The sequence below is a fragment of the Myotis yumanensis genome, unplaced genomic scaffold, assembly GCF_028538775.1.
Source record: "Myotis yumanensis isolate MYYU_CA2020_CCGP unplaced genomic scaffold, mMyoYum1.0.hap1 SCAF_8, whole genome shotgun sequence".
In the NCBI taxonomy this organism is placed as follows: domain Eukaryota; kingdom Metazoa; phylum Chordata; class Mammalia; order Chiroptera; family Vespertilionidae; genus Myotis; species Myotis yumanensis.
The window spans coordinates 28,037,585-28,109,337 of NW_027223759.1; the positions used below are offsets into that span (position 1 = coordinate 28,037,585).

The 71,753-nt window shown below is 42.7% G+C and overlaps 3 protein-coding genes and 1 long non-coding RNA gene across 4 annotated transcripts; 3 read left to right on the top strand and 1 right to left on the bottom strand.

The window, feature by feature from the left end:
- Window positions 1-5,098: 5,098 nt before the first annotated feature.
- Window positions 5,099-21,058, bottom strand: SLC19A3 (solute carrier family 19 member 3). Its single transcript, XM_070422305.1, has 6 exons — window positions 20,962-21,058; window positions 14,499-14,650; window positions 11,118-11,946; window positions 9,242-9,434; window positions 6,276-6,417; window positions 5,099-5,487 (listed from the first exon to the last, which is right to left on the bottom strand). The coding sequence occupies exons 1-6, from the start codon at window positions 21,038-21,040 to the stop codon at window positions 5,359-5,361; spliced, it is 1,524 nt and encodes a 507-aa protein (XP_070278406.1). The 5' UTR covers window positions 21,041-21,058; the 3' UTR covers window positions 5,099-5,358.
- On the top strand, window positions 9,782-10,449 carry LOC139015077 (uncharacterized). The gene is made up of 2 exons (XR_011472403.1): window positions 9,782-9,861; window positions 10,292-10,449. It is a non-coding gene; the product is annotated as an uncharacterized lncRNA (long non-coding RNA).
- A 6,350-nt stretch (window positions 21,059-27,408) lies between the features above and the next one.
- On the top strand, window positions 27,409-34,608 carry LOC139015455 (antifreeze protein Maxi-like). Its single transcript, XM_070423245.1, has 3 exons — window positions 27,409-27,465; window positions 27,964-28,342; window positions 34,268-34,608. The coding sequence occupies exons 1-3, from the start codon at window positions 27,409-27,411 to the stop codon at window positions 34,606-34,608; spliced, it is 777 nt and encodes a 258-aa protein (XP_070279346.1).
- Window positions 34,609-36,216: 1,608 nt separating this feature from the next.
- Window positions 36,217-36,546, top strand: LOC139015570 (small cysteine and glycine repeat-containing protein 9-like). Its single transcript, XM_070423338.1, has one exon. The coding sequence runs from the start codon at window positions 36,217-36,219 to the stop codon at window positions 36,544-36,546; it is 330 nt and encodes a 109-aa protein (XP_070279439.1).
- Window positions 36,547-71,753: the final 35,207 nt, after the last annotated feature.

Genomic DNA, 71,753 nt, shown 5'->3' on the forward strand with positions numbered 1-71,753 from the left:
GAAACGAGAGGGGTACCAGATTCCTTGATTATGTCTCTGCTGAGATATATAGAAGGGAGCAAAAACTCAGCAGGAAAGATGAAAACACTCCTTCTTAGAGTTCTTTTTCTCATTCAAAAGCATTTTTCTCTTTTTTAAAATTAATGGTGGAGTTATAGCTATTAAAAAAGAAGACACACTGAATTTACAATCCCAGGTTATCCCAGTGGCGTAATTTTTAATATTTCAAGCAGGTGATCATTTTTAGTTAATTTTTAACCTGTCGTTTCAAAGGTCATTGGAAAAATCAGTTAAAATGTTACCAAACAAATGCTTTTATTTCCCCCTAATTATGTTAAGATGCAAATCTGTAGCTTTCAAAAGAGAGTTGGGTACATTGAAAATTGTGGTTATAGAATTGTACACCTAAAACCTATATAATTTTATTAACCAATGTCACCCTAATAAATTTAATTTAAAAAAAGAGAAAGGATTTTGCTTCTGTTTCAGAACACTGGCGTATGCTAGTGTAGTTTCTGTCTGGGGAGTCCTGGAACCCTGCACCCTGACTGTTTTTTACTGCCACGAGTGAATGGGCTTTTAATAAATACCCCAACTATTACTGTGATGTGCACCATCAGATTTTTCCCCCTCTGTTGTACTTATTCCTAACTGACTGACCTTACCCAGATTGTTTAGTCTCTCTGAGCTCTGCTGATTAAAAGAAGATAAAAATGCACAGCTGGTGTGGCTCAGTGGTTGAGTGTCAACTTATGAACCAGAAGGTCATGGTTTGATTCCAGTCAGAGCAAATGCCTGGGTGTGGGCTTGATCCCCAGTGAGGGGCGTGCAGGATATAATTGATCAATGATTCTCTCTTATCATTGATGTTTCTATCTCTCTGTCTCCCTTCCTCTCTGAAATATATATATATATATATATATATATATATATATGAATGAAAGTGAAAAAAGAAGATAAAAATGATCTACTTTGTGGTTTGGGAGGAGTAAATAAGGTCAGTAGGGAAGGACTGAGGGCATGCCTAGCACAATGCCAATGTCTTGCTCTTGTCTTCCTTTAAGAATCTGGTCTAGTTTCAGTGACCCCAAAAATCACATGGACCAATGAATTGTTGATAAAATAAAAGCTCCTAATATCAAACCCAGCTAATTTGAATTATTGTTAATCAGTACAAAATGCGTAATTAACTTCAAAGTTATTTTTTAATTTTATATTAGTTTCAAGTGTACAGCATAATGGTTAGACAATTATATAATTTACGAAGGGATCCCCTGGATAATTCTAGTACCTACCTGGTGCCATAGGTGGTTATTACAATATTATTGACCACATTGTCTCTGCTGTACTTTACATCCCTGGGACTATTTTGTAACTTATTATTCCCTTCATCTTTTTCACCCATCCCCCCACCCCACTTTCATCTGGAAAAAAAGGAATGACTGAAAAAGTAAATTTATAGTTCAAGTAATGTAGCAAGTAAAACTATATTTTAAGGAATTACATTGTTTAAAATCCATTTTTAAATATTAACTTACATAAGAAAAATCATAAATCATACTTATTTGTCCTTTGGTCAAATCTTTACAGACTTCCACTATGGGGGACAAACAGTCATTTTAATTAGGTTCTGCTCAAAATACATGCTGTCCACACACATACTCTCCCTCCAGATGTTTTACTAATCCATTTAGGTTCTTCTCTAAATAGCTTAATTAGGGAACATTTTCTTTATGTGATTTTGATATTCCAGCTTATTATGATTCAGTACTGAGTATTTTTTTATCCAGATTACTTAATTATTTAAATGAGTTTTCCATCTCAACCTTACTATGCCCTTTCTTTTTTAAAAAATAAAAAAATACTCCGGAGTACTTTTTATTGATTTCAGAGAGGAAGGGAGAGAGAGATAGAAACCGCAGTGATGAAAGAGAATCATTGATTGGCTGCCTCCTGCACAAACCCCACTGGGGATCGAGTTCACAGCCTTGGAATGTGCCCTGACCAGGAATTGAACCGCAACCTCCTATGGTTCATAGGTCAACACTCAACGACTGAGTCACGCTGGCTGGGCATGCCATACCCTTTCTAACCAGCAGTGTTGTTTAATAGACACTGACTAGGTAGCCTCATCATTTTAATGATGATTGCACAAACCTGTGCTTTCTCCTAGTTGGCTTTCAACAGCCACACCACTCATCTTGCTACTTAGATGCTATGAGCTAGGCCTAAGGGCTCATTGCAATGACCTTTCCCTTGGACCCAAGAAATCACAAGGATTAATGAATTGTTGATACCAATTTTGTACTTGGAAAGTGGGGTGCTTCTGAAAAAAATACCTAAAAGTGTGCAAGGAGCTTTGGAAATGGATAATGTGTAGAGGTTGGAAGAGTTTTGAGGAACTTGGTAGAAAAACCTTAGAATGCCTTGAAGAGATTGTTGGTAGAAATATGGATATTAAAGGCAATTCTGGTGAAGGATCAGAAAGAAGAGAGAAGAACTACAAAGAATAGAGAGCATATTTTATAGACTACAGACATCATTGTGAACAGAATATTGCTAGAAATATGAAGAGTAAAGACACTCATGTTGAGGTCTCAGATGGAAAAGAGAAACATGTTATTGGACACTGGAGAAAAGGTGATTTTTGTTATAAAATGGCAGAGAACATGGCTGAATTATGTTCTATTGTTGGGAGAAAGGTAGAACTTGTAGGCAATACACTAGAATAATTTGCTCAGAGATTTCCAAGCAGTACAGAAGTTTCAGCCAGTTTCTCTTTGCTGCTTATAGTAAAATGTGAGAGGGAAGAAATTAATAGAGGAAGAAACTGCAAAGTACAAAGCACAAAGAAGCTAGCATTTGATTGATTTGGAAGATTCTCAGCCTAACCAGATAGTTACTTTAGAAATCAGGCCAGGGGTGTGGCTGGACAATCATTTACTTAAAGAGATTAAGTATGTGGCTGAGGGATTCAATCAATCAACTTGGTAGAAGCTGAGCACAGACATGGGGTTATCCGGGAAAGCTCCATGGAGGATCATCTTTTTTGATGGGTTGGACTGCTGTGAATGGCTTAGGAGACTGACAAGATTTTTGAGAATTTTATACAGGCAGAAACACTACCAACTTGGGCCAAAAAGGACAAAGAGAGGGTGGAATAAAGGAAGAATGACTCTCAGGGCAGAGCCATGGATGCAGAAACTTGGGCCGATGGGACCCCTGGGAACCTGAAGTTGGGGCTGCCATCCTATCAGAGCCAGATGACAGAGTATCAAGTCACAGATGATGGTTCTCAGGACTTGAAATCTAATGACACTCACCCTGCTTGTTTTTAAAACTTGCTTGGGACTTAGTACCCATTTTTTCCTTCTATTTTCTTCTGTTTGGAATGAGGATGTCTTCCCTATGACATTGTATTTCATAAGCAAACAACTTGTTTTTTGGTTCCACAGGTTCACAGACAGAGAATTTCATCCCAGACCCCAAGTTTCACCCATACTGATTTACTGGTAGATAATGAAATATGGAACTTTGAATTGATGATATTTAGATGAGGTTTTGGACTTAGAGTTGATGCTGCAATGGTTAAAACATTTGGAAATGTTGGGAATGAGATGAAAGTATTTTGCATGTGGGAAGAATGAATTTGGAGGGGGGCAGAGAGTAGAGTTGTAGGCTTGAATTATGTACCCCCCCCCCCCCCCCCAAAAAAAATATGTTGAAATCCTAACACCAATAGCTGGGTCTTTCTCCACTTTACTCATTCAGCGAGCCTTTACTCATGTGCTTGGTGGGGCAGGGGTTGAGGCTGAGAATTTTCCCTTCAACTAATTCCCAGGTAATGCTGATGTGCTGGTTGGGGACCTCATTCTGAGTCACCTCTTAGCAAATAGCAGACTTGGTCAACTCTTTGGCTGCAAGTTGGAAAGGAGAGATTTCTGTAGTAATTTTAGATTTACTTTCTTTGGAGAACAGACACTAGAGGGCAGTGTAATCCCAAGCACACGGGCCTAGAGAGATGTGCATCACACTAAATCCGGACCAACTTCCTAAATAAATGACTACTGCTTCAGTCCAGGCATTTCTGTTTGATGTTTTTATTTGTTCCTCTCCTGCTCAATGTGTCCTCTATTGAAATTTCACAGGAAAGACAAGCTCAGACAATTTTCAGCACTCATTAGGAAATTAGAAAGACTCTTTAAAATTTCTGCCCACATTATTTTTATTTTATTTTTTATTGATTTCAGAGAGGCATGGAGAGGGAGACAGTAACATCAATGATGAGAGAGAATCATGGATTGGCTGCCTTCTGCACGCCCCACACTGGGGAATCAAACCCGCAACCCGGGCATGTGCCCCAACAGGGAATCGAACTGTGACCTTCTAGTTCATAGGTCGACACTCAACCACTGAATCATGCTGGCCAGGCCACATTATTTTATTTAGTACAGTTTCTGCCATTTAAAAATTAGGTGTTTCCCTTGAGTGTTTTCTTATTTATGAATACTTACAGAAACCCCTGGGAATTCTACTTAAGTTTTCTGTTTTAGACAGCCATTATATGGACATAGCATTAACACATCTGTCTGGGGTCATGATAGGAAAAAAGCTCACGGCTCTCTTTGCACCACTAGGAATTGACATGAATAGTATTCTGTGGACACACAGGAGTGTCATGCTGGTCTTGAGGTAGAGTTTCAACAACAAAGCGCAGGAGAGCACAAAGTGAAAAATTAACATGAAAAAATTAAATGATGATATTATCAAATAGAAGCTTGCTCCTAATGCTCAGTTATCAGAATTAATTAAAGTGGAGTCCTTAGAAATGAGACCAAACCTTGTAGTTCTCTCAGAGAACTGTAGTATACAGAGATACACTTAGTGGAAGAAGAGGGAAAATGGCGCATGTGACAAAAACTGCTCCACGTGTAGTCTGTTTCGGTAGGATAAATATCTAAGCAAGAAACGGGCAGTTCACTTCGTTCTGCTCACAAATGGGGAACATCCACCCCATGACCTCACTGGGGACCTCATTGCTTAGCATGTAGCAGTCCTGGTCGACTGGCACGGAAACAAGCCAGATTTTTTCCGTCACTGCTATTCATGGGTTGTTTAATTGAGATTAATGGGCCTGTCAACTGCATCCAGTTCAGCTGGGCATATGGATATCTGATCTAAAGCTGAGATTTTGTTGTGGTTTTGAAAAGGTCCACTGGCATCCAGACTTGTGAAGACTGTCAATTTATGGCACCCGGGGCCGGTGACCAGCCCAGTCCTCGCTAAGAGCCTGTAGTGGTTGACATAAGATTAGGGCTTTGTTCCCTTGATGGCGTTTCTGGTCCCTCTGGGTGTGGCTCATCTGTGGCTCTGACTTGTAGCAGAGCTCTGCACTTCCTTTTGGCATTTGGCTGAGTAGATAATGTATAGGCTTCTAATAAGGAAAATTCCAGCAATGACAGCAAAGTAACTCCCATAAACTAAAAACTGTAGAAAAACAAATAGAATTAGACACACATGAAAGGTGACCATCTCTGTCATTGATCATTCATAGTGATGCTCTTGATTTGCTTGGATTATGGGGTAACTGAGACCCAGTATCTCAATGTGGGATATTTAGACTTACACAGTATTTTCTTCTTCTCCCATCTTGGAAGAACCCGATGTGAAAGTGTAAGCAATACAGTAACTGAAAGTGTGGGCTTTGGAGCCAGGGTTGCTTGGTACAAATTCTAGCTAATATTGCCAATGGTAGAAAAATACTAAATCCCACTGATCTGTGTGTCTGTGTTTGGAGGGTAGAGCAATGCTATATGTAATGTCTCCAAGAATAAATTTTGGACACTGAGGTTACTTCTTATCTATCTTATGTCCCCCTTTTTTTTTTCAGATTTATATATAAAATGTGATATTGGGCTAATTTTCAGTCCCTCGGTGGAGCAGGAACAGGGAAAAGAGGTCCGCCCCAGGTGGCCTTCCTAGTTGAACTCCAATAACCTTGAAACTAGATGGTAGGAGGGAGAGGAGACATATGGGGACACAATCACGTGTTGCCTGATGTTTTAGAGCCAAGAGTAAATGCTGACCTATTGAGATTATTGTTCAAAACTACTTAGTGTGTTATACTGATAACTAGGAAATTTCTTATGTTAAAATTTGCCTAGCCAAGGAATTTGAGTAACTTCAGCGTTGCAGTGGTAAGGTTGTAAAATCTTTTGAGATGACCTAGTTATTCTATATTCCCACCAACTCTAAAGAGAAGTGCTGCAGCTTACCTGAACGCTGATGGGCAGGTTAAGCCCTCTCTGGTCTACTACGATCACGGTGACGATGGTCTGCACCACCAGGGCCAGGAAGGTGTTGATTCCAAACACCAGGGCATATCGCTCCATGCTCAGATTAACTGCAATCTGAAATCTATCATTAGACATGGGATAGGTTTTTAACAAGAACATGCATGGGATTCTTAGCTTGAAAAGACAAAAACAAAAGAGAAAGCAGTCTGCTAGATGGGACGGGGGTTGAAGAGTCCGGTGAAAAGGGGGAAGGGACTGAGATATACAAATTGCCAGTTATAAAAACAGTCTCAGGAATGTAAAGCATAGGAAATTTAGTCTATAATATTGTAATAACTATGTATGGTATCAGGTGCTACTAGACTTACCAGGTGATCACTTCATAAGGCGTATAATTATCTAGTCACTATGCTGTAACACCTAAAACTGACATAATATTGTATGACAAGTATAATTGAAAGAAAAACAAAACAAAACAGAAAGTGTCTTTTATTCCGGATTGAAAATTTTTATTTTATCTTATTTTATTTTATTTTATTTTATTTTATTTTATTTTATTTTATTTTATTTTTCAGCCACAGTTTACATTCAATACTATTCCACACCATGTTCTCTACAGAGTGGTCCCTGCTGCCCCAATTTCCCACCTGGCCCCATACCCAGTTATCTCGACATTATTAACTATATTCCCCACATTGCAATCTGCATCTCTGTGGCTATTCTGCAATTTGTATTGCTTAGTGCCTTCACCTTTTTCACCCAGCCCCCCAAACAGCTGTCAGTCTGTTCTCTGTGTCTGTGAGTCTGTTTCTATTGTGTTTGTTTCTTTTGTTCATTATATTCCACATATAAGTGAAATCATACAGTATTTGTCTTTCTCTGACCGGATTATTTCTTGTTAATAGCACTCCTTATCTAAATCTCCCCAAGTATAGACAAACAGGAAGAGCAAAGAAAGGGAGTTCAAAAATATTGCTAAAGGCTTAATTAAAATAAAGAAAAAATGGCAAAATTCCTCCTACCCGATTTAATTTAATACTTCCAGAAATTAAACCTAAATGTTCTAAGTTCTTATAACTTCAGAATATTGGATGCAATATGACTTTAGATACTGTTTTATAGTGAATTTTTATAAAAATACAAGAACACCCAATCTGAGGAAATTTTTGGAGGATTACTCTTTATACTGTCAATTGTCTGTATTTACAGTTTCAAAGTTTGGGGAGAATTATCCTTTGGAAGATCAAGCCCATAACTGGTTGTTCAATTGAATCTGTAATTAATTTTTAATAAGTATATAGGTTTTGAAACAGAACACTTATGAAAGACTGGAAAATGCATGTTTATTTAGAGTTTACCCTGGAATGCAAGTAAAGGTTTTGTGTTTTGAATATGATTACAATGAAAAGAAATAATATAATCCTACCTTAACAAATGCTCACATTAAAAAAAGAAACTCAAGACACATGAGTCTGATTCATTAAATTGACTCATTTCAGTGAAAAAAACACACACACAACTTGCTATCTTTTTCATTTGTTTCATTCTTTTCCCAGGGCTCTTACATTTTCTGTGTTTTGTCAATTGCTTATCAAACATTTTTCACAAATTAAAAAACAAAACTTGATAAAGCTTTTGTTTCTATCTTTTTCATTTGATTTTAAATTTAAATGTTTATCTTTTTGGTTACTACTAAAACACATTTCCTGGTAGTCAGCTTTCTTTGTACTTATATGTGGAACTAAATGTTTTTAATTAAAAATAACAATCTCGGGGTAATAGTGGGGGTGGAGGGATTGAGCAAAAAAGAGAACTCATGGACATGGATAACAGTGTGGTGATTGTTGGGGGGCGGGGGATGTGGAAGAGGACATAAATGGTGATGAAAAAAATAAAATAAATGAAAAAACAATCTCTGGAATTTAGTTTCTTATAATCTTTGCAGTATACAACTTTTTATAACTTGCTGAGAATATTTTGTTTCAAATATATACCTGGTATTGCACCAGCAACCAAGTGAAATCAGGGCTTAAACCTAAACGGAATCATTCAAAATCAAGTTTCACACACCTTGTTATAGAAAATTGCTTGAAATAAAAAAATCACAACCTGACAATTTGTCATTGCTATTGGTTTATGAACCTACAGAAATTTCTTTTCTTTTTAAAAAAATATATTTTATTGATTTTTCACAGAGAGGAAGGGATAGAGTTAGAAACATCGATCAGCTGCCTCCTGCACGCCCCCTGCTGGGGATGTGCCTGCAACCGAGGTACATGCCCTTGACCGGAATCGAACCTGGGACCCTTCAGCCCACAGGCCGACACTCTATCCACTGAGCCAAACCAGTTAGGGCCTTTGCTTCTTCTTTTTTTTTTTAAAGAACTTTTATGAGTTTACTTGAACCAAACAGATGACATGTGCCTGGGAGCAAGATCTCAAATGCTCCAGAGAGTAACAGTTTTTTGTAGCTTCTTTCATGCATTTGAAAGTAAGGAGGAGACTAAGGAAGATTACATGCACGTGGGAGGCAGCAAGGTGGGGACTGGACTACAGGACAGTTAATAAGATTATATGCTTTCTTGAGGGTGGTGATGGCTTATTTCAAAGGTATGTTAACTAGATGCACAGAAACAATGGACAGGGCTTGCTTTAAGGCAAAAATAAACCTTTTACTAAAAACATTATGTGCCTGGGATGTGACTACCCACCAAGACTTGCCCAGTTAGGAATTTCTTTTCTTGATGTCTACCCTTAGTAATATTCAGACAGCAAACAGTTAAATAAAAAGATGGCTTAATTGTGTCTAATATAATGTAAGTAGTCAACATTTAATATTGCAATTGATTAAAATCCTTCTGAAGTTCTCAAAGGTACTGTAAGACTATAAGAGAGAGAATATGGTTTAGTTTTAGGAGTGGCCAGAAATGGCTGGTAATACTTACACTGCTATGGTTATAAGAAGCATATAGCTGGACTTGAACATCAAATAGCCAGCATAGCACGCCCAGATGTCAGCTATGTAGTGCATGAGAAGGAGGGAGCTGGCATTGACCACTGAGAAGAAGGCCAGGGCCAACTCTCCCAGAAGGTCCCAGTTGACTTTCACATAACCCACTGCAAAGGCAGCCACAGCCCCTGGCAAGGAAGCATTAGGGAAGATCAAACATGTTGACTTTCCATGTGGAATATCAGCATGATCTCTTAAAAATCAGGGCTCAAGTAATTCTAAAAGATGAATATATTGCTTTCAAAATTTGTGAAAATAGTGCAATCCACCTAAATGTGGACTTATCCTTTCTCAACCACATTTTTCTTTGGCTTCTCTCTTACTTCCTATTCTTTCAATCAGTTAGTTGCCACACTTTTAATTAGCATCATCTACATGCCAAACACTATTCTAGGTGGAAGGGCCAAAGTCCTAACCATGGCTGAGTGGGGAGAAGTGATACATAAACCCAGTTATTCAATACAACACGCAAGAGCAGGAATAGAAGAGGATGAAACCATTGCTCTGGGAGTACACTGGGCCCTTCCATATTTGCCTTTCTTCATCATTTTTATAGTAAGTTTTTTTCAATGATGGGTAACAGATGTGTTGCACTGGGTAGTAAGTTTTAGGCTATATTTATATATTTATAAATATTTATATTTATATTATATTTATATCATATTAACATTTATATTGTATTATATTTACATATTTATGTTACATTTTATTTATACAATGATTATATATTATAGTTACTACTTCTAATTAATAAGGTTAATCTTTATTATTCTTAATCTTAATTCTAGTCCCATCGTAACATCTTCAGATCTGGCCTAATTTAGTTGAGATTTTGGGTGAGAAAATCTATATTGATTGATATTAAGACGTTGAATAATTGACTATAATTAGGGTTAGTAATTATAGTTCTCTTTAGCAAAATGAAAGGTATTTATGCTTCAAATTACTGACATTTGATTAATGAACCTTTTCACATTTGTTCTAGTAAAGACTATGGTTGCAAAGGATAAACACCTGTTCTTCCCCCCAGAACTTGGCTACAGGAGAAATCATTTCAGTGGAGCATTCGGCATGGTGCTGGTTTCTGGCAGTTAAACTGAAGTCTCCCAAAGGGGAGACAATAATAAACAGACGCCGCATGAATTTTCTGAACCTTTTTGTAAATGAGGGTGTGGAAATCTCCTACTTCCTGGAAAATATCTTCAAAGTCTCATGTGGCATTTAAGTTTCCATTTACCAGGACATAAATATTTATTGTAGAGCAAAGCTCAAGGGCAGAGTTCCCTCTGATATTAGAATCTTGACTCTCATGTATCTTTCCCTCATTTAAATCTCAGACAAAAGTGACTTGTGGACATTTTTGGTGTACAGCCTAGAGCTTCTAAAGGTGGGCGCTAGCTAAACCAACTTCTTTATTAACCAAAACTCTTCCAGTGATCACTTAGTTAAACCCATTTGCTAAAATAATAAAACTCCCACTGAGGTTCAAGCTGTATATTTGCCTTTTGACACTGAAAACAATTCTAGAAGAACAGGGGGCATTATTAGCACTTTTCCTGATGATGAAATGAAGTCTTAGGAATTTGGCTAGAGTTTGTTTTGTGCTCAATCCTGAGTTCCTGAGTTCCTTGTAACACGTAAAAGAGAAGTGTCCTGCTCCTCTTTTCTTTTCCTGGTGCCTTCCATCCCTAAAGAAGATGAATATGCCCTCTAAACAGAGCTAATTTACCACCATGGTGAAGTTTAGCAACTGGAAAAATGAACTTAATGAGGGTAGCCCATGGAAGGAAAACCAATCAAGGTATACTTACCTCCAAAGGTTGCGATAGCTTCTACTGCCCCATTATAGATGAAAGAATTTTGGGATGGTGCCTTATAGTCCCACAAGATTTGAACGTAGTTCAAGACCTGGTTGAAACCTGCTGTGGAAAGAGCCCACCATAGGGACCAGTATAGAAGACGCTTGGAGGAGTAGCACTCCTTCAAATCTTGGAACCACTGCACAAAAACTCTCCAAGCGACATTTTCTGGCTTTGGGCTGCTGAGCTGGCCGTCACCCAGGTTTCCTGAAGTGGTGGCTGTTTCTGAAGTGGGTTTCTCTTCATCGCAGCCAGGTGTTGCCCCTTCACGTGGTTCATCTAACACTGTATTCGTGCTTAATGGCATATGTGCTTCTTTGCTGGGCTTTGCATGAAAAAACATGCTTTTCTTGGGCATTGGGAGAAAAAGTGAGAAAAGGAAAGCCACAGAGACAGAGACCAAGCATATGACGTTGAGGTAAAAATATGACATTTTGGCCAGTGACACCAAGAGTTGGGCCAGCACCGAGGCGGCCGTGTAGGCCACCAGCATGACGCCCCTGCAGTAGCCGCTCACTTTCTGGTAGTGCTCTGGGCTGACCACGCTGTATATGTAGGCAAAGTAGGCCACCTCGGTGGCAGTGACTATCCCATAGAAGAACTCCACAACCTGCATGGCTGTCACTCCTTGGCCAAACAGGAGCAGCAGGTAGGTAGTGATTAAGCTAATCCCTTGGAGGATGATGACCGGCTTGTAGCGGACGTAATCGGTGAGGATGAACACGGGGAGCAGCAGCAGCAGGTAAGAGTATGTCCACACGGGAAGGACCTCATTGGTTATCTGTGAAGTTGGAAAATGGATAGTGTGACCATGTAGCACCAGGAAATGAAAAGAACACCTTTCTTAGCCACGTACATACTAAGGCAGTGATGGCGAACCTTTTGAGCTCAGTGTGTCAGCATTTTGAAAAACCCTAACTTAACTCTGGTGCCGTATCACATACAGAAATTTTTTGATATTTGCAACCATAGTAAAACAAAGACTTATATTTTTGATATTTGTTTTATATATTTAAATACCATTTAACAAAGAAAAATCAACCAAAAAAATGAGTTCGCGTGTCACCTCTGACACGCGTGTCATAGGTTCACCATCACTGTACTAAGGTATGTCGCTTGCACAATGTCAAATTTTGTATCCAATTGGATAGGATATTCTTCATATTTTGAAAATGAATAGAAAATGGATTTTCAAGAAAGCCACTAGGAAAACAGAGCTCCCCTTGCACCCGCCAAAAAAATTATATACTTCTGTGCATCTCAGTAAGAGAATATGTACAACTGAACTATATTATGTTTAGATGTATTTGAGTAGATCAGTTAAAAATTGCTCAACAGACACTTCTAGTTTGTTCGGGCTCTTAAAAAAAAATACCATTACCATAGAATTGTACACCTGAAATCTTATAATTTTATTAACCAATGTCACCCCAATAAATTCAATAATAATACCATTCCATTCCTGTTTAAAGATTAATATTAGATAAAGAGGCTACCATGCTAAAAGAACCCAACAACCTTTATCTTTATTTGACCCATCCCTATGTCAAAAATGTCAGCCCTTCCAAAGTCTGGATAAATATATACACAAAGGTCAAAGAGTAAATAATGGTATAGAATTATGGAGTTGGAAAAAGAAATGCATTTAATATTCTTCCTGGTCAAATTTTCTGGGCTCCCCAATCCCCCCCCCCCCCCCCCACCAATTCTACTGGTTTGTCTCAATTCTGGCCTCTGTTTAAGATGGATTAAATAATGGAGTTAGTAAAAAATGCAATGCATGGGACCTCAAGGTTCATTCATAGGGAGAAAGTACTGAAAAAGCTGTTGATTTGGGGGTCGTGATGGGTACAGGTGCAGCTCCACCATACAAGCCTTTGCTCTATCCCTTCTGCTTTCTACAGCATCAACTTTAGTGGGTTTAAATGCCAACAATGAGGGAAAGTTCAGTGATTTGAAAGGCTAGTGCAGTGATGGCGAACCTTTTGAGCTCAGTGTGTCAGCATTTTGAAAAACCCTAACTTAACTCTGGTGCCGTGTCACATATAGAAATTTTTTGATATTTGCAACCATAGTAAAACAAAGACTTATATTTTTGATATTTATTTTATATATTTAAATGCCATTTAACAAAGAAAAATCAACCAAAAAAATGAGTTCGTGTGTCACCTCTGACACGCGTGTCATAGGTTCACCATCACTGGGCTAGTGTCACTGAGCTGTGCCTTAGGATGGATACATTAACTGGTCCGTCATGGTCGAAGAAGCAGACCCATGGGATTCACTTGCTGATTCTGAACCTGTATCTGTCATTGTTTTGCCTTAACCATGACATACTTCCATTTGGCAATCTTTGAAACACAGTTGTCTCTAAGTGATTTTATACCACACACAAGTTCACCTCTCTGTCCTTGCCACCTCATCACCAAGGAAACCAGCATCAATTAGTCTTCCCAGTGAAGCCACACCATCTTCAGTGTTTTCATAACTCTGGCTGGAGATTATACCAGTAAAACTAGCCCAGAGTAATTCTCCAGGTGAGTCACAGCATTTCCTGTTGCACTTTTAGAAAAAAAAAAAAAAAGAGGTAGATCTTTTAAGTAAGAGAATTTGGCCTTCTGGGGAAGATAATTCTGGTAGATAGTTTTTCAAAACTGAGGAAGTGTCCTAAAGAGATGCAACAATTCTTTATCAGAGTCTGCTTATACATCACCATCCTGGAAGTTTACTAGGACTAGTTCTAGTGCCTGGCAGCGACTTTATTTTAGAACTAGAGGCCTGGTGCATAAAATTCGTGCATAGGTGGTGTCCCTTCACCTGACTGGTGATTAGGGCCAATCAGGGCCATCTCGCCCAGTCCCGATCGAGGCTGGTGGCTAGGGAGGCACTGAGGGAGGGCTCCAGAACATGTCCGGCCCCATCTTGCCCAGTCCTGATTGGCTGGACCCCAGCAGCAAGCTAACCTACCAGTCGGAGCATCGGCCCCCTGGTAGTCAGTGCACATCATAGTGACCAGTCAGTCGACCAGTCGGTGGGACACTTAGCATATGAGGCTTTTATATATATAGATTAGTGTCATAGAATCAAAGGAGACCTGAAAGGTTCCCAAGCAGTAAGACCAATGTTAGAACTCTATAAAAGTTAAAATATTTATCACAACCTGTAACGTATTTTGGTTTCCCATTTTTGCAAGTGTGAGGAGGAAAGAATAGTTTGAACAGTTCTATTAAATACAAATACGATGAAAATGAGATTCATTGAAGTCAGCACATTAATCTTATTCAAGTCTGGTAAAATTGAACTACATTAACACACATATTGATATTAACTTACCTCTGTGCTGGTCAGGTTTTTGTCTGGTCCAGATAAGTATGGGATAAGGAAGGGTTCTGAGGGTCTCATCATGGAGAAAAACCCAAATAAGCAGAGGATGACAGTGGGATAAATCCAGGAATGGCTCGGTGAAGTTTGGAAACAGTCCATGGCTGATGAAATGGAAACAGAGCCAATGTTAATTGATGTTTACTCTTTTTGGCTTCTTGGGAATAATGAAAAACTGATTATCTCCAAATGTTTATGGCAGTTTCATCCATCTGTAGCTGAAATGAAAAGGTGTGATGAATAACTGCTCTTGAATATTTCGTAGGTTAACCAGTCAAACCCTCTGTTGCCAATAAACTTCTTTTTCATTATTGCTGGGGTAGTCACTCTTCACTGTTCTTCATCACACACATGGTAATGAGTAGCCACTAATAAATGGTAAACAATGGGCCAATGAATGTTTGAAAATAAGTAAAACACATGTAACCACAGACATACAGAGAATAAACAGTCTGGGAGGAGCTGATTAATTCATCAGCAAATCCTATCTAATAAAAGAGAAAGATGCAAATTGACCGTGGCCCCGAACACTTCCCATTGGCTAATCAGGGAGATATGCAAATTAACTGCCAACCAAGATGGCGGCCGGCAGCCAGGCACCTGAAGCGAACAGGAGGCTTGCTTGCTCCAGTGATGGAGGAAGCCAAGGTTCCCCGCCTGCTGCTGCCAGCCTCTGAGCTGCAACTCTAAGAAACATTGTTGCAAATATAGAAGGTAAACATTCCCCAGAAACCTGCTTTCAGCCAGCTGGGCTTCAGCCAGCAGGATCACAACAGTGTTACAAGTATAGAACCCAAACAAACCCAGATCCCAGCTTTCAGCAGCAGAGGTCTCATAGCTGGAGCTGAGCCTCAGAGCTAAAACCAGCTCTCAGCTCCAGTGACAGCCATAGAAGGTAAATAAATCCCAGAATAAGAAAAAAAGGAGAGGTTGGGAGCCTCAGTGGCCCGCCAGCCTGAAAACAGCCATCATCCCCTCACCCAGACTGGCCTGGCACCCCAGTGGGGACCCCCACCCTGAAGCAACAAGATGGCGGCTAATTTGAATACTGAAGGCAGGCGGCAGTGGGCAAGGCTGTCCGCGGTCCAGGACCCGGATCTGTGACCCTGCTGGGCGGGGGGCAGTGCTTGAGGCTGTCCGCGGTCCCGGGACCCGGATCTGTGACCCTGCCGGGCGGGGGGCAGTACTTGAGGCTGTCCACGGGACCAAGACACGGATCTGTGACCCTGCCGGGCGGGGGGCAGTGCTTGAGACTGTCTGCGGTCCCGGGACCTGGATTCGTGACCCTTCCTGGCAGGGCGGCAGCTCGCACAGGGGTGGATCGGCCGGGGTTGGGCAGGGCAGGATGCTTGGCTTCTGCCCAGCCCCAGTCACTCTGGGCAGGTGAGCAGCACAGAGAGCCTCTGGACAGGGGAGGCAGGCCGGCGGAGGGTGGCCTGTACTCCCCACATGGCGGTGGTGACAGCTGTGAGCACGCCAAGCAGAGCCTGCAGGCTGAGCTGAAGTAGCGCCTGCAGGCAATCAGCGCCCAGGAGTGGCTGCACAAGATCCACCTCCTGGCCCAGAAGGTGCAGGATCGCAGGGACAGCCACCGTGGCAGGCCAGACTGATGTCCTTCTTGCCGCACCACGGGGGTTTGCGGATCTGCAAAGCCAGAGGCCTCCGGTGTGCACATGCCCCCTGGCATGCGAACATCCCCCAAGCACACTGTCACCCTCCCGCGCCTGCAACAGTTGCAAACCAAGGCATGCACAAGTTCCCCCCACCTCTCCACCGCACTTCCATCAACCCGGCATGCCTAACACTCCCACAGGATGTACACACATCCCCTCTGATGCGCTCACGTACTTTGGAGAGTGTCTGGGTGTTCTGGGTGCTGAGAGTGGGCGCCTGTGAGATGACAGTGAGAGGGCGGAGTGGTGATGCCCTGTTCCCACGGAGGCCAGTGCAGCTACGAGATCACCTCTGGGGGGTTAATGCAGGTGCTGAGGCAGGAGCAGGTGCAGGCAGACACACCTGGTGGGCACGGGCGGCCCTTGCTGAGGTGCCTTCGGTTAGTGTTCAAGATCAAGAACCCAGAGGTGGAGAGGAATTCCGTCCTCTCAGTGAAACAGTGGGATAGTCGGGGCGACTGTAGAGAAGGAATGTGCACTTTGGGTGCCAGCACCCATGAGCGAAGGCTGCCCTGACTGAGCCTCGCTTGCTTGGGGCCTAGCGCACTCCTGCCACGCAGCAGGTGACAGGACGTGCTTTTCTGAATTAATGAGAGAAAATGTTGATTTTCCTGCTGCCCACGAAGGGGATTGAGCGAGGTTCCCTGTCTGGGGGTTCCAAATCTGCTGTTGGTTTCTTTCACCGCTGACTAGAGATATACAGGGTGTCCCCCCAAAATGTATACACACTTTGAATACCTACTAATTCCAATGGTTTTAAGCATGAGAAAGAAACAACAATGGAGCTGTTATCTGTTAAAAGTGTGGGCACAAACAGGTAGTTGGACATTCCCTGAGGGGTCTCAGATTGGAGAGGGTGAAGGCCAGACTGAGGGGCCCCTTTCACCCCTACACCAGTGCACGAATTTCGTGCACCGGGCTACTAGTGTTTCATGAAAGTAAAAAAGAATGATAGCATATCTAATCTAATAAAAGAGAAACATGCAAATTGACCGCACCTCCACTACACCCCAAGCCATGCCCACCAGTCAATCAGAGTGACTATATGCAAATTAACCCAACCAAGATGGCGGCCGGCAGCCACGGAGCTGGAGCAAGCAGGAGGCTTGGTTACCCTGGCGATGGAGGAAGCCAAGCTTCCCGCCTGCCCTGGCCTGGCCTGCTGTGGCCTCCGCTAAAGGCAACAAAGTTTCAATTATAGAAGATAAAAAAATTCCAGATACCTGCTTCCAGTCAGCCTCCACTGGGAATTTGGGTGACTGGGGGCCGTGGCCAGCCTGCAAACAGCCATCAGCCCCTTACCTAAGATGGCCACACCCTCATGGGGTGAGGGTCCCCGCTGGGGGGCTTGGCCAGCCTACAAACAGCCATCAGCTCCTCACCCAGACTGGCCAGGCACCCCAGCAGGACCACCCCCTGAAGGGGACTTGGCCAGTCTGAAAACGGCCCTCAGCCCCTCACCCAGGCTGGCCAGGCATCCCAGTAGGGACCCCCACCCTGAAGGGGCTGTGGCCAGCCTGCAAACAGCCATCAGCCCCTCACCCAGGCTGGCCAGGCACCCCAGCGGGACCCCCACCCTGCTCCAGGACACTCTTCAAGGCAAACCAGCCAGCCCCCACCCATGCACCAGGCCTCTATCCTATATAATAAAAGGGAAATATGCAAATTGACCCTAACAGCAGAATGACTGTAATGACTAGTCACTATGACACACACTGACCACCAGGGGTCAGACGCTCAATGCAGGAGCTGCCCCCTGGTGGTCAGTGTGCTCCCACAGGGGGAGCTCTGCTCAGCCACAAGCCAGGCTGATGGCTGCCAATACAGCCGTGGCGGTGAGAGCCTCTCCCACCTCCTCAACAGCGCTAAGGCTGTCCGACTGCAGCTTAGGCCTGCTCCCCGCTGATAAGTGGACATCCCCCGAGGGCTCCCGGGCTGCTAGAGGGATGTCTGACTGCCATCTTAGGCCCAATCCCCCCGGGGAGTGGGCCTAAGCCAGCAGGTGGTCATCCCCCGAGGGGTCCCAGACTGTGAGAGGGCACAGGCTGGGCTTAGGGACTCTAGTATATGATAAAATGGAACCAGAAGCATGTACATATTTTGAAGATCACATGTATCCACTCTTTCAAAAGTTTTGACCAACGAATTCAACCTTTTTCATCTCATGGCAACATACTTCCAGGTAAGGTCAAACCCAAAAGAACATAGATTGAGTTGATGAAGCCTTCTATTAGACTCTGAAATCTTTAACACATTGTATGGCACATATTTACACATGAATCCCACTAGGGAACAAACCTGAAACCCAGGCGTGTGCCCTGACTGGTAATGGAATCCACAACCCTTTGGAACACTGGACGATGCTCAACCTACTGAGCCACTCAGGCCAATTGCAAGAATTCTCAAAACATATAATACCTCACTATTTAGTCAGGGGCACTGACCCCTTTTCCCTCAGACTGTCAAATAAAAAAAAATGACAATAGCCAACAAGACAATAGCCGTCCAGTGTAAATGAATCCAAATTATACCTATCTTTTTTTGTCAGATTGGCAAAAAATATATTTTTTGGTGTGCCGCAGATTTTAGAAATTAGTTTATGTGTGCCATGAGATGAAAAAGATTGAAATTCCCTGTCCAAAACCATTGAAAGAGTAGATTCAAGTGATCTTCAAAATATGTACACTAAGCATGGCAAACTTGCAGCCCATGGGCTGCATGCCTCATTTATTTGGCCCGTGCTACCCTTTGAGTTTGACACGCTTGATGTACATGCTTCTGATTCCATTTTATCATATATGCCATCATTCTTTTTGACTTTCATGAAACATTTGCTGGTGAATTAACCACTCCTCCCAGATTGTTTATTTTCTGTATGTCTATGGTTTCATCACTCGAGTCTCAGGTGAGCCAGGAGGAATATTTCTAGCAAAACCACAGAACCAGGGGACAACCTAGATAGAAAGTCACCTCACTGCATCGCACCACTGAAATGTGCTGTGGTAACTGGTCAAATGCACATGGAGGGGTGAGAACAAATTTGTCCTTCATGGAAAAACTGCATTGTTTGAGCTCTTTTACAACTTTGTTAATTGCATTAATTGATAACAATGTGACATCATTCTTATCTCTGGCCATGCAAATGAGTTATAACCAAGGAAGCAACAACCCTCTTCCCCTCTCCCACCTGGAAAACCAGTTTGGCCTGCATTTCAGTATTCCTGATCTATACATCTACCATCCTTTGGATTCTTCTTTGATCTGGTTGGAATATCCTTACCAGCTTTCTGAATAATGAGTTAATAAAACCTTTAATACATGGTCATTTTTTAAAAAAGTTATCTTTATTGTTGAAAGTATTACAGAAGTTCCTGTCCCTCCCCCCACCCCCATGACCCTCTCTACCCTGCTTGTGTTCATTTTTATATCTGTTTGAGACTCCTGACTTTATTCTTTTCCAGAATTTTCTTTCAATGCCTGTTACCATTCACCATGCCTCAGCCTATCCAAATAACCTCCAATTTGTTCCTCTGAACCTAAATGATTTGCTAATCGTTGTTAAATCCCCAAATTAGTCTTAATATTTTGACATCTCACTGCAGACCTTCCCAGATTTAGGCTTGTTTTTTTTCCCTCCAGGCTTGGGTTTTCCATGTACAATGTGGCCCCATGGGAAGAGCATGACTTTGGAGTTTCAAGTTCATGTTCCTCTTGCCCCACCCTTGTTTGTGACAGGTACTTAACCTCTCCAAGCCTCCTCTTAAAAGGTGGATAATTACACCCATCCCACAAGGTTGTCTCAGGGACTGTTCCGTCTGGTTCTTGGCAAGCATTATGCGTTCAGTACAGCCGCCTTCTCACCTCCCTCGCTAAGTACACATGGCAAATTCAACCAGAAAGAAAACAGCTGGGCACTCATAGTGCAGACAGTAACTTCAGAAAGGTAAACAATTCACGGTTCATAATTTCACCTAAACCGCTAAGGGACAACAGGCCAGATACACTGATCTTTCAATATTCATGCTTGAATTGCATTTACCATTCCCCACCCTTAAATCACTATTGCTGGTCTATAACCAATAATGCCTGAACCAAATTCGCGTTTTTGTCCATTTCAGCTACTCTTCAGACAGTTGGAAGAAAAACATATCGGAATTTAGTCGTGTTTTGCTCTATTTAAAACACATACCTTGTTGGAAACACACCTCCCATCTTTAGGAGACACTAATGTGCTCAGATATGTGTAGGAGTGTTTTTAGAAGATTGTTCCTTTCACCCTTTCCTTTCCGTCCTGTAAGCACCGGACAAGCCAAACCTATTGCATCTGAACAGCAGCAACACCAACTTGCTCTACACCTAATTTGATGACCTTTCTCTTAGTTTTAATGAAAGTTCTCCGTGGAGCCCAGGTCTCTAAACTTCAAAGCGCCCTTTCTTTTCCGCACTCGGGACCTTTTGGCGAGTTTTAGATGGGAATTTGCAATCCCAGTGCCTGGGATGCTGGCTCTTCACCAGAATCCTGGCTGTGATTAACCTGTCTTTCCTGAAGGCAGACGGTGACCTACTGGGGCGATGCGCGCCGCGCTGGAGGGGAGCTCCCAGCGGCGGGAGGAGGCTCGCGAGCGCGTTCAGACCGGTCCCAACCCGCCGCCACTGCGCGCCCGAAACTGGGGAACGGGGAGTGCTGTGACCCAGCGATCATGCATTTCTTCCATGAATTCACCTCCCGGGGCCTCTCTTACCTACGGAAGGGCTTTTCTGCTCGTCAAATCGTTCACATCCTTGGATAACCAGCCCCGGGGGACCACGACCTTCAGCCATCCCCGCGCGGGAAGCCACGCGCTGGAGGCCGGAGTGGGGGCAGGACCCAGCCTGAGATCCCGCCCAACGTCTGGTACCTGCCAGTTACAGGCGCCCAGAGCGTTAAACTGGAGGCGGGAATCCGCAGTCTATGGGCAGACACCAACTGCAGACCTTAAAGTCATATACTGATACCAATATCAACGTGAGGAAGCAGGATGAACTGAATGCAAAGTCGATCTGTTTATACATGTCAGTTCCTATAAATCCATTTATTTCTCTCAAAAATTTCTGAGAGACACAGCTTTGATCCCCACTCTGCACATGAAAAAACGAAGGCAGAAAGGGGTAAGGTTAATAAATAGAGAAACCTGGATTTGTTGTGGTTATTGGGGCATCCTGAATCCGTTGCCAATGTTTATAATCACTAGGTGTTGTTTTTTTTAGGTGGTGGGGTGGGGGTGGTTTCCTAGCACTTTGAGAATTTTCTAGTACAAATAGTTCATATATTAAATACTTTTTTTTTAATCAAGAGAGGTTTAAAAAAGCATTATAAGGTTCTCCTTGGTTAAAGCGGAATTAAAAGAATTGTTAGGCTGTTGGTGGAAATGAAAAACCCTCCCCCAAGATAAACACTGCTTGGTTTCTAAGGGCTGCTAGTGGGAATCAAATTGATTACAATTCCTCCAGGTGTCCTGGGTCCCTGTCCTACTGGTTTGGATTTTCTATTCTCATCCTCCTATGATTTTCGGAAATCTGCCCATAAAGTACCATGATGCACTTCAGGAGTGGGAATACCCTGTGCACAGTAGGACAGATGCCCTTATGAATTTCAAGGCCCTCCCAAAGAACACTGTGACTTTTTTTTTAAAAGGTTGAGGGTGTCATGATTTCCTCTACACCACTCCCCAAGAAAGGACCTCATTTGGACCTTGAGAAGTTACTTTTGTGTTTCTTTGCTACCTCATAGACAGTCTAAAGTCCAGTGATTCTCAACCTTCTGGCCCTTTAAATACAGTTCCTCATGTTGTGACCCAACCATAAAATTATTTTTGTTGCTACTTCATAACTGTAATGTTGCTACTGTTATGAATCGTAATGTAAATATCTGATATGCAGGATGGTCTTAGGCAGCCCCTGTGAAAGGGTCGTTCGATTGCCAAAGGGGTCGTGACCTACAGGTTGAGAACCGCTGGCTCTAAACCAAAGAAAGATGATGAGGAATTCATCAATTCATAGAAAAGTAAACATATTTGCTGATGAGTTGACATTCGGTCTAAATTTGGTTCCACATGACCCAGAGGTGGGTTCACAGATGACCAGAGATGAGCTATGTGTTGATAATTGTTGGCTTGGGTGATGGTTCTTAGGAATTTATTGTACTATTCTCCACTTTTGTGTACACTTGGCATTTTCTATAATTAAGAGTTTTAAAATAATCTATTCACTAATGTCCTATTTATTGAGTACTGTACTAGTGCCAGGTGCTGCTCTAGGTCCTTGAGATACATCAGTGAATAGAGAGTTAGAAATCTTTGCTTTGTGGAATGTATTTTCCAGTTGGACATGGGGTGAGACAGAGGGAACCCTGTAGAGTAAACATGATAAATTCATGGATTTTATGGCATGTTAGAAAGTGTTACGTGCTATGTAAAAGGAAAAAAAAATGACAGGGATCAGATGAGGCTGTAGAACGATGGAGAAGAGGGCTAGGGTCTGAGCCTTGGGGCGTCAGTCTTGGGAAAGAACCTACAGGTGAGGCTGGAGAGGAGTAGCAGTGAGGGGCAAGGGGAGGTGAGGGACTTATGAGGAAGGAGGAAGGAAATGGGTTGGGGTGGGAGAAGGGAGTGGTTGGTCAGATGTGGCAAATGCTGCTGGGAGGCCAAATGAAAAGCCCTGTGGAAAGTGTACACTTTTCACTTGATCGACTTACCCAGAAAATGGATTGAGAACCTCTTATGTTGGTACTTAATAATCTGATTGCAACAATGTACAAAAATCCTTGATGTAGGAGTGGGTCAAGTTGACCAGACAAAAACAATCTGACATGGGAAGCTGTATTGTAATCGCCTCCTTCTCAGAGGTCAAGCCTTTGAAGCAAAAGATTTCTAGTGCTTGGCTGAGTACCTGGCCTAATGTAACACTCACCTATTTGCTGAATGAATAAGTAAACCACTACATGGAATGCTGGAGTAAAGCTAGGGGCTGTCAGCACTTCTTACAACCAGAATTCGGTTGCAGACATAGATGTCATGAAAGTGTCTGTAGAGCACAGGAATTTCCCTCAATGACACTGACGACCAAATGTAAAACCCAGTAGAAGGCAGTGTAGGACCAATCATTCGTTAGCTGAAACCTATCCCAGGTCTTTAAATATCACCCTTCATCTTTTGTTCTATTGTTCTCACTCATTGGAGGGTATACACCTTCTAGAACAGAGACACATTGGAATAGAAAAGTTTATTTTTTATTTTTTATTAAGAAAGAGTTTCTTTTTTTTTTTGAGAGACAAATGGGAAAATATTAGTGGGTATACAATACAAAAGAACAAAAAAGTTCATCATAAATAAATTTTTCAATAAAATAAAATATTAGCTATCATGACTTTATTTTGTTAAACTCATAAATAGATTTTTGATGTGGGTGTCTGGGCTCCTAACCCCTAATGTTGATAATATATGGTGATATTTTATCTTTTTTTTCCCAAATGGAGACAGGATTCCAAAGATGACAGAGAATAAATACGCCTTGATGCTAAGTTCTGGAAGATACTGGGAGAAGAAGTTGATGTCATCATGATGCCAGGTTGTAGGGAAACAACCAGCCCTGTACCGTCAGAGTGCAGGGGACAGAATGAGCAATTCCAAAGCAAGGAGTACACAGGACTGGAGGAAGCAGGTGGAGGGAAGGAGGAAAGTCTCACCAAATTCCATGAGCAAAGCCACAGGAAACTTACCCTAGAGGAAGAGGCTACTGCCTAGCAGCAGCATTGCTTCTGGCAGCAGCACTTACACTGGCAGCACTTCTGCTGACAGCAGCCCTTCCCACAGCCACAGCCACAGCCACAGGAGCCACAGCCACAGGAGCCACAGCCACAGGAGCCACAGCCACAGGAGCGGCGGCAGCAGCAGACCAGAGGGACACTGCAGCAGCCCCCACAGCAGCCACGGCAGCAGGGGCAGCAGCTGGAGCAGCAGCCGACCCGGTAGCATCTGCAGGTGGTGCAGCCACCGCAGCCGCCGCCACAGCCACCACAACCACCACAGCCACCACAGCCGCCGCCACAGCCACCACAACCACCACAGCCGCCGCCACAGCCACGGCCACCACCACAACCACCACAGCCACAGCACCCCATGGTATCAGCAGAGAGGACTCAGGTGAAGTGAGGAGAGAGACTTAGGAGATGAGAGACGTCTGATGCCCTTTGCTTCAGGGGCCCTTATATACCCCCTTTGGGGCCAAACCCAGGACACGTGGCCACTTCCTGACTGTAGTTCCACCGGCTTTCCTTGGAGAATTTCACAAGACCCTGAGTGTATTTCCTCACGGACACCTCTGAGCTCACAGACTTGTTTATTTTTGTACGTCTTCCTCAAGTTACTCTTCTAGTAAAACATGTTTCTAAAATGTTTAATCTTGTTTGAATCTAGCTGTCTTCATGTCCCAAGCCATGGTCCCTCTGTGACTCAGTGTCTTTAGTTTAGGATAAATCATGTCTATTTTTTAAAAGCAGACTATATTTTTTAGAGCAGTTTCAGGCTCGTGGCAAAATAGTGCTGAAAGTACAGAGTGTTTTCATAGGCCCTTTGTCCCCCTGTTCACAGCCTCCCTGCTATCAGCCCCTGCACCGCAGCAGTGCAGTTGTGACAATCAATGAGCCTATGTTGACATGTCATTATCACCCGAAATTCTGTCTTTTTGTTTTGTTTTGTTTTGTTTTTAATGCCTTCATGTTACCGGATCACAGCCCTTTGTCTGTGTTCCCAATCAGACTGTGAGCTTCCTAAAGTCTGGGGTTGTATTGTATGTGTATTTTCATCCCAGTATCAGGAACACAGAGGTGAGTTGACAAAGAGACAGGTTGATGAGTGAATGTTTGTGCCCCCACCCCCCAGTTCATATGCTGAATCTTAAGTGGATTTTAATGGGGGTCTATTTTATCTCCTGGGAACAGTTGGGTTGTCATAATTGGGAGAGTGGCCATAGCTAGTGGGTGGAAGCCAGGGGCTGTTCGACATCCTATCATGCACAGGACATCCCCACAACAAGGATCTGTCTGGCTCCAGCCGTCAGTGGTGCCAAAGTCGAGAAACACTGCTGTAGGGCTTTACATTTCCAAAGCATTTTCCCATTTATTATTTCAATATCATAGAGTTTCCAGAGACTCACCTACAAGAAAATTATTCCTCCTTCACTTAATTAATAAAGAAGCATGAAGCCCCTGGCATGTATGAAGTTCTGTGCTGGCAAGTCCCGTTACGGCTCATTGGTGCCTTTATTTGGTCTGTGATTTAGAACAGGAACTAAGGCCGGATCAGGGCCACGTATATCAGAACATGTGAGACTGCGATGTGGGTCGTGTCTGCTGATACCAACGGTTTTGAGTGTTAATGAACAATATATATCTACGCAGTTAAATAATTCCAGTCCCCCCTCCCCGACTCCTCACCCTCTAGGCCACTCTGCAGAGGCAGACTGTCATCTTGCCAGCTATTTCTGCTGGGAGCTGACCCCATATTTCTTGTTCATTCCTTTTTATGGCTGCTGCTTGATTGCCAATGCTAGTTTTTGTTATAGACTAGAGGCCCGATGCAAGAAATTTGTGCATGGGTAGGGTCTCTAGGCCTGGCCAGCGATCAGGGTCAATATGTGGGGCGACCGGTGGGGTGATGGCGGGGGGCCCGGCTGGCACCTGCCTTGGCCTGGTGCCACCCCCTTGCCAGCTAGCCCCGCCCCCTCATCCCCCTGCCAGCCGCTGCTCACCTCCCTCTGTGGGGTGACCCACGGTTCCTGCATTGTGTCTGCCCCCTGGTGGTCAGTGAGTGTCATAGCGACCGGTTGTTCCATTGGTCGTTCTGCTGTTCAGTCAATTTTCATATTAGGCTTTTATTAAAAAGGATGGGGATCTAACTCTCTCATACAACTCCCAATGTATTTATTCCACCATTTTTAGTAAAATCTATTAGTGATGGTAACTTAATTATTTATATATATAAAAGCCTAATATGCTAAGTGTCCGACCAAGTGGTGGACCGACCAGTTGCTATGACGTGCACTGACCACCAAGGGGCAGATGCTCCAACTGGTAGGTTAGCTTGCTGCTGGGGTCTGGCCAATCAGGACTGGGTGAGATGGGCCGGACATGCCCTGGAGCCCACCCATGGTTCCTCCTGTGGTCCCTCCCCAGCCACCGGCCCTGATCAGCCCCAATTGGGATTGGGAAAGGTAGCCCTGATTGGCCCTGTTCGCTGGCCTAGTGGAGGGACCCCACCCATGCATGAATTTCATGCACCAGGCCTCTAGTTATAATATAAATTAGTGGCCTGGTGCACGAAATTCATGCACGGGGGGGGGGGGGGGGCGGTCCCTTAGCACGGGATGGGGCGGGAGGTGTCCAATCTGGGACCCCTCTGGGGATGTCCAACTCACAATCTGGGACCACTGGCTCCTAACCACTCACCTGTCTGCCTGCCTGATTGCCCCTTAACTGCTCCCCTGCCAGCCTGATTGACACCTAACTGCTCCCCTGCCGGCCCAATGGCCCCCAACTGCCCTCCCCTGCCACCCGATGGCTCCCAACTGCCCTCCCCTGCTGGCCCGATCTCCCACAACGCTCTCCCCTGCCGCAACCTGTCTCCTCCGCCAGGACCTACCTCCTTCGCACGAGGCGGTGGAGACACTGGGACTGGCCTCCTCCACGCTACATGGAGCTGCGGGCCCCCAGGCCTTACCACATGGAGTGGCCGCCGGGCCCCACCTCCACTGTGTGTGTGGCCATCTTGTGGCAGCCATCTTGTGAAGATGTCGAGCGTGAAGACTTTCATTAGTATAGACGTTGCTCATTATAGAGTCCAAATAGGCTACTGTAATTATACTTCCTTCATGTACAAACCTTTTATTTTTCTGGAATATCTCCCTTTTTATTTTTATTTTTTGCTTTTGCTTCATCTATCTGCCATGCGGGCCATATTATTTTACATGTATAGTTTTCTTTTTAAATATCAATTAATAAAAACTCTTCAAGCTCCCCAACTCTTTTTTTCCTTCTAATTAGGAAATGTCTTCTTATTTTAAATGCAATACAAATTGTGCAAGATAAAGATGAGTCATTGCAAAGACATGCTTGTGCTTTCTAAGCAATCACATGATGTGAGTGACACCAAATAATGCGGCCCAGTGACCTGCTTTGCAGCTGTGTGGTGGGGAGTGAGATCTTCATTCCCGTGAGCCAGCTCTGGTGAGGTATCAGGGCTGCTTCTGCCTGGGCCATGACATTGGAGCCTGAGGCCTCTTTCATTCCTCCATGTAAGAGGACCTCTGGGCTGCCCCCAGACTGGCCTCCTGGTAATGCTTGCTTGTTGCTCAATTGTCAGATCACCGGTTCAAGCACAGCCTGCCGTTCTATATGGGTCTTCTTCGTGTGTCCATGACATTGACAGTACACCCCTTTCCGAGGCTCCCAAGGGCCCTTACTGGGATTTTTAAGGCATTTGACTTAGAAAAATAAACAAGTAATCTAATAAACCTAGCTGACATTCCAAAAAAGGGAAGTAATTAATAGAGTATGTGGTTCTCCCATGACAACTGAGCCAAATAACAACAAGGAAGTGGTCATGTGTCCTCCCTCTCCCACTCCCAGAGGTGCTATATAAGGGCCCCCCCAGCAGAAGGAGCATCAGACCTCCCTCACCTCCTGATTATCACTCCTCACCTCTCCTGAGACCTCTCTACTGACACCATGGGTTGCTGTGGTTGTGGTGGCCGCTGTGGTGGCTGTGGTGGCCGCTGTGGTGGCTGTGGTGGTTGTGGCGGCTGTGGCGGTGGCTGTGGTGGCTGTGGTGGCTGCACCACCTGCAGATGCTACCGGGTCGGCTGCTGCTCCAGCTGCTGCCCCTGCTGTCGTGGCTGCTGCGGGGGCTGCTGCAGCGTCCCTGTGGTCTGCTGCTGCCGCCGCTCCTGTGGCTGTGGCTGTGGCTCCTGTGGCTGTGGCTCGTGTGGCTGTGGCTGTTGTCAACAGAAGTGCTGCTGTCAGCAGAAGTGCTGCTGCAAGAAGCAATGCTGCTGCTAGGCGGGCCTGCTGGCTCTGGACAGGTGCTGCAGGTAACTCTCATTGGTAAGATGCTCCCTCTTCCTGCCAGTCCTTCATGATTTGAAAGTCACGGGGGTGACAGGAGACTGGTTCTCAGGCTGGGGAGTTAAATCCATATCCCTGGGTGTTTGAGTTCCTGCCTCCAAAGGAAAAATGCTAGCACAAACCTTCTCCATCTACCACCCATCAAAGGGTGAACCCAACAAAATAGAGTGATGATTTTAATGCTGTGCTTTCTTGAGATTTTATTGTTGAAATGTTTGTTGCTATTTCCCCCGCTCTTTCTGTAGCTCCTCCATCCTGTATCTTTACTACTATCTTCTGTAGACCTGTCATTTCTTCTCAATAAACCACATCAAATTGGCATCAAAGTCTCATCATCTCCTTTTATTTCTTATTGGAATGTGTCTCATTGAAAGATTCTGTCAAACCCATAAAGTCAGACCCTGAAGTTTGTTTGAGATGGGTTAGGAGTAGTTAATTGGTGATCTGTCTCTAATAGGTTTTCACACACAGTAAAGATTTGGTAGCTTCAACTATCCTCTTACATAAGTCAGAAGGGTTCTGGGAACATTGTATCAATGGACTCAGCATTGAATGCCTAAAGCCATGTGTATCTAGTTAGGACTTGGTTATTTTAGTTTGGTTCTATTAAGTTTAAAATCCGATTACAGTTTAATGAGATTTTTAATTCTATCACCTGCATTAGTTAACGGTGTCTTTGGCAGGCTATGGTTAGGAAGAGTTGTGAGTTACTAAAGCACTATCCACTTTGATTATGTTCCATCCTAAGTAAACAAGAACATGAAAATAAAGACGTCATACAACATCTCTGAGGTCCCCCCCCCACCCCCCTGGGTAAAGCCATACACAGAGCACAATGCTGGTGAACTCACCTTCTGAATGCAGTGCCCCCTTCCCCTTTTATATGTTCAATCCCTTAGAATTTCTTACCTAAATCTGTTCCATGTTGAAAGTGAGAGCTGGAGAAAGGGGAGGTCCGCTGGCTGCCCCGGGGTTGGGGAAGGTGATGTACCCCCACCTCTGGACCACAGATGTCTTGCCCTCTCTCTCCCACTCACAGAGAGTAGATGCTCCAGAGTGTTGCTTTCAGAGGAAGTGCGGGAGGGGCTGGGGCAGGGCCACACACAGGTAACAGAGGCAAGGATGCTTCCAGAGAGAGGCTGCGAGTGCGAGGGAGTCACCGGACTAAGGAGACATGGGCCCTTCCGGCCTGGCCCAGTCTCTTTTCAGATGTCCCCAGAAGGCGACAGGCAATGGTGCTTGCAGGGTGGGGTGTTACTACTTGTCACTAAATGTTAGCGTCACATAATAAGGGCATCACAGGAGCCAGACAATAATATGAACTAGAGGGATTCACTTTGCTCCAGATCTGGAGATCACCAGCTGCCAGACACGGTGCAGGACATGGTGGGATCAGAACAATGGGAGGTGATGGGGGAGTGACCCGTCTGGGTCCCTGGGACAGAGCATTCTGCAGGCTACCATTGAGGGGGTCAGCGAGGGCGCTGGGAGCAGGAAGCTCAGCGAGGTAAACAAAGCGGGTGGTGGTGGGGGTTGGGGGGTGGGGTGGATTGCATTTCATGGTGTTATTTTCGGTCCTTGTAAACGTCTGCTTTGACTGTGAGTGACCTGGGCAGCCTTTAGGGTTTGCCCTTAGAAAGGATATGGCCTGCTTATATATAAAGGGCTACTCTAAGCAGCACCCAGAGAATCACCAAGGGAGGGGCTGGAAGGGCAGCTGCACCTCCTGGAGGAAGCAATGGCTGGCTGAGCGCAGGGGGCCTGGACCTGTGCGGGTGAGGAGCCCTGAGTTCTGGGAATGTCAACCGGATCTGCTGGTAAATCCAGTGCCTGGGGCGTGAGAGGAGGATGGGACTCAGCTGGTGACACTGTCTTTGCTCTGAAAGGGTGATTGGCTGTTCATGGAGCTTAACTGGGAGGGGCATCTGCGGGAAAAGCACTTTGGTGTGGGGGTGTGTGCTTCTGGTGGGAAGATGAAGGTCAGTTTCGAACACGTAAAGCTCAGGTTGTCAAAGGTCTCCCCTGCTATTATCGCGCCCCTGTAAAACCTCGTGAGAGCAGGAGCACTTCATACCGAGTGTGGGGATCCCAGGCCACCTCGGGGCCACCGGTCCCCTGGCCTGGGTGCACAAGGTAAGCAAACATCCCCTCCCATATTGCAGAGGCAGGCACAGCACCCCCTTCAGAGCACAGCACTGTGGCGGGAGTGTCATTGGGCCAGCACGGAGCTGTCTGGGTAGGTGTGTTTTCTTTGCATGAGTTCAGGCAGCTCCTTGCTGGGGTGAGGGTGGGGGACAGTGTGCCTTGTTTAAGCTCCCAAAAAGTCTGGAGCCCTGACCTCAAATCTCTGGAAAAGATGCCCAAGTTCAAGTTTAGTCCCCAGCAGAGGCAGGGGATTTGGATATGAATAGGTCAGAGTTGGACGCATTTCAACGAGTGTAATATTCACACCCCACACCCATGACGCGGGACCTGAAGTACGGTGAGCATCAGGAGATGTGGCCTTTGGTTTATTGAGTTATGAGGGAATTGTCCTTCTGCAAACCCGGGGTTTGGGGACAAGACCACATCCGTGTGGGTGGGGTTTACCCTGAAAAGAGCAAATATCCCCACAGTCCATCACCTTGAGTTGAAGTGAATTTAAAAACAGGATGAGTGAACCCTCCCCCTTTCGCTGGATTTTCACTGTGATTTGTGTCTGGATTCCAAGGCAACAAAGATGCTTGAAGGCATCCCAGTGAGGGGGGCGGGGGGCGGGGAGCTGGCTGGTGCCACAGGCAGGCAGCCGGGTCTAAGGAGGAGGGACAGAGGCACCTGGGGCAGAGAGCACGGTGCATTTGGTCATGACTTTAAACCACTCTCTGTTGTCCTGGAACCTTTAGTAGAGACTTGCCATAGTTAGGCTCTGGGGTTTGAAAGGTTGTGGGAACTAAAGGAACACCTGCTCCATCCTTGGGGTGGAGGAGAGCAGAAGAGAGCACGGCCTGTATGGGTAAGCGCAGAGGACAGCAGCAGAGCTACCCAGCCCAGCAGAGCAGGGTCCCGGGAGAGCCAGTGCTGGCCACAGAGGGCTCCTGGGTGAGGAGGGGGAAGCCAAGTGGAGGAATGCGGGCAGCGGTGTGGGGGTGTGGTGAGGTAGGGTAGCTGGGCCCGGGTATGGGACCTGCACCCTAGGGATCTCTCAGGACAAGCTGAGGTGAGAGGGTGCTTAGGGAAGCACAGAAGTGAGTAATGGAGGGGCTAAATTCCAGCCAGCACCAAGGGGGCATTTCCTGGAAACGTGATTCTACGGTAATTAGAGGCCTGGACTTGGGTGATGTAAAGTATGTCATTACAGTTTGCCCTGGTTTGGAACAGATTGCACATTATTTTACAGGGAATATTGGCATTATCCACGTAGAGTAAACTATGCTTGATGCTTATACAAGAACTATCAGTTGTATGCAGCAGAGTTTATTTGGCCAAACCTCTATAAGTGGATTTTGAGGTAATATATATATATAAAATTGATTTTTTTTTTTTACAGAGAGGAAGGGAGAGGAATAGAGAGTTAGAAACATCGATCAGCTTCCTCCTACACTCCCTACTGGGGATGTGCCCGCAACCAAAGTACATGCCCTTGACCAGAATCGAACCTGGGACCCTTGAGTCCGCAGGCTGATGCTCTATTCACTGAGCCAAACCGGTTAGGGCTGAGGTAGTTTTTAAGGTTTTGCTACTATAAGTAATGCCTTAATAAATGTCCAAACATAATACACCCAGACATGGAGTCAAAATCCCAGGGTTCAAATCCAAGTTCTAATACTGACTGGCGTGTGCAATGACTTCACCTCTCTGGTCTCCTTTCTTCCTAGCATGGAAATAACAACAACAACAACAACAACAACGATACTTAATCCAGAGGGTAATTATGCAGATTAAATGAGCCAGTGCCTGGCACAAAATTATACCTCAGTAAATGTTAGCTATACATTACATTTTTTTCTTCTGATTATTTTCTTGGGGCAATTGTTGGAGATGAAATTACTAGATCAAAGATCACTTTGCATAGCAGTAACAGTTACAAAATTGCCCTCAATAAATTGTGTGTCAGTTATTCCCACCCACAGTGTCTGGTACTTGCTTTACAACTGCAAACAGAACAGTTCACAGGCTGATGCTCTGCCCACTGAACCAACCAGCTAGGGCGTGAGGTTTGTATTTTACAATGTGGTCTTATTATGAACTATAAACTTAAAAGTATTTTATGTGTTCCACGTCATTGCAGCTGTTATTCTTTATAATGTTCTAATTGTTCTCTCCATCTGACCCCAATACTCTCTGCAGCTTCCTTATCTTCTAGCCTGACAAGATATTCAGGGCTCATCTTACTCAGTTTATGACCCAATCTGGAAATCATTCATTTTCCAAGGAGTCCTGGTTTATGTTTCCTTTAAAAATGCATGATTCTGTCCTTGGCACATTTTTTTTCCATATGGATTTGTAAGAACTTATTACATATGAAGATATTAATCTTTTGTCTGTGCTGCCAGTCGTATGAAAGTATATACATACGATTGTATACAGTATATAATACTTGAAAATGATAATAAAAGACTATGACACTGGTTTTTGCATTTACATACTACACTTTTGTTGTTATTTTAGAGTGAACTCTTTCTACTTATTAAAAATACAACAACCAAGTGTGCTGTAAGACAGTATGTCTTGTTACTCCAGGAGCGGTCTCAAACACCTCGTGTTTACCAATTGCATCATTTGCTTTTGGGCTTGATTTCATCTTATGTTTTTTGTACAGTAATATGCTGTACAGGTTTGTAGCCAGGAGTAACAGGCCATACCACATAGCCTAGGCGTGTAGTAGGCTCTACCATCTAGGTTTGTGTGAGTCCATGGCAAAATCGCTGAACAACACATTTCTCAGAATGTATTCCTGTGTTAAATGGCATGTGATCGCATTTAAAATGCTCCCTATGTATTTTATTGAATGTTGCAGTGTACTAACAAAGTTGAAAGAGAAAACTTCATGCACAAGAAATGAAAAACTGAAAGAAAAAGATTGAACGTATCAGTAAAATAAACCCTTCAAAAGCCCAAATGGTGGTCCCACAGTCAAACTCTATATTTGGGTCTTAATGGGAATGCCTGTGCTCGGCTTGTGGGACAGCAGCTGAAGGGACATGTCATGTTACATCAATAAAACACGCCATCTCTCCTTGGGAGACTACACACAGGGTGTGACAGGGGAGGAGTCTTTGAGGCAAAGGGATGTTTCGCTGAGGGGACACCGTGGTCACCAGAGACCTGGCCAGAGCTTCTTACAGGACCTTTGATTGTGATGACACTAGTGCAAGTGTTTTGAGGCTTTGTTCAAAGATAAGTTCGCAAGTTTTAGAACAACAAACCCAATGAAAGCAAATAAAGAATACGTTTTTATGAGCATGCAGTTTTCATTTTATTAGGAAATTTGGCTAACATATGTGATCACTAAGAACACATATCCACACACAAAGGGGAAAACGATACATGTGGAAACCAGAGCTGACAGGCAGTGAGCACAGCCATCAAACCAAACATTAGGAATCATGATTTCATTTGGCTGCGTTGAACGATTTGCACAGTAACTCAGGTACCAGGATGCACTTATATCATTTCTATGAGATGGTGCTTAATAGTTTGAAAACTTTTCAGATGGAAAAACTTCAAAGAAAGACAGGAAGAGAGTCCAGGACCATAGGGCAGGGGAAGAGCAAGAGGATGGACAGGAGGGCAGTCTTACCAACAGATTGGGGACCACCCGCACCTGCAGACGGGCTGCCTAGCAGCAGCATTGCTTCTGGCAGCAGCACTTACACTGGCAGCACTTCTGCTGACAGCAACCCTTCCCACAGCCACAGCCACAGGAGCCACAGCCACAGGAGCCACAGCCACAGGAGCGGCGGCAGCAGCAGACCAGAGGGACACTGCAGCAGCCCCCACAGCAGCCACGGCAGCAGGGGCAGCAGCTGGAGCAGCAGCCGACCCGGTAGCACCTGCAGGTGGTGCAGCCACCACAGCCACCACCGCAGCCACCACAACCACCACAGCCACCACAGCCACCACAGCGGCCACCACAGCCTCCACAGCCACCACAGCCACCACAGCGGCCACCACAACCACAGCACCCCATGTTGTCAGTAGAAAGGACTCAGGAGAGGTGAGCAGGGAGATTCAGGAGGTGAGGGAGGTCTGATGCCCCTCTGCTGGGGGAGCCCTTATATAGCACCTCTCCTTGTTTAGCCCGATTTCCTTGGAGGAACCTCACAAGACCTTTTATTTACTTCCTTCTGGAATCCTTCTGCTATGATAACATTGCTATTTTTAACGCCGCAGCCTCCTTGGAAAACCTCGCGTTTTCTGTTGTGAATGAAACAGTTGTGTGTTGTATCTTTAGTCCAGAAGTAGAACAGTGATTGCCACAGTGTAGGGAAAAAGTCGTCCCAAGAGCCTGAAAATGATGCCTGTGTCACGGACACGGTCTGCCGTGGAAAGTTTGTGTCTCCCCGGCGGGCAGCTTCTCCAGGGCACTGGGCAGTGGAGATGGAGGGCCAGACACACCCGCCTGCCTTCTGCTTGATGAGAAGTAGAACAAGGGGCGGGGGGCACTTCTCCAGCTTTCAAAGGTGAGCCTATGAGAGAGATGCCAGGTGTGAATCTAGGGACACCAACATTGAGGGGGGAAAGGCAGACCCCGCCAAGCCAGGTCATCTCTGATCCAGAAGATTAAGTCCCAAGAGAGGCTGTGGTGTCGTCTGGAGTACATGGACTAGCTGGGCCTCAGTTCTCAAGACCTACCTGTATGGACCACTGACCATACCCACAGGCTACCTGCTGCAGGAGTGGAGGGTGGGCAGGTAGAGTCAGCCACACAGAGACAGGTCAGTTCAAATAAACAGCCCCCTGGCCATGGTCGGCTGTCACGCTGGGCCTGGCCACAGGTCTTCAACTCGAGAGGCAGGAGAGGGGCCGGCCACTGATGAAACCTTCATTTTTGTTTTCCCAGTGATTTAACCGACTAACGGCAAGCAGAAACTTCACTCCAGGCAGCTGACTCAGGAGCCAGCTGCGCAAAATTATATTTTTTAACATCTGACATCACACAATTATTATTTTTTGTAATTTCTAATAACCAAACAATTCTTCTTGTGAACAAAAAAACAGAGACCCAGAAAAAGCACCTGTTTATTTTTAATGCTGAGATATGATGTGATATATAACACATTTAGAGATGTTTAGTCTTTCCTCTGTTTTGTCACTGCTTTTTTTCTAACCTGTGATGACTAAAAAAATGTATGCAGAAACAGAGGGATTTTACCTGGCTCTACATTCAGATCTTCATGGTTATGAAAAAATAACCATTATTCTTCAATATTTTAGACATTTATTTAACTTGACAGACATCTATCGAATTCTTACAACGAACCAGGCACCATTCTAGGCCCTGGGACAAAACACACACATACACACACACACACACACACACACACACACACGCGCGCGCGTTTAGTCCTCGTGGGCTTGAAACTCTCAGAAGTGTGTACTAATCCAAGTTTAGATTTAAGAGTTGAGTCAAGGTTAAAATTAACAGTATTATCCGGTGAAGACTCCAACAAGGAAGGATGTAAGAGGCCTCGTGAGGTCTTTTATGGGAAGTAGGATAAACAACAAGACGCTGACTGTGTATTCCGGGCGAGGCTCGTGGAGGTGGTATATAAGGGCTCCCCCAGGAGAAGGGACAGAAGACCTCCCTCACCTCCTGAGTCTCTCTCCTCATCTCTTCTGAATCCTTTCTACTGACATCATGGGGTGCTGTGGCTGTGGTGGCTGTGGTGGTGGCTGCGGTGGCTGTGGTGGTGGCTGCGGTGGTGGCTGTGGTGGTGGCTGTGGCGGCTGTGGTGGCTGTGGCGGCTGTGGTGGTTGCACCACCTGCAGGTGTTACCGGGTCGGCTGCTGCTCCAGCTGCTGCCCCTGCTGCCGTGGCTGCTGCGGGGGCTGCTGCAGCGTCCCTGTGGTCTGTTGCTGCCGCCGCTCCTGTGGTTGTGGCTCCTGTGGCTGTGGCTCCTGTGGCTGTGGCTGTGGGAAGGGCTGTTGTCAGCAGAAGTGCTGCTGCAAGAAGCAATGCTGCTGCTAAGGGCTGGGCCAGCCTCCGGGCAGGTGCTCCTGGGGAGTCCTCTTGCTCCCTTGCAAGGGCTTCCCTCTGTCCATCTGCTCCAGACCGACTCCCGGTCACATGGGCTTCACGACACTGTCCTCCTTGGTTCTGAATTTTAGTAACTTTTTCTGTTTTTAAGGTAGTCCCATGGACATTTTATACAATGGCATCCAAGGAGAAAGATGGAGAATATATTGATTATTGAGCTCAACAGAATATGGTAATGATTTCTACTGTGTTTTCTTCTTTAAATTCTTTCCTATCTCTGCACTAAGTCTTGTCTGTACCACAAATGGCCTGTCCTTTCTGTGGCCATACAGTCTTTAGAGATGCTCTCTTAAAAATCTCCTAATAAATACAAAAATAAACCCTGAGCAGTTTCCCTTGTGTTATTCTTAGAGCTATTTTTATTAAACCAATGTTAATTATGGTCTTCCGTGGGAAGGGGCGGCAAAGGAGATTCAGATAATTATGCCCTGGTATGATTTACAATCCAGCCCCACATAAATAACCATGAACACAGGTTGGAATAATAATAAACGTGTCAAAAGGCCTTGGCGTTGTGTGTCACAACAGGAGGGACTCCTTGTGATTGGGTGGGAACTGGGGGTAAAGGGTGAAATAACTTCAAGAAAGAGATGACATTTTGGCGGGTGGGTTGAGAATTAGGAAGGTTCTGACACGTGGAGATAATTGGAGACAACTATTCAAGAAGAAGGGTGATGGTACTTGGAGATGGGGAGGTAATCGGCCCTGAGACTTGGGACTGAGGAAGGGATGAGTGCCTTTGAGAAGAGGTAGAGACGCAGCAAGAAGGTGGCCCTCTGCAGACCAGGAAGAGAGCCCTCACCAGACCCGAGCACAAAGGCAGACTGATCTCAGTCCTCCAGCCTCCAGAACTGTGTGAACATACATCTTCATTGTCGAAGCCCCCCAGGGCAGGGTATTTGGTTATGGCAGCCTGAGCTAACTAACACAGTGATGTAACAATGCATAGTGACTTCTGCTCTTTTTTTTTCTGAGAGACTTGAGATACCGCACAAAGTGGCCCATTAAAGAATTTATAGTAAATAATATCAACCATTAGGTGAAGAACTGACTACCTCCCTTAAGGGTATTTGCTTCACTCTCTAAGGTGTAGAGGTAAAGGGTGTTGATAACCTTAAAAAGTGGTCCAATAAATTATATGTTACAGTCTCTCATAAATAACTCTGGCCCTATTCATGAAATATTTATTCTATTCCATTGGCATGGGCATCCTGAGAACAGGCAGGGTTTTTTTTGTGTTTTTTTTGTGTTTTGTTTTGTTTGTTTTTTGCTATATTGGCTAACCTTGAAAGATCTAGGCTTGAAAAAATTGTGTTTTTGGTTTATTTATCTAATCTTGATCCTTTACTTTTTTTTCTAAGAGGAATATTTGGATTCAGATTGTAGACTGAAAACATGCTTTGTAAGAATCACAGGGCTTTGGTATACATTATGGTATGCTAATAAATATTGTTAGAGTGAGTAGATACTGTATATGTGTGTGTGTATATATCTATACACACATATATACATACACATATGTATTTATATATAACCTACATTTGTGTATATTTACATGTTATTCATATTTATCATAGTTTATTTATGTCATATTTATTCATGTATATAAATTATGCATATGTTATATAAACATACATACATACATATCAGGTTAATGCATTATATGTTATTTACAATGTTTACACATCAATATATGTGTACTAGTATACATATATATGTTTGTATATACATATGAGAATATATGTTATCTATATAGTCATGTATATATTCTCAGTATCTGAATTTTATGACTCAACAGAGGATTCCCTCTTCCCATTTATTTGTAAACCTAGTCATTTGCGGAACATATGGCCTCAAGTACAGTGGTTGCTGTATATCAGAGGATGCATAAATTATATTTCAGATCTTCCTGATTTTATTATTAGACGTTAATTTTGATTCTAGTTTGGGGCTCCCTTAATACTATGTGTTCTGTCTCAACTATTCCCCCTCTGTGTGTGTATTACAATAATGACGTATGTCATGGACTGAATTGTTGGTTCCCTCAAAGTTTATACTTTGAAGTTCTAATCCAGTGTGACTATATTTGAACGTAGCACCCTTCATCTCCCCCGATCCCATTTCTTCCCTACAGATGGCTGTCTTTGTCATCTTTGTCATTAAACATATCTTTGTCATTTGCACATTCAGGAACACATAGATGTGCCCACACTTGCTGTACCTCCCAGTGATGCTATCTCATGAGGGGCAATGGCTGGAGTCCAAGACAGGGACCTCTCAGGGTCAGCCTGAAGCCGTTGGTGAAAAAGATAGAGGTGGGCCTTGGTGTCCTCACTCCTGCCCCACCTGTGCCTTGTGTTGGCGGTGATGGTGGTGGGAGGGCTGGTGCTTTCACATGGGTCCAGCTATGTATGTGTTCCCTTTCTTTTTCAGAACCTGCTCCCAGGAACTATTTGATAGCAGGAATCAGTTATTAAAAGTCGTGTGAATTTTTAAAGGTACAGTCCCAGACACATTTTCATTTAACATTTTACTCATAACTGGGCACCGTCTGCCTTTGAAGGAATGTCAGCCATGGCTACTAGTTGTTGCTAGAGCACTTTTCTGAAATTCTGCACAAGTTCTGGCCTAGAGAGGAAAGCTGGCTGCGTAGACAGCACAATGAATGTTGATTTGCTCAACTAATAATTATGCAAAAGAAGGGTTAATGGCACACTAGATAATCATCCAGCGTTTCTGTGCTGACACTCTGGCACAAATCACAGGAGAGTAAAGGGCATCTGATCCAGGAAAGGGCAAAGTTTAATAATCGGTCCAATCCACCTTGATATCCATTTCCCCAGGCTCTGTCTCGACAGTAGGGAAAATCGCTTCCTTAATGATTAACACAGTTGAAAACTACTGTTCTTTGTCTTTAAAAGAGCATGCGGTATATTGCTGAATATGTGCAAATGTGTGTTTGCATGTGCTTTTTAAATAAAGTAAATGCCAAGCGTGGACAAATATGCTTGTCCCCCTACTACCCCGTGGCTTTTGGGCTTTCCTGCAAGCAGAGAACTGAACATTAATTCCAAAAAGAGGAAATCAATTCACACTTGGAGGACAGGGAAGGATTAGATGAAGAAAGGACATAGGTGGGAATCCTCGGGCAATGTAGCTTTACAAAGAATGCCCACATCTGTCTACCTACCATTCTAACTGTGTAAATTTTATACTGCAAAGGTAGATCATGGTAGTTGAGAAATTTTAAAAAGTGCAGAACTAGGCAAAATAAAAAGTGGAAGTCCACTGGGAATCTCATCACCTAAACAGAAACACTTTTACATTTGGCGGCTACACTCACAGGGTTTCCTCACCCCCCGCCCCCCACTATGCATATACTAATGTATAGTTAACATTTGCAAAATGAGACTACCTTCTACATACTTTTGTGAAACTTGATTTTTTTTTCATTTGTTAGTACAACATGCCATCTCTCTGGTGTCCCAATAGCTTTTAGAATTCTTACAAAGTTTTCTATCTTATAAATGTACCATAATACATATTTTTAAAAATTTTGTCGCCATTAATGGGCATGTAGGTTGTGTCTAACGTTTTGTTATTGTAAACACTGCTGCAATAAAAATCCTTGAACAAATGAACATATGGATTCTACCAGAGACCGCCCTTAAAAAAAAAGAAAGAAAAGACTTGACTATTTTACTGAGTGGAGGTTGCCAGCAAAAGCAGAACCCTGGTCTTACAAATGTGTCTCCGGAGGTCTCTGTATTGTTGAGAAGGATCTTCTAAGACTTACATCACATAGCTCTAAATTATCTTATTAATTCCTTCTTCTATTATTATTGGAATCTGAGTAGAGAGAATGAGACAATACACATGAAATTATGACAAAGTTCTCTATCTGTAATATTTTCCTACTTAATTTGTTATTTCTCCTATGAGCTAGGAAAGGATACAGCTGCTGATTTAACGTATTTGGAGAAATAGGACAGAATGCTTCCCTTAATTAGTAAAATGTGAGGAAGAGCAGAAGCTTATTTTTTTTTCATGTAACCCTAGTTGCTTATTAAACTTACATCGTGTACTTGAATTCTTAACCACTACAAAGGGTTTTCTATCAACCCTGTTAACTTGATTTCAAGAAGGCAAGCTCTAATCTGTAACTGCTGGCAATGCAGCCAAGGAAGGCCTTGTGTTTGTTGGTCTCTTTATGCTTTAAACAATTTTTTCAGAACCACACATAGATTAATCTATGCCAGTGGTTCTCAGCCTTCCTAATGCCATGACCCTTTAATACAGTTCCTCATGTTGTGGTGACCCCCCAATTTCATTGTTACAAATTGAACATAATTAAAGCATAGTGATTAATCACAAAAACAATATGTAATTATATATGTGTTTTCTGATGGTCTTATGTGACCCTTGTGAAAGGGTCGTTCGACCCCCAAAGGGGTCTCGACCCACAGGTTGAGAACCGCTGGTCTATGCCCTTAAAGGTAAATTAATACAGAATAGACTTTGTTTATATTACAAAGCAGTCATATAAGTTCCCACAAGAAGCTCCCTAGAGATGTAAATCTAGTCATTCTACTAGATTCAGTTACGTGGACTATTTCGCAGTATTTGCTAGTCTATAGAAACTGTTTGTCAGGTGTGGCCCGGGGGGCCCTTTGCTTTGTTTTCTCTTTAGAGTCTAGTTAAATGCAGGTTCATAGGCTCTGCTCTGGGATTAAGTGATCAGAATCCTGGCAACTGTGCTCCCAGGAATCTATATACTCGATGAGAGATGAAGACATTTCTCATTCTGCCCAAATTTTCTAGAGTTCATGGACCTATCTATAAATGTTTTGGGGATCTCCATTGTGCCTGGCATATGATATACATTGGTGGGAGTAGGAGGCAGAATAATGGCCCCCCAAAATGTCCACTTTCTAATCCCCAGGCTTATGAATGCTCCATTATATGATTAAAAAAGCTCTGCAGTTGGATTAAGTTAAATATTTTTAAGATGGTGAGATATCCTGGAATATCCAATCTGACCCAATGGAATCTCAAAGGTCCTTATAAGAGAGAGGAGGGTCAAGGTCAGGGTCAGGAAAGATGTGACAATAGAAGCAGAAGCCAGAATGATGTGATTGTGGAAATGAGCCACGAGATAGGACTGCAGGTCTCTAGAAGCCAGAAAAGGCCAAACACAGATTCTAACCTAGAGACTCAGGAAAGAGATGTCCTTGCTACACCTTGACTTCTCCCAGTGAAACCCATTTTAGACTTTGGACCTTCAGGACTGTAAAATGATAACTTAGTATTTTAATCCACTAAGTGTGTGTGTGCGTGTGTGTGTGTGTGTGTGTGTGTGTGTGTTCAGCAGCAATAGGAAACTAATGCAGAAGATGTTCAGCGTGGCTGTGAAGACTGATTTGTGACGAAGAGGAAAGGCCCCAGGAAAAGAGAGTAAGTGTGTTCAGGCAGAACTCTCTGTGTAAACACAGCCATGAGTGTAAGAAGGGCCCGTGGAGCTAGAAAGTATGTGGGATTGGTTATGACAGTTGGTGGAGACGACCCCGAGTTAGTCCTGGAAACCCTTTGAGAGCTGGGCGAAGGCATTTGGACTTTATTCTCCAGGCAACCGTGAACCAGGCAGGACTTTGAAGCAAGGAGTGGCCTGGTCAGAGCTGTTTTTGAAAGTCCCCTTTGATGAAGAAATAAATGAGTAAAGCGTTTGAGAAAGCAATCCACAGCTGGGGTGGGGGTGGGAGGTGAAGGGTGGGTGGTGTTATTACAAATGGCCAGGAGGCTTTGCAAGTCGTTTGGAAAATGTAAACCCTAAGGACTGAATGAAGAGATAACTGTGAAGTGGCTTCTCCACTATTAATGTTTAAACATGAAATATTGATCCCAGTCTTCTGGGAGGCAGACAGCTCAACAGAAACTTTTAACAACAGTTAGTTCTTGTTGGACATTTGCCTTGGGAATGTCTGGGCACTTTGCACTTGCTAGCTCATATCATCCACACAATGATTTTATGAAATAGATTCCATTTTACCCCTGTCTTACAGATAAAGAAAAATAAGGCACAGAGAGGCATGAGATGGCCTACCCAGGGTCATTTAAGTGGTAGTAAGCAATTTGGTCTGAGAAGAAGCTCTTAAACACAGCCCTGTGCTGCCACCTGGTGGTTGTCAGTGGGAAGTGTAACCATACAGGTGTGCCCTGCCCCCTGGGAAGGTCACAGAAGGCTCCCTGGAAGATGTGAAATTGAAGGAAATTTCACAGCAACTTTTGACTGAAGCCTCAGACCAGGCAGAAATAGATCCCTTTCTGACCCCTAACATTGCCCATGCTGTTGGGGTGAAAGTAAGTTGTTTCCAGTGACAGCACTGGACCCTCTAAGAAATATATATATACTAGAGGCCGGTGCACGAAATTCGTGCATGGTGGTGGGGAAGGTCCCCGCAGACTGACCTGCACCCTCTTCAATCCGGGACCCCTATCGCAATCCAGGACCACTGGCTCCTAACCGCTCACCTGCCTGCCTGCCTAATTGCCCCTAACTACTCGCCTGCCTGCCTGGTCACCCCTAACTGCCTCTGCTTGCCAGCTTGATTGCCCCCAACTGGTCCCCTGCCTGCCTGGTCACCCCCTAATTTCCCCCCTGCTGGCCTGGTCACCCCCTAATTGTCCAGAAGGAATTCGGACATCTGGAAGATATCCGGTCGACCCAGTCTAATTAGCATATTACCCTTTTATTAGTATAGAGGATATTCCCCCAAAATGTATATACACTTTGAATAATTTTAAAGGCAGTTTTTATTAAAATGCATTTCATTTTCAAAATGTAATAGAATCTACTGAAAAGTATGTATACATTTTTGGGGGGACATTCTGTAGGTACAGGAGGACCTGAAGGACAGAGAAAAAACTAACTTCCTTACAGGAATTCACAGACTCTCCAAGCATTGTAAGCTTGCAGACTCTAATATGTTACTTTCTTTTCTTGGAGTACAGCCATGTTTAAGAGTTTGCAATTCTTGGGTACCAATTTCAGATAGAAGACCACAGGTTGAAGTCTAGTCGGCTGATGCAATAAGATGGAGATTCTTTTAAGATAAAGACACTCTTCTTGGGTGCTTATGACATAAAAGACAAAGCAAGGCAGTGTGTGTGAAGCACGCCGAGCTCACGTTTGCTAGAAACAGGCTTTGTGGTTTGGGAACGCTGCTTGACTCGGTTTCTCCACTGGGTCTCAAAAATGACGATATTTGCTGAGACTGGGGGTGGCGTAGGCGCCTTGTTCAAATGCTTTGTAATAAGAAGACAGAAGCAGTGAGGGGAACAAATGCAGAATGTTGGGGCCAGAGATGATACACATTGTTCCTATTGTCAGCAAATATCCAAATGTTTCCTCCTATGTCCCTCCTCCAGCTACAAAATGTTAATTTCTATTGTCTTCAGACACCCTGGGGAAAGTCTGGCTAGTGCTTTATATGAAACTAGAGGCCCCATGCTCGAGCCTGAAAATCGTGTATTGGGGAGGCTCCCTCAGCCCGGCCTGCACCCTCTCGTGCAGTCCAGGAGCCCTCAGGGGATATCTGACTGACAGCAGTCAGACGTCCTTAGCGCTGCCGCGGAGGCAAGAGAGGCTCCCGCCACCACTGCTGCACTCACCAGCCATGAGCCCGGCTTCTGGATGAGCAGTGCTACTCCTGTGGGAGCACACTGACCACCAGGAGGAAGCTCCTGCGTTAAGCATCTGCCCCCTTGTGGTCAGTGCGTGTCATAGCGACCAGTCATATTGCAGTTCGGGCAATTTGCATATTAGCCTTTTATTATATAGGATGGAGAAAGGGAAAGGAGAGGGGTGCTATGAAGTCTCATTGGTTTACAAATTTCACAAATGTCTTAACTATTATCAACTTTCTTCACAGTTTTACTCCTGAGCTATTTCTATTTAGTAAATAACAGGATAAAGAGATTAAATGAACTACTCTACTGATGACTGATGCTGAAGGGGCCTTCACATTCTTCAATTGAGGAGTGTTCTTCCTTCCAGGGCTGATGTGGACTGCCAGGCTTTGAGGCCTGGGTCCCAAGCAGAGATCAGAACGTGGGCCTTGGGGCTAGAACCTGGTGAAGTGGAAACTCTCCTGTCACTTTAACTAATAGGAACAGGACTGACTGATGCCCAGGGCCGGGCTATGGGATGCCAGACTTCCAGAAGAAAGATCGGGAACTATCAGATGTACAGCAGAGCAGGGAACTCTGTGGCCCTCCTTTTCTGCTAAAGTTCACTCTGGCTGAATACTGTGGATGGTTTCAACTTGTTCACGACTTAAATCAGGATTTAAAGGGAATTGCTTAGAAATTGTTCATATGTGCTTTATTTTTAATTTTTAAATTCCTTTAAAATGTATATATCTATTGATTTTAAAGAGAGAGGAAGGGAGAGAGAGAGAGAAACGTTGATGTGAGAGAGAAATGTCAATTGGTTGCCTCTTGCACACACCTTAACTGGGGATCAAATCCATAAGCTGGCATGTGCTTTGACTGGGAATTGAAGAGGCAACCTTTGGGTGCATGAGACGATGCTCAACCAACTGAGCCACACGGGCCAGGGCACTCTTATGTGGCTTACAATTTGTCAGTGATATTATACTCTAGGCTCACTGATTAATGTGGGAATTTTCCAGGCCCTGGGATTGTCCTGAGAGCAGCTTGAAAAGCAGGAGGAAAAGGCCCTGGGGTAATTAATGTGTAAACTGATTCTGAGTGAGGCCTCAGGGGCCAAACCAGGAAGTGGGGGTGGGGGGGTGGGGAAGGGAGCTCCCTCTGTGCCAGGCACCCTCTATTTATTTCTCTGCAGCCCAGGTTTGTTTCTGTTTCTTTGTGTTTAAATGATAACATGCCTTGGTTCACCCTGTGGAAGGTAATCATTAATGAACTATATTAATTTCCTATTGCTACTGTGTTGCATAACCACACACATGGTGGCTCCAAACAGCACGCCTCTATACTCCTGCAGTTCTGGGGACCAGGAGTCTGAAACCAGCCCGCTGGCTGACGAGTGACCGACAAACAAGGCGTGGGCAAGGCTGGCTCCAGCTGGAGGCTCCGGGGGACCATCTGCTTCCCCACCTTCCCTAGTGTCTGGAAGCCTCATGCATTCCCTGACGCTAACTGTCCTGGCATCTCTTCAACCTCTCCCTTCCATTGCCATGTCACTTTAACTAATAGGAACAGGACTGACTGATGGGGTCAGATCTCCCCATCTCCTTTGCAGAGAACACCTGTGATTCCATGTAGGTCCTGCCCTAATGATCCAGGGAAACCTTCCCAGCTTAAAAACGTTCATCACATCTGCCAAGTTAGCTTGGCCTGCTAAGGTCATGGTCACAGGTGCCCGACTGAGCCCCTGGGTACCTTCAGTAACAGAGCCATTTCCTTTAACAGGAGTCAAACTGGAGGACTGAGAGGATCATGTCTAGTCGGGGGGAAATCTCACAGATCTGAAAAATATTTGCAAAATATAGGGCCAACATAACTACCCTAAAAGCAAATGTTTTAGCTTTAGGAAGGGTAGTTTGGTCAAAGAAAGGACTTCCTTTAGAATTCTTTAGGAATTTGAACTGCTAGCAAACAAAACATCTGTTTGCTGGAAATACATTTTTTTTTGCAATAGTGCTTTTTATTATAATGCTTACCTTTCTATTTCATGTCTTGTTACAATTGGCCCTGTCGTGAGGACTTCCGCTGATTTCCCGGCTCTGAGGGTAGGTGCTTTCCTCAGAGTTTCCCCACTTCTGGAACTTCCTTTTCCCTCTGACCACGCATCCCCTGAGCTGTACTGAGGTTCTGCTCTGCCCACACGAGCTCAAGCAGGCCACAAGCTTCAGCCGGGGAAAAGGCTCCTGGAGTTCGGGGCAGTGTTTCCTTTCCTCCATGTCAGAAACACTGAACGGCCCCAGGAACGTGCTCGAATGCTTGGTGGACTAGAGGCAGGTTTTAGAATGAGTAAATGTAGCCCTAACTGGTTTGGCCCAGTGGATAGAGCATCGGCCTTCGGACTCAAGGGTCCCAGGTTCGATTCCAGTCAAGGGCATGTACCTTGGTTGTGGGCACATCCCCAGTAGGGGGTGTGCAGGAGGCAGCTGATTGATGTTTCTCTCTCGATGTTTCTAACTCTCTATCCCTTCCTCTCCGTAAAAAATCAATAAAATATATTAAAAAAAAAAAAAGAATGAGTAAATGTAGTGGTCTCAGCATTGATCTCAGGATCAGGAGCTCTGGCTGGACTCCAACCAGCTGAATAATTTGGGGCCAGCTACTTGCCTCCTTTAGCCACTGGCTCCTCACTGTAAAGCAAAGGACATTTCTGGGTTATCTGTTTGTCCCCTGCTGGGATGCGTATAAGTGAATTCTATTTACATTTCTCCTTGAGGTCCCCAGGGTAATGCAAATTCCACTCAAAGTGCAAAACAAGCAACCAAACCAGAAACCAAATGGAAGGAGAGAGAGGAGAGAGAGAGAGCTCTATAGGGAGTCATATTTGTTTGTTCCTTGGCTGGTGTGATGAAAGGGGTAGGTTATATTGTATGAATAGTTTGCACTTCTGCCATAATATTTGCATAGATAAATTTCCCATGTACACCCTACCCCTACACACGCACAGCCTCCCCGCCAGCAACATCCTAGAATAGAGAGATGCATTTGTTACAAGTGACACACCTATATTGACCCATCATTGCCATCCAAAGTCCACAGTTTACACTACGGTTCACTCTTGTTGTTATACAGGCTATGGTTTGGGACAAATGTATAATGAAATCTATCCATTATTATGGCATCATATTATTTTTTTTATAACACTAACAATTCTTTGTGCTCTGTCTATTCATCCCTCTTCCCTACCCCCCAATTTCCTGGCAACCAGGGATCTTTTTACTGACTCCATAATTTTGCCTTTTCCAGAATGACATATCATTGGAATCACACATTATGTAGCCTTTTCAAATTGGCTTCTTATACTTAGTAATATGCATTTAAGGTTCCCGCTGTCTTTTCCATGGCTTGATAACTCATTTCTTTGAGCGCTGAAATGTGCCACTGTTCATCTGTTCATCTATTGAAGGACATTTTGATTCCTTCCAAGTTTGGGATTTATGAATAAAGCTTCTATACATATATGTTTTTGTGTGGACATAAGTCTTAAACTTTTTTGGATGAATACTATCGAGTGCAATTCCTGGATTGTATGTTTAGTTTTGTAAGAAACTGCCAAGCTGTCTTTCAAATTGCACTGTTTGTATCCCTACCAGCATGAATAAGAGTTCTTGTTGCTCCATGCCCTCTCTAGCATTTGGTGTTGGCAGTGCTTTGGATTTGGGCCATTCTCCTAGGTGTGGAGTGGTTTCTCAATATTGTTTTAATTTGGAATTTTCCTGATAACATAAGATGTGGAGCATCATTTCATATGCTTGTGTGTTATCTGTATATCTTCGGTGAGGAGTCTGTTAAAGTGTTGGACCATTTTTTAATTGGGTTGTTTCTTCCTTATTGTTAGAGTTTTAAGAATTCTTTGTGTATTTGGGATAACGATCCTTTATTACATGTCTCTTTTCAAATATTTTCTCCCAGCCTGTGGTTTTCTTGTCTTTTCATTCTCTTGACACTGTCTTTCACAGAGCTGAAGTTTTCAGTTTTAATAAAGTCCAGCTCATCAATGATTTATTTTATAGATTGTGCTCTTGGTATTATAGTTAAAAAAACATTGCCATATTCAAGGTCATCTAGATTTTCTCCATGTTATCTTCCAGAAGTTTCACAGTTTTGTACTTTAGTTTCTGTTGACTTTTAATGCAAAGCACTTTAGCTGTCTCTTCTGTGTCCTTGTCATTTTGTACTGTCATTTTATCCACTTACCATGACATTTTGCTTAGGGAAACAATTCCCTCTCTTAGGTTATTTCGGGTAGCAGGTGCTGAGATCATGGTACTCTGCTTTCTGCATACCTAGTTACTCTATAATTTTCATAGACAGGGGGGTGAAACATTGCTGGAATATGGGCTAGAATATGAATGCAATTTTTCTTTGAAAATATCACTTTTTCTCTGAAACAAATAGTACAAAATAAATAGACTGCTTATAACATGATAATTAAATAGTTGCTTTTTAATAACAGGCACCTATTATCTCTCATTTCTCCTTTGACCTTCTTCTTATAATTATGAATACCCCTCTTTGAAAAATGTAATGCTGAATTACTTTAGCCTTTCTCCATTTCTGAGCATTTTATCTTTTTAGTTGAGTGAGTAGAACACTGAGTTAATAGCTTGGGGACTTTATTTCTGAATCTGCTTTTAACTCACTCTGTGGTTGAAATGAAATAAATTTGCTCTCCTCTGCGCAACCACATTGCATTTAGTCAGCCTGTCTCCTGAACCTCCTCTGGCCTGTGGCAGCTTCTGTCTTTCTTTGTTTTTCATGATCATGAAAGTTTCTAGGAGTCAAAGCTTTTAAATGGTTTATCTTTGGAATTTAATCAGTTTGTTTTATTGAAAGACTTAAACAAGTACCGAATACCTGGTGAGTGGCAGCATCCAGAGCTCCGTTATCTCTTTGCTAGAAGAAGAAGAAGAAGAAAAAGAAGAAGAAGAAGAAGGAGGAGGAGGAGGAGGAGAAGAAGAAAGGAGATGGAGAAGGAGAGGGGAGTTCCTCAGGCAGAGTGTTAGGAGACCTAGATAGGAGTCTGAGTCCTAGCTCTCCATACACTAGACAGCTCACTCTGGAAAGGTGACTCACCAACCCGGGCCCCATTTCATTGTCTGAAACATGAGCAGTCGTCCTACTCAAACTCTGAAGTTTCTATGACAATATTACTGCACTCTAAGTAGGTCACTTTTCATAGCAGATTTTCCCACATCTAAGTTGACCCTAGAAAGACTGTTCAACTCTAGGTAAGCTAGTGAGAAAAAGGAGACAAATAATATAAAAGAGGAAATGACAAGTCTATTGTTTTCCATTTCTTAATTTTTAAAATTAAAGTTCTGGTAAAATCAATCAGAATTTCCATTAATCATGAAAAGGGTATTGGGTTCTCATTTGTCTCCATCATTGAGTAATAATCTTCCATTTCATTCCACCTGGAGTTATAGGAGTTTTCTATGTTCTTAATCTTTTGATGACTGAAGAGTGTCAACACTGTCAACACTGATTTCCAAGACACATTGATGTTAAAATTTTATCCTTGGTGTTGTGGTAGTTTACCTCCTCTGATAGAAACTGGGAAAATTCTCTCCCACACCTTCAACACTGGTATGGAAAGTGATACTAACAGTAAAGGTCTTTCTTGTAATAATAATAATAAAAAAAGAAGTTGACATTTATATGTTTTGGTTCAGCTTTTTCTTCCTGCCTGTGTGCTGACAAGTGCAGTCCCAATCCCCATGATTCATTTTCTACCTGTTGTTCTTTCTTTGCATCACTTCTAACAAGTCATTCATTTAAAAAGAAAAAAGGTAATCAACCAAGGACCTTGTATGCATATACCCATGGCCCATGGACACAGACAATGGGGCATTGAGGGCCTCGGGTGGGGGCAGGCTGGAGGGGGTAAATGGAGGAAAAAAGGGGACATATGTAATACTTTCAACAATAAAGAATTATTTTAAAAAGAAAAAGTACAAGAATGTGCCAGTACAAATTCATGGCTTCTGTTCCAAGGTTTTAGATCTCCAGGGGGTGGTTTGACCTTTAAAAAGACCCTGGTAAAGAGCAGTCAGGATTGTACAATGGTTGAAGTATTATCCAATTCTTGCTGAGATGGTCTGTCTGTGGTGGAGTTAGAAGTGATTAAAAGCCACCCAGCTAACCAAGGCCACCGCCCCACAGTGCCTCAGTTTCCTCTGAATTCTTTACGCAGTGAAGATGGTAAGAAAAAGAGATGAAGTATTCTCTCAAGAGACAGAGAGAAAAAGACCAGAAAGGCTTACATGGGGCATTAGGAACCAGTAGGAAGAAGACCGGGTTCTTGGATGTGACTATAGACTGGGTTCTTGGATCAGACTGTGGAGAAAGGTCTTGTGAAAGTTAAATTATTTCCGGAAAAACAGGAGCAAAGAGAAAACAGAGCTTAAAAGATAACAATAAAGAAGTCTGCTTCCTGCCCTAGCCAGTCTGACTCAGTGGATAGAGCGTCAGCCTGCGGACTGAAGGATCCCGGGTTTGATTCTGGTCAAGGGCACATGCCAGGATTGCGGGCTCGATCCCTAGTAAGGGGCTTTCAGGCGACAGCTGATCAATGATTCTCTCTCATCTTTGATGTTTCCATCTCTCTCTCCCTCTCCCTTGCTCTGAAATCAATAAAAACATATGTATATATTTTCAAAAGAAGTCTGCTTTGTCTGAGCTCAAGTTTGTGCATAGACATTTTATTTATTTTAAATTTTGCTCTTTTGGGATAACTTCAGACTTGTAGAAAAGTATGGACATAGTGACGGGTCCCGGTTTGCCCGAAGGTGGCCAGCTCACGTAACTGTGGCACAGGGATGAGGACTGAGAGACTCTCACCGCACAGTCGTGTGAATCCACAGCAGATCTGGTGGGATTTCATTGTTTTTCCACGCACAGCCTTCGATCGAGGCTCTCCTCTGCGCAACCACATTGCATTTAGTCAGCCTGTCTCCTGAACCTCCTCTGGCCTGTGGCAGCTTCTGTCTTTCTTTGTTTTTCATGATCATGACAGTTTCTAGGAGTCAAAGCTTTTAAATGGTTTATCTTTGGAATTTAATCAGTTTGTTTTATTGAAAGACTTAAACAAGTACCGAATACCTGGTGAGTGGCAGCATCCAGAGCTCCGTTATCTCTCACGGTGGACGTGCCTAGAAGACAGCTGGCTTCTAGGAAGAGTGTCTAGAAAATCACTTTACTTTATCGAGGTTAAGTGTTATAGGGCTAGAGCCAGGAGGAGGCTGTTTTTCCTCAATTCAGAGTTTTAGTGACTTAACCCAAAAAGGAGTGCCAATTCCTTCAAACCCTGAGCACATAGCACCGAAAGAAAAGGTTGTCTTAGCTCCCAGGGTGAGCTGGGCATGTGGGAGGTTCCCAGCTTTATTAATATTTAACTCACATGCCATGCAACATGTACAATTTAATGTTTTCAAATCTATTCACAGCATTGTGCAATCACCATCGCAATCTTATTTTAAAACATTTCATCTCCCACAAGAGAAACCCCAGTGCTTGGCTAGTCACTCCCCATTTCCCCCTCGCCCAGCCCCGGGCCACCACTCACCCACCTCTGTCTCTCTGGGTTTCCCTTTTCTGGACATTTTATACAAATGGAATCAGACACTATGTAGTCTTTTGTGTCCCGCTTCTTTCACTTGGCATGAAGTTTTTGAGGTTCATCCACTTTGTGGCATATGTACTTTATTTTTAAATTTTTGCGGATAAATATGTCATTGTATGGATACACCACATTTTGTTTTTAATGATTGATTTCTTTTTTTAAAATATATTTTATTGATTTTTTACAGAGAGGAAGGGTGAGGGATAGAGAGTTAGAAACATCAATGAGAGAGAAACATCCATCAGCTGCCTCCTGCACACCCCCTATTGGGGATGTGCCCGCAACCAAGGTACATGCCCTTGACCGGAATCGAACCTGGGACCCTTGAGTCTGCAGGCTGCCGCTCTATCCACTGAGCCAAACTGGGTAGGGCTTTAATGATTGATTTCATGAAAAAAGGAGAAGAAAGCTGGCAGACATGTCATGTAGATGATGGTGTGATCTGGTGAAGTAGGAGAAAAAGACAGCTGCTGCCTTGGAAGGAGTGGATTTCCGTAGAGTGGAAAGTTCTTGAAAGCAGAAATGATAGTTTCTATCCATCTTGGGCCTTGTGTCGTCGGGTCCTGCCTGGTTCCCAGCCCCACAGCCTCCCCTGCACAGCTGGGACACCTGGATCCCCACCTGCTGGCACAGCACTGCTCACTGTAGGGACCTCTTCTCAGCCAGGGGCATGAGGAATGGATTTAAGAAACATTATCTTACTGTTTCACAAATAGCGTTTTGATATTTCAGAAGTTAACAATAGATGATCCGTTAGAAAACAAAAGAAGGAATTCTGTGATCAACTACATCTGGGAGATGCCGATGTTCCCCTCCTGGAGATTTAAAATGAACCTGAGTATGTGGATGCCTCTGCAAACACATCAGTAAAGTAACATCGATCAGCCCAGGGCCACCCAAAATTACCCTTCAGCATCTCCAGGGACAAAGGTGGTCCACAGAAAAGTTTGGAAGATGCTTCTTCGGAGCAAGGCACTAGGACTCTGGCCCTTGCCACTGACCCAGCCTGACCCCGTGCTGCTGCTGTGATTATGGGGCTTCTGCCCTGATTGCTGGGGCCAACGCTGTGTCTCAGGTCACAGTCCTGGAGGCTGCCCCTGTCTTAGTCTCTATGTCATTGTGCTTTTATCAGTTCACCCCAGGGCCCCAACCCTGTCCTGAAAACTCTTGTTGGATTTCCCCTTTGTTCTCTGCATCCTTACCCACTTTATTGGGAAGGCCCCTCCACAGATTACTTGACATCTCTTGGGACACTCCGGTTTCTTTCATGCTTTGTGTCCTGACAACACATTTTTCTTCCTGGGTGACCTACAACTTACACAACTCCCAATTGCTGTAGTTTCCATCCACTCCACCCCAGGCTCTGGTTCCAGTCATCCTTGTCCCAGAATATTTCATTAATCCCAAGGTACCACGTTTGAAATATGGGCAGTGCCTTCTGGAGTGCTTTGCATAAGATAGATGCTCCAGATTTGCTGCTGACATTGATTGTAGCAGGGTAGCCTCAATGTGCTCATTCGCCCTCAGGGTTTAATGCTGTGCTGTGTTGTTGCTGAAACACCATGTGCTTTAGGGTCAAGCAGACTCGGGTTTTGATCTTGTTTGTGGCACTTAATAACAATGTGACTTCAGACCAGATACAAATTTCTCTGAGTTTCACTTTTTTTCATCTGTAGAATGTGGATTGATAAGCCTATCTCACATGGTTGTTACAGGGATTGACTTAGAATTGGGTTAGACACCATCATGTTAACAAGAATCCCGTGATTTTGGTATGAGCAGTTCTCACATATTATTTTGAGAGACACTGAATAAACAATAGATAAGAAATTCCCTAAGAAAGAAATTTCATATATTATGAGTTAATATTTGAAAACCACTTAGAACAAGCCTGGTACCTAATGTGTGCAAGAGCTACGTAAGTGTTTAAAAAAGAGACCATTTATCCATTTTCTTCCTTCTAAATAGAAAGATCCTGGCCCACTGACTTAGAGGACATTGGAAAATCACTTCTATTGGGCTGCTAGTCACACCAGGACTTGGAGACAATACTCTGCTCTGGACCACAAAAGACAACCAGAACTCCAAACAGCATGGAAGGCCTGGGAACCGGGTTAGCTGAGAGGTGAAATTCATTGTACTTTTAAAGAAATCCTCTCACCCAAAGGAAAGAAAAATGAAGTAGATATCCAGCATGCTCTGGTTCTCAAATTACGTAGCAATCCCTATGCACCCACCCTCATCTCAAGTGCTGTCTTAAGACCCCTGCCCTTCTCACTAGGATATGCCGTTTGCCTTCCTGCATCCACTCAGCTTCAACCCCAGGATCACAACCTTGCCCCCTTAACCTACCTCCTGTCCCCCAATCTGCTTCCTGCCCCCAATTTCTGTCCCCTAGATCCATATGACATCAGGAAGAGACAATCCCAATACCTAAGGGCAAGTATGTTTTGACTATCTCAGTGTTTTCTTGAACATGGATTTCATGAGTCCTCTAAAGAGCAAGACAAGAATCTGGTCAGCGGTTTCTCCCTTTCATCTCTCCCGGGGAAACTGCAGTTCGAGGCAAAGAGGTTTGGCTGAGCTGATAGAACTTTTGGGGATGGATCGTTTCCCAACATAAAGAAACTGAGCATGTGAGCTGCTGAACAAAGAACCTCGGCCCTGCCCTTGGCGGGCTTGCTGGACGGCATAGCCAGCCCTCTGCACCAGAGCTCTCTTTGAGATGCAATATTTTAGCGATCCTGCAGCTGAGCCCAGAAGAGAGTCAGTTGCTAGACTTTGGACCATGAAGCCATTTGGCAGCTGTATGTTGTATTGTGTGTTCACCACACCAAGTCAAATCTTCTTCCATCACCATTTATACCCCCCTTCACCGTCTTCTACCTCCCCCCCTTAATTTACCTTTTTTTTTCAGACTGGGTACTATACAGTTTTTATATCTAATCTGTATTATTCAACTTAGGCATCTAGCCAGGAAAATTGGTCCCATTCAATGTGTCCACAAATTCCTGGTTTAATGACGAAGAAGCTTCGGAACATAGAATTAGAAAAATACTGATTTAAGTAAGAAAAGAACATGTGTATAACTTGGAGTTGGTGGTGCAGGTGGTTTGGAAAAATATTATCTTGACTCTGCAATGAACTTGTATTAAGAGTTTGACAAAACTCTTCAGTGTATGGGTGACTCATTGGTTGAGTTAAGGGAGTGAATTCTAAAGTCACTCACAACACTGAAATTTTACTGTGGGTTTGAGCATTCAACCCTCTTTGCTCCAGAACAATTTTACATGTTTAACTTGAAGCTCTGAACTGATAGAAAATAGATGAGCCAAAACCGGTTTGGCTCAGTGGCTAGAGCGTCGGCCTGTGGACTGAAAGGTCCCGGGTTCGATTCCGGTCAAGGGCATGTACCTGAGTTTCGGGCACATCCCCAGTAGGAGATGTGCAGGAGGCAGCAGATTGATGTTTCTCTCTCATCGATGTTTCTAACTCTCTATCTCTCTCCCTTCCTTTCTGTAAGAAACCAATAAAATATATTTAAAAAAAAATAGATGAGAGGAATAAAATGGGTCCACTTTCTTCCCAGTTCTCAACAAGTCTGGGTTTTCCTTTTCGGGAATGAACAAAAACCACCAGAATTGACTGGCACTGATCCCAGTACCAGGAAACTACCTGCTCAGCCTGGCAGAGTGTGAGTGGGGAAGGCCGGGGATAATGGGTCTGGGAACAGTGTATTGGTTAGATTTTCTAAGGAGATGGAATTAAGTTACAGTCCAACAGCACAGCATGATTATCTGAATGAGGAAAGGAGAGCAGTGCCAACGCTGGGAAATTACCGTATCCAATAATAGGAATCCTGGAATTCTGCCCAAAGGAAACAAGTGTGGGCAATTTGGAGCCCACTTTGTGTTACAGAAAACACTGGGCAGTTGAAAGTCCTTTTTGCATGGTGGACTCAGAGACATGAAGAGTAAGGACTTTTTTTTTTTCCCCAAAGTAAATCCAAGGATTAGCAGAAATGCCCCAAGGCAGTTATAGAATCAATGAAGACTCTAATGAAAATTATGACCTGCCTTCTCAGAAAAATGAGTGCAGCTACATACATAGACCCAACATATTTTTTAAGACTTAATTTTTTTGAGCCGTTATGGGTTGACAGCAAAACCGAGAGGAAAATATACAGAGATTTCCCACATACTATCTGCCCCCTCCACCCCCTAAGTTTTTCCATAGCTTTACCCACCATGAACAACCTGCATCTGGGTGTTGCATTTCTTACAAAGAACCTACATTGACACCCAAGATCCATAGTTTACATAAGGATTTACTCTTGGTGTTGTACATTCAATGGGTTTTGACAAATGTATAATGACATGTACCTACCATTGTAGTATCATACAGAAGAGTTTCACTGCCCTAAAGTCCTCTGTGTTCCACCTATTCATTCCTCCCACCATCCCCAACCCTGGAAACCACTTATCTTTTTACTGTGACCATAGTTTTGCCTTTTCCAGTATGTCATGTAGTTGGAATCATATGATATGTAAGGCTTTTCAGACTGGTTTCTTTCACTTAGTAACATGCACTTAAAGTTCCTCCATGTCTTTTCATGACTTAATAACTCATTTATTTTTAGTACTGAACAATATTCCATTGTCTGGATGAACCACAGCTTATTTATCCATTCACCCACTGAAGGACATCTTGATTGCTTCCAAGTTTTGGAAATTAAGAATAAATAGCTATAAATATCAATGTGTGGATGTAAGTTTTCAACTCATTTAAATAGATATTGAGGAGTGCGATTGATGATCTAATGATAAAATTTTGTCTAGTTTAATAAGAAACTGTCAAACTATCGTTTTTGCATTCCCACCAGCAGTAAGGGTTTCTGGTATTCTACATCCTCTCCAGCATTACAATAAAAAAAGTCTGTTGTGCTAAAAAATATGTGGAGAAAATAAGCCATAGATTGGGAGAAAATATTTGCAGAAGAAACAACTGATAAATAACTGTTATCCAAAACACTAAAGGAACTCTTAACATTCAACAATAAGAAAGTTAAAAAAATTAAAAATTGGCCAAAGTCCTTAACAGATACCTCACCAGAAAAGATATACAGATAGGAAATTAGCATATGGAAAGATGCTCCACATCATATGTCATCAGGGAAATCCCAAATATTTCACAGAGCAGAAGTTTTAATTTCAATGAAATTTAATTTATCAATTATTTCTTTCATGATTATGCCTTTGGAATTTTATCTAAATGTGATTACTGTAATCAAGTTCATTTAAAATTTCTCCTATTTTATCTTCTAAGAGTTTTATAGATGTAAAAGCATTTTATATTTAAGTCTATAATCCATTTTGAATTAATTTTCATGAAGGTTAGAAGTCTCTGTCTAGATTTTTTTTTAAGATGAATGTCCAAATTTTCTGCCATTGTTTGTTGAAAAGACTATCTTTGCTCCACTGTGTTACCTCTGCTTCTTTGTCAAAGATCAATGGAGTATACATATGTGGGTCTATTTCTAGTCTCTCTATTCTGTTCTATTGGTCTACTTGTTTATTCTTTCACCAGCACTACACTGTCTGGATTACTGTAGCTTTATTGTAAGCCTTGAAATTGGGTAGTGCCAGTTCACTGACTTTGTTCTTCAAAATTGTGTTGGCTGGACCCAATATAGATGTACAATAACTGGGTTTTTATAAATATCTTAAAGTTCATCCATGGGTCCTAGGTATTCATAAAACTGAGGTAAATAATCCTGTAGGTTAGAAGTATTATAACAAACTTCAGTAAGTGATAACTAACTATAAAGTGAGAATAGTAAGAAAAGGCTTTGTGGAAGACAGGATTATTTATAGTAATCCCATGGAAGTTTGGGAAGGAATATAGGGAACAGAGAGAAGCAAGGTTGCTAAATCAAAGCAGAATAGTTGAAGAACCTTGGATTTTTGTAATAAGGTAGATCAGGGTTGAAATTCTAATTCTATTGTAGTCTAGCTATGTTAACTTGGGTGGCTTAGCTTGATGCTTGACAGTAAGATGTGCAGTGATAACCCCCATCTTACTCCTTCTGTGACCAATATGGAAGAGACAGCTGTTGGGGAAGCAGCATGGACGGTGGGTCCGGACTGATCAGAGTTTAAGTCTCTGCTCTGATATTATGAGTTGAGTGACATTGGATCAGGTACTAAATTTTCCAAATATCTCTCTAAGGGAGGTATAGAAAGATGTACCTAAAGAATGATGACTATATAGTATAAGTACAATGTTACATAGAGAATACTCAATAATTAGTAGCCGTTGTTATGACAAAGGAAGCCAACTTTATTTCAATGGAAAGTATATATTGAGAGGACATGGTGGATCTATAAAGGACCTAATGTTAAATTGTAAATATTGGAGAGCTATTAATTTTAATTTTCTCCTTTCTTTAAAAGTTCAAACTCATGGTTGCTGCCATAACAACTACATAAAAACCCCAAAACTCTTTACCTCACTCTCTTCATGTAACCTCTCCATCATCATTTTTCTTTCCCATTTATTCCTTCTCTTAAGGTCAAGCTGCTATAAAATGATCTTTCCTGATTTTTTTCCTCCAAAACAACCCCCTAGGGAAGGTGGACTAGTCCACCATCCTCATTTTCTGTCCTTGGGAACCAACCAACTGGAACAATAGAGAACAAGTCTCCATGTCATTATCATAATAATCTTACCATGATGCTTTAAAAAAATTATTTATCATTTTTTTTGAAAGAGAGATTTATTGTTCCACTTATTTATGCATTCATTGGTTGCTTCTTGTATGTGCCCTGGCCAGAGATTGAACCCACAACCTTGATATATACCAATGGCACTCTAACCAACTGAGCTACCCAGCCAGGACTATGATAATATTCTTCAATTCTGCCATGGGTGAGAAGGTTGTTTCAGATAACTACCATATTAATACAGACACAGAGCTCTGAGACCCAAGACCAGGTTAGCTGTGGTGGGAGAGAGGGAAATGAGTTGGAAACCAAGTGTGAAGTGTGTAAAGTCATTTGTGAGCAATAGATATGGGAAATAAGGGGTGTGAATCATAGAAGATGACTTAAGTTGGTTTGTTCATCTGGTACGTATCTTGAACCTCTACCCCCTGTGAGGTGCTGTACAGATAAAGACAGGATAATGCAGGTACTTATGGTGGATAAAAAGCAAAGTCTCACAGAAATTCAAAGTTAAAAACTATTTCATCCAAATATGGAAATTGTCCTGAGAAAGTAGCCTTTGAATTAGGTCTTGAATGATCAATAAGACATGAACATCTAACAATAGTGATGGGCCATGTGGGGGTGAGGCAATAGTAGGAGACACTCAGAAATGAGGGAAGATATAGGGGGAAAAGACCTATAAATCAGTTTGTCCATATTTCTGGGTGAGAGGCAAGACCAGAAGGATTCTTAGATTTATTAATAATTCTTTTAAAAAATTGGTGAATTTATTGGGTTTAATAAAATTATGTAAGTTTCAGGTCTATAATTCAATAATACATCACCTGTATATTGTATTGTGTGTTCACCCAAGACAAGTCTCCTTCCATCACCATTTACCCTCTTTCACTTTCTTCTACCTCCCGGCACTCCCCTTTCCTCTGGTAATCACCATACTGTTGTCTATGTCTATGAGTTTTTTTGTTTGTTTAATTCCTTCATCTTTTTCACCCAGGACCACAACTTCCCTCCCCTCTGACAGCTGTCAGTCTGTTCTCTGTATCTATGAGCCTGTTTCTATTTTGTTTGCTAGTTTATTTTGTTCACTAGATTCCACATATAAGTGAGATCATATGGTACTTGTCCTTTGACTGGCTTATTTCACTTAGCGTTTTACTCTCCAGGACCATCCATGCTGTTGCAATAGGTAAGATTTCCTTCTTCTTTACAGCTGAGTAGTAGTCTATTGGGTAACTGTACCACAGCTTTTTATGCACTCATCTATTGGGCACTTGGGCTGCTTCCAAATCTTAGCTATTGTAAATAATGCTTCAATAAACACAGGGGTGCATATATCCTTTTGAATTAGTGTTTCGAGTTTCTTAGGATATACTCCCAGATGTGGAACTTATGGGTTTAAGGCAGTTCCATTTTTAATTTTTTTGAGGTAACTTATACTGCTTTCCACAGTGGCTGCACCAGTCTGCATTCCCACCAATAGTGGAGGAGGGCTCGCTTTTCTCCACATCCTTGCCAACACTTGTTGTTTGTTTATTTAGTGTTGATAGCCATCCTGACAGGTGTGAGGTGATATCTCATTGTGGTTTTAATTTGCATATCTCTGATGATTAGTGACATCCAGCATCTTTTCACATGTCTATTGGCCATCTGTATGTCCTGTTTGGAGACATGTCTATTCAGGTCCTTTGCCCACTTTTAAATTGGACTGTGTGTGTGTGTGTGTGTGTGTGTGTGTGTGTTGAGTTTTATCAATTTCCTGATACTTCCTGGGATGATAGCATTACACATCAACAGGTGTGGGCAGAGCTTCAGCAACTGAGGGCCCTCCCACCTTCCAAGGGTCTCCCCCAACCTGTAGATCTGTGCGGTGAATCTTATCCACTCTAGTTACGGACACATTCAGAGTGGGGAGTGGGGAGTGGGGAGTGGGGGTGGGGAGGCTGAATACCTGGCTCCAAGAAGGGTGGGCAATCCTCAGAGACAGAAGCACAGTCCCTTTCCCCTCCATGCTTGTCTCTCTCTCACGTCTGCGGCAAACACGTATCTGGCATTAATTTGTCTCCCTTCCCTCCTCATCTCCAAATCCTCATTCGAATCACACTTATTTTACCTCTTTCATGCTGATCACAGCCAGGGGTTGGTTCTGAGAAACTCATCTGGAACACCTGTCTGAGTCTGGGAGCCTCTTTCCCCCAGCCGGAGGGAGAGAAAGGGGTTGGGTGCTGCCTGGGGGGATCCTGCTCAGCTGCTCTTAGTCACTCCTGCTCCCTGGATTTAGTTCAAGTGCTCAAGCATCGGCAGTGCCTGGAGGCTGACAGATACTTTCTACTCCCAAAATCAAGTCTCTTCCTGGAATACAGGAAATGGTAAATAGGTCACAAGAAAGGCAAGACCAAAAAGATCAGCAGTCTTGAAACTGCAGGAGGGGAAGCCGAGGAGGAAGCTAGCGCTGAGGAGTCCTGGCCAGCCCTCCTGGCGGAATGGCACACGTGCTGGGGAAAATTCTGTCAGAGGGTGTCATGCCCACCGTGGGTGGATTACACACCCTCTGCAATGACAGGATAGGAGTGGAGTGTGACTTGCTTTTTTTTGGTTTTATTTTACACAAGAAATTTTTACAGATGCCAGGAGGTGGTCTTCCACATAGGGGAACTTCTGAAGTTTTTTGTACCAACATGGAGAGTGTTTTATTTATCTTTAGCCCTTTTCCCCATTCTGAGTATGTATTTTCTCTCCTAGCCAAGGAAACACCAACTCCTGTTAATGCCTCAGACAAAATTTATAAATACTAGTGAGAGAAAAAGTGAACAAGTCTCCTTTTGTGAAAAGTATCACACGCTAGATTTCCATATTCTGCCACCTTACTTTTAATATTTTCATGCATCACTAAATTCTTGACAGATAAATATCTTTGTTTCCCAGAGAGTGCTCAGCAGAGTGGGCTTCTGATAGGTTGGTGGTTTCCTAACTAATAAATCTCCTTTAATAACATAAAATCTGAAACACAGAATTTAGAACCTTGTTTTCTTCTCTCTCTTTACCTTTCTTCCTCTCTTTCCTTTTCCTGCTCTTCCTCCCCACCCACCCCTCTTGTCTCGCCCTCCACTGCTGGGTTCAAATCTCACTTCTGTCACTTGCCACCTGTGACTCTGGGCAACTTACTTCATATTTCTCTGTTGCAGTTTCCTCACTTGTTAACTAGAAATAATACTAGCATATTATATGGCACCAATCTTACAATGTTATTGTAACAATTAACTAAATTAATGTATATGAAGTACTTATAAAAGTGACTCAGTAAGTTGCTACATAAGTGCTTGCTGTTTGTACCTTTTCATTGATTTATGTTTTATCTTTCTAACTCAATTATGAGCTCAATCACCAAGACCGTCTTTTCCCTTGACCCCTTTACTTAGTGTGGTGGAAACAATATCAATAACAATAGCTTGCGTTGATTCTCTCTTTAGGTGGGACAAAGCGCTTTCACTTCGATTGCCTCAGCAGTCCTGGCAGTGACACATGGCTATGCATTTTACTTGTACTTTAGATGCAGAGCTGAGGCGACATGGAGTGGCTTGGTCAGGGCCACATGGTTTGTGTGTCACAGGTCACACAGCAAGTTATTGGTGTGGCTAATTAGTCATGCTTGAGTTCTCATTATCAAAGTAACTTGTTTTTCTAAAACTGTTTTATGAACATATTTTCCTAACCTAACAAAGTGACTTCACTATTGAATTTTGAAAAAGCTACTAGCCCATTAAGCTATTTCCAGTTAGTGTTTACCTATTTTATCCTGCAAATTCGAACACAAAATATAATGTATTATTGATGTTCTCCTGCAATATTTATGTCTCTTCTGGGGCTATCAGTGAAGTTAGGAGGACAGTGAAAATTTTGCAAGGCTCAATGTAGTACTTTCATGGAAGCCTGGTATGAGGTATTCCAAGAAACAAGGTTATTCTTTTTCCCGCAGTGGCATTTTTTTTACTAGAAAATATTAAAACTATCAATAAAAGTCACTCTTTAAAGTTATATTTTTAAGTTCATTACTGCATATACTAGGAAATGTGGCTCTTTTTAATATGTAGTCTTGAAAATAGTTTTTTCTTTTCTAATTATAATAGCAAAATGTGTTTGTTGTAAAAAAAAATGATAAACATAGAAACAGTATGAAAATAAAGAGGAAGAGCCTCTAACTACTAGAGATAATTTCTTTCTCCACTCTGGTGAATTTCCTTAAGGTCTTAGTGTTGTTTTTGTCATGCGTCAGTATGAACACTCAGAATTTTCCATAGTGGATTAACATGTTATTTACAATTTTGCATCCTATTACTCTCACTAGCATTATGTTACTAGTATTTTTCCCCTTGCCTAAAATGCTTCAAAATTATTGAAGTGGCAACATATTATTCAATCCCATAATTATTTTAATCACAAACTATTATTCAGCATTTGGGTATTTTCATTTTCTTTTCTATTCTACGTAGTGCTGCAAAGAAGTTTTGTGTGTAATTTTTGCAAACATTTCTGATTACTTTCTTAGTAGATCCGATTGCCTTAAATAAGTGATCAATCAGTCTTAGTCTTTCCTCGAGAAAGTCCAGAAACGGACAACCACTGGACAGCTGACCCTTCCTCTACAGAAGCATAGTGAGCTTACGTCATATTGGAGTATCTAAACACCACGTATTAGAACTTGGAACACGGCCATTGAACTGATGCCCTTCATAAGGACCTCGTGGAAACTGCCAGCTCTGACGCAAAGCTAAGGGCTCTGGTGGAACACGTGGCCTCGGCCCCTGACGGAGCAGCATTCCTTTGCAAATATTTTCTGCCTCGTCAGATTATTATAGATGGCTTCCGTATGTCAGCTTCGAGAAAGCACGCAGGGGAATTTTCACATTTACAATAGGGAGCTACCCAGATTTCATCATAGAGCAATAACTCAGTCACATATTTAAAATCTTTGATCTGTTAAATAAATATACTCAGGACCCAGAGGCTCCTTTGGAAAGTACAGGAGTGATAAGGGCTGCCCTCCACCTTCCCACTGGTCCTATTCTTCCGGTTCTTCGATTTCCCTGGCAAAACATGCACTTTATGAGTTCAGGGTGGAGCATATACATTTCACAGACAAGGTTCTGTTTGTGCCAGAAAAAAATAACAATAAAAAGTTCCCAGCAGTTAATGAGGTAGAGGCTAAGACATATCACGGTAGCTGATAACATTCAGGCATTTGCCACATTTTACACCCATATTTAATAAAGAATAAGATGTAGTTGCTTCCACAAAACCCTACTGTGTCTATTTCTGGATGTTGTGAAATGTACAGGGAATTGGGCCTTCCCAACTGTAGAGTTCTGGTAGGTAAATTTGCAGTCTCAAAAATGATTAAATATGTACACATTTTTTTGACCCTAAAATTCCATTTCTAGGGTTTATGTGTATATTTGTGTGTGTGTACATTGTGTGCATGCCTGCATGCATGTGTATGTTTTATAACCCAAGACTAAGCAGAGGTGGTTCTCCACAGCAGGAAAGAAGTAGCCCTAGCAATTTCATACATCAGAATCCCCCTGAGAATTCTATCGGAAAGATTCATTTCATCCCGTGGCAGCGCAGTGGAGAAAAGGCGTTCTCTAGATGCCTGCAAAGAATGTTTTTGTTTTTCCAATGTCAAAAATAAGCACCAAAGTTTCATCTGCTGGGCCCTCTGAAGACTGCAATGTTATCTGTTTGACCTGTGTTAAGTTTTCATAATATTTGCTATTAAGTGAAGGGGAAGAATGATGTCGTAGGTGGTCAGAACCGTTGAGGAGATTTTGAAGGATGTTAGTGAGATGAAACCTGCTATCAATGCTACCTTGAGACCCTAGAGCAGTGATGACGAACCTTTTGAGCTCAGCGTGTCAGCATTTTGAAAAACCCTAACTTAACTCTGGTTCCTTGTTACATATAGAAATTTTTTTATATTTGCAACCATAGTAAAACAAAGATTTATATTTTTGATATTTATTTTATATATTTAAATGCCATTTAACAAAGAAAAATCAACCAAAAATATGAGTTCGAGTGTCACCTCTGACACAGGTGTCATAGGTTCGCCATCACTGCCCTAGAGGGTAGCCAAATCCCCATTTTTAGGCATACTGGCTGCATAAGAGGACCCTGTGGTCTCTCTGGAACTATTCTGCTGAATGGAACCCCTCAGCCTACCATTTTCAAATATACCACAGGTTATGTAGTCCTAGATGATAATGTAATGGGGACTTTGATGATGGAAAGAGAACACAGAGTTTTCAGCAGCCCTTTGGCCAAAATGAAGAGTCAGGCAAGGAATGAACACGTTAATAAAATCATTGAAGAGCTGGACATGAGCAAAGTGCTGAAAGCCTCAGTGGGAAACCAGCTCACTTGGGGTGTGTCTAGAGGCGCGAGAAAGAAGACCCCATGGCAGGGAAGGCGGTTACAGACAAATCCAAGCACGTGTATCTGGATGAGGCCACCACTGGCTGAAATGCTGGCACATTAAAGGCAGTTCTGCTCTTAGAGAAGATGTGATGGCAGGGAAGGACCACTGTCTTCTTCGTTTTTCAGCCTTGTTGCACCATCTTCTCACCTGATGGCTTTGGGAAAGGTGATGTTTTATGGCAGGGGTGGGCAAACTTTTTGACTCGAGGGCCACAATGGGTTCTTACTGGACCGGAGGGCCGGAACAAAAGCATGGATGGAGTGTTTGTGTGAACTAATATAAATTCAAAGTAAACATCATTACATAAAAGGGTACGGTCTTTTTTTTTTTTAGTTTTATTCATTTCAAAAGGGCCAGATCTGGCCCGCGGGCCATAGTTTGCCCACGGCTGTTTTATGGCCATGCACTGGGAACTTTGTCACTGTTTGCATCAGCTGGTGACTAGCGTGAGTCCTTTAATGACTTTGTGGATTTCTTCCTGCATGTCATTACTGGAGATTCCTTTTCTGAGGCTCCAGGAAATTGAGAAGGTGGAAAACTGGAGGCAACTGAAAAGCCTCCAGGTCAGGATAAACAATGCAGGGAGGAGTTAGGAGAATTTATATCAATTCCTCTTTCTACAGAGAAATGAAATCTGAACTGGATGGTCGCTCACAGAGTCAAAAAAGGATCACGTGGTTTTCACATATAGAGCATACACCACTTTTTGGGTCATCAGTTCCGGTGTCTGCAAAGAATGCTCACTCAAAAAAACTGACTTGGCAACTCTCAAGGCTCCATTCCTGAGGTAATAACACCTGCTGTCAGTGGACTGGTGATGGGGTCTTTGACTGGTTTCAACAACAACCCTGCAGAAATTTAGAACAGAGCTGGCTTCTGGTTTTACTTGTCCTGTAACCATTGCTTTAACAGTTTCTCAGAGGCATCTCTTTGGTTCTTGAAAAGGAGCAAGTTATGAGTCTGTCAGTGGCTTTTATAGAGAAGCATCATATTTTTTGGAAAACTGATATCTGTAAGAATTCTTGGAAGTATCATACACTGACAAATAGGTTGTATTTGATGTTGGGCCTGAAGCTGCAGTGGAACCATCTTTATCACAGTGCTTTTCCTTCAGGAAGCTTCACTGAGTCCCAGCACCTTGGCTCTGGCTGTCACTGCATGCTGGAGTGACATTCTTTGGCCACTCCTCTCTTGACAGTCTCTTTAGTAGCAATGATGATTTTTTTCAGGCCTCTTTGAGAACCCCAGGATGATTAGGTCTTACTTTTCCTGCATCTGATACATAAGCATTTCTCAGTATGACTACACAGCTTTGCAACGTAATGAATTTACGGGCCAGAGCTTTTATCTAAGGATACATGGGACACATGGCTTGTGGCTATGCAATATATTCTGGAGATACTGAATACCAAACCAAGCTGTCCTCTGGGGTCTGGAGGAATCATCTGGCCTTAGCATACACAGGGGGTAATTTTCTTCCCAATTGGCTACCTAAACATCGATGGTTCTAAAACAGCTTTGTAAAGTCATTCGTAGGGGCTATCTCTAGAATCCAGGTCACTTTTCCCCCCCAGTCCACCTTTGATTTCAGCCCCAGCTATAGTGTCATGAGTTTAGACCACATCACACTGACAACAACTTACCTTGAGCATGCTTTGCTTGTCTTTCTGCTCTAAGACCTTCTCAGAGGATGAGGGAGAAGGCTGAAACCAATTTCCCCACCTCAAGCACAGCTTCAAACCCTGGGGGCAATTAATGCTCCTGGCGACAATCCCCAAATAATGAGGGATGTGAATCAGCTAAAAAATACTTCACCCACCATTGTTCGGGGAAATAATTTCTGGAAGGCAGCGGTTTGTTTCTCAGGAGGTACTAGTGGAATAAGTTCCCCAGTGCCCACAGAATGACCTTGAAGGCTTGTCCCCTCTCCACCTCCCTCCCTCACTTTTAGTTCCTGAGATTATATCACAAATAAATTACTGGCTCCTCAAGCTCTGCTTTCAGGGGACCCAAACTAGGATGAAACAAGATGCTTGATTTGTTTTAATCAGTTGTTGTGTGAACCTGTATTGTTCCATTGAAGTTGTGGCTGGTTATTTTTATTTTTAATAATCTTAGTATTTGGTGCATATGGTTAAACCCACAGGGAAAGTATAATTTATATTACTATCTGAAAGAAATGAAAGTGTTGGCTAATGATATACAATACCATCCACTTGATAATCAGAAAATAAACCCTCAAGGAGGAAATGAGGAAGAATCCACTGACCTAGGGAAGAGGACCTGATTTCTAGATTCAGCTCCAGTCCTCATGGTTTGACACTGACAAAGGCAAACATCTTTCTTGCTTCAGGGTCCTCATCTTTAAAAAGTATAGAGCTAGACGGTCTCCATGCTTCTCCAGCTTAGACATTCTATAATTCAGTAGGTATTAAAAAACCATTCTAAGGACCATGTTTGTCCCTGAAACTCAGCTGAGGCCAGGACCCACTGGTAAGGAAGCCACAAAGCTCAGGGCTGTCTGATCCTTTGTCCCCATCTTCCCCAAAGAACTCAAATATCAGGCCTCCTTGCTTTCATAGCATGTTCCTTCTAAAATATCTGTCATCTAGTCGGTGCTCAATAAATGCTGGAACTCCTACCATTTTTCAAAGAATGGAACCCCTATCAGAAAGAGTAGAAAGATGGAACTCCCTTAGCAGGACATATTTTATGTTTATCTGTCATAGATATGGAAGGGGAGTTAAGTGACTTTCAAGTGATCACATTTTGTGAACAATTTCTCTGAAAACATTTTATATAATATGAATATGTCACCCCATATTGCCTTGTTTTCTAGTTGTTTGTGTGTGTTTTAATGTTCTTATTAAATGTCCTCTTGAATTCAGTCACCATGTTCTATCCATTGGTATATACTACTAAGTACCTTTCACTTAAGAATAATTGTGGAAAAAAAAAGATTAAGAAACAGAGACTCTACTGCAGTAGGAATTAGGACTCAGGAATGTGTCTGAGATTTGAAAAGAATGGCTAGAAAATAAAGCCTAGTGTGCTAAATAGCCTTCTAACAAATTAGGTTTGAAATAATTTTCTATGTTAACCTTCTCACTAGTATGAGCATTGACCCAAAAAATCAATTGAAGCTCACATTTAAAACATTTTTTAAGTGATAACTTTAAAATGACACAACTATCAAAGTAAGCATAGGGAAATACAATTGCAATTAATATTAAAAAGTATCAAATATCAGTTCTCTTTTACAGTTATTAAAAAGAGAGGAAGAGAGAAATGTGATTAAAAGATGAGAGAGAGGGAGGGTAAGAGGAGTGACAACAGGAATGGAGGAAGGAGAAATGACTAGGAATGCAAGCAACTAAGAGTTGTCGTGAAGAAAGAAAGAGGATCTGTGGGCTGTAGTGAGAGGTAATGTAGGTAGGTGTAGGCGATTCTTTTGTTTGTTATGACCTTTATTGAGGTATAATTCATATGCCATGAAATTCACCCTTTTAAAGTGCACAACTCATGAGTTTTAGTATATTCATAAGGTTATGAAAACACCATCACTATTTATTTTTAGAAAAAAATAATAAAATAGAAACCACATAGCCATTAGCTGTCACTCTCCATACCCCTTCTTTTACCATGACACCCCAATAGCCCTAGATAATCACTATTCTACTGCCTGTCTCTATAGGGTTGTCAATTTTGAACATTTCTTATAAATGAAATCATATAGCACGGGGCCTTTTGGGCTTGTTTTTTTTTTCACTTAATATAATGTTTTCAAGGTTCATCCATATCATAGTATCCATTAAAACTTCATGGTTATTGCCAAATATGATTTCATTGTATGAATATGCCACATTTTATTTATCTACTAGGGGCCCGATGCGCACAAAATTCGTGCAAGAGCAGGCCTTCCTTCCCCCAGCTGCCGGCACTGGCTTCCCTCCGGCACCTGGGACCTGGGCTTCCCTTTGCAGGCCCGGCTTCATCCAGAAGGTCGTCCAGAAGGATGTCCAGTCTAATTAGGATATTACGCTTTTATTATTATAGATTCATTAGTTTATGACACATGGATTGTTTCCACTTTTTGGCTATTATGAATAATTTTGCCACAGACATTCATACACAAGTTTTTTTGTGGACATACGTTATCATTTCTTTTGGCTGTAGATTTAGGAGTGGAGTTGCTCAATCATGTGGCAACTCTATGATTAACCATTTGAGAAACTGTCAAACTGTTTTCCAAAGTGACTTTATCATATTTCATCATCAACAGTGTATGAGGGTTCAGTTTCTCCACATCATTGCCAACATTTATTATCTGTCTTTTTGATTATAGCCATTCTTGTGGGTGTGAAGTGATATCTCATTGTGTTTTTTATTTATAATTTCCTAATGACTAAAGATATCGAGTATCTTATCCTGTGCTTGCTGGCCATTTATACATCTTTTTAAAATTTTTATCTTTATTTTGAAAGTATTACATATGTCCCCTTTTTTTCTCCTTTGATCCCCTCCACTCAGCACCCGCCCCCTCCCCCAGGCCTTCAGTGTACTATTGTCTGTGTCCAAGGGTTATGCATATATGCCTATAAGTTCTTTGGTGAATCTCTTCCTGCCCCCACCTCCCCAATTCCCTCTGAGATTCATCAGTCTGTTCCATGCTTCCATGTTTCTGTATCTATTTTGCTCGTCAATTTATTTTGTTCATTAGATTACTCATATAAGTGAGATCATGGAATACTTGTCTTTCTCTGACTGGCTTATTTTGCTTAGCATCATACTCTCCAGGTCCCTCCATGCTGTATCAAAGGGTAGGAGATCCTTCTTTTTTACAATTGTATAGTATTTTATTGTGTAAATGTACCATCTCCTGATGGGCACTTGGGCTGTTTTCAGATTTTAGCTATTGTAAATAGTGCTGCTATGAACATAGGGGTATATGTATTCTTTCTGATTGGTTTTGAGATTCTTAGTATATATTTCTAGAAGTGGGATCATTTATACATTTTTATAGAAGTGACTATTCAGATATTTTATGCAATTTTGAGTTGGTTTATTTATCTTTTTATTTTCAATTTGCATGAGCTCTTCACATATTCTGGATGTAAGTATAAGACCCTTATCAGATATGATTTACAAGTATTTTCTACCTTTCCATGGGCTGTTTTTTCACAGTTTACAGTATCCTTTGGAGCATAAAAGATTATAGTTTTGATATAGTTCAGGTTTGTATTTTTTATTTATTTTTATAATGTTGTTTGAACTTTTGGTGCTGTATTTGAAAAACAATTGCCCAACCTGAGGTCATGAAGATTTACTTCCATGTTTTCTTCTAAGAGTTTCATAGTTTTAGCTCTCATATTTAGGTATATGATCCACTTTGAGTTAATATTTTGATATATTTAGATGAGGTAGAGGTTTAACATCATTCTTTGACATATGGATACCCAGTTATCCCATCACCATTTGTGGAAAATTATTTCCCTCATTGAATAGGTCTGTTGACCATAGACATGGGGATTTATATGTGGATTCTCAATTCTGTTCCATTGATCTGTGTGTCTACACTTATGCCAGTACCACATGTCTTGATTAGTGTAGTTTTATAGTAAGTTTTGGAATGAGGGAGTGTAAGTCCTTTGACTTTGTTCTTCCTTTTCAAGATTGTTTTGGCTCTTTAGGGTCCCTTATAATGCTATATGAATTTGAATATTGGCTCTACCATTTCTGCAAAAATGCTAGCTGGTATTTTTTTTTTTTTTTTTTTTTTTTTTTTTTTTTTTAGTTTGCTAGCTGGTATTTTGATAGGAATTGTGTTGAATCTGTAGATCAGTTTGGGGAGTAGCGCCATTTTAACAATGTTAAGTCTTCTAGTGTGTGACATGAGATGTCTTTTTATATATTTAGAAGGCTTCTTTAATTCTTTAATGTTTTATAGTTTTTCAGTTATAGTTTTAATTTATTTTCCTAAATTTATACCTAGGTATTTTAATATTTTTAATGCTATTATAGTAGTCATTGTTTTCTTAAGTTTATTTTCAGGTTATGCACTGGTAGTGTATAGAAATACAATTGATTTCTATATATTGGTCTTGAATCTTGTAACTCTGTTGAACTTATTAGTTCCAATAATTTTTTAGTGGATTCTTTAGGATTTTCTATATACAAGATTATTTAATTTGCAAATTAAAATAGTCACTACTTCCTTTCCAATCTGGGAGCCTTTCCTCTTTTTTTTTTGTCTAGTTGTTCTGGCTAGACCCTCTATCACAATGTTGAATAGAAGTGGTGAGAGCAAACATCCCTGTCTTGGACCTTCTTCAGGAGGAAAACATTTGGTTTTTTTAACATTAAGTATGGTATTAGCTGTCGGATTTTCATAGATGGTCTTTAGTTGGTTGAGGAAGTTCTCTACTATTCTTAGTTTGATGAGGCAATTCCTAGTTGGATTTTGTCAAATATTTTTTGTATGGTTCTTGTTTTTTTATTCTGTTAATATTGTGTGTTTTACATATCCTAGGATAAATCCCACTTAGTTCTGGTGCATGATCCTTTAAACTGTATATGTTACTAGTTACAGTTTACT

What these genes read in the sequence shown, in the direction of transcription:
- LOC139015570 (XM_070423338.1), top strand. Translation starts at nt 36,217, where the DNA reads ATGGGGTGCTGTGGCTGTGGTGGCTGTGGTGGTGGCTGCGGTGGCTGT.
- SLC19A3 (XM_070422305.1), bottom strand. Translation starts at nt 21,040, where the DNA reads ATGGCTGAAGGTCGTGGTCCCCCGGGGCTGGTTATCCAAGGATGTGAA. An exon ending in AAAACCTGACCAGCACAGAG is followed by an intron (nt 11,947 to 14,498) that starts GTAAGTTAATAT and finishes CCAACTTCACAG; the next exon opens with ATAACCAATGAGGTCCTTCC. An exon ending in CTTCTTATAACCATAGCAGT is followed by an intron (nt 6,418 to 9,241) that starts GTAAGTATTACC and finishes GTCTAATGATAG; the next exon opens with ATTTCAGATTGCAGTTAATC.
- LOC139015455 (XM_070423245.1), top strand. Translation starts at nt 27,409, where the DNA reads ATGCGGCCCAGTGACCTGCTTTGCAGCTGTGTGGTGGGGAGTGAGATC. An exon ending in GGAGTGAGATCTTCATTCCC is followed by an intron (nt 27,466 to 27,963) that starts GTGAGCCAGCTC and finishes ACCTCTCCTGAG; the next exon opens with ACCTCTCTACTGACACCATG. An exon ending in GCTCTGGACAGGTGCTGCAG is followed by an intron (nt 28,343 to 34,267) that starts GTAACTCTCATT and finishes CCCTTCCCACAG; the next exon opens with CCACAGCCACAGGAGCCACA.